General features: G+C 36.0%; 1 protein-coding gene across 2 annotated transcripts; it reads right to left on the bottom strand.

Annotated features, from left to right (window-relative positions):
- Positions 1–15,140: 15,140 nt before the first annotated feature.
- SLC6A15 (solute carrier family 6 member 15) lies at positions 15,141–62,104 on the bottom strand. Of its 2 annotated transcripts, XM_061204589.1 has the most exons (11): positions 42,387–42,695; positions 38,250–38,407; positions 37,756–37,882; positions 36,549–36,730; positions 29,586–29,696; positions 26,208–26,449; positions 25,917–26,109; positions 24,837–25,029; positions 21,818–21,977; positions 17,324–17,486; positions 15,141–16,210 (listed from the first exon to the last, which is right to left on the bottom strand). In XM_061204589.1, the coding sequence occupies exons 1-11, from the start codon at positions 42,673–42,675 to the stop codon at positions 15,839–15,841; spliced, it is 2,190 nt and encodes a 729-aa protein (XP_061060572.1). In that variant the 5' UTR covers positions 42,676–42,695; the 3' UTR covers positions 15,141–15,838. The 2 variants fall into 2 exon arrangements, with proteins under 2 accessions (XP_061060572.1, XP_061060571.1); XM_061204588.1 differs by lacking the exons at positions 15,141–16,210; positions 17,324–17,486; positions 21,818–21,977; ... (2 more) ...; positions 26,208–26,449; positions 29,586–29,696 and adding an exon at positions 61,860–62,104 and having other exon boundaries at positions 36,380–36,730; positions 42,387–42,853.
- Positions 62,105–72,089: the final 9,985 nt, after the last annotated feature.

The raw sequence follows: 72,089 nt of genomic DNA, 5'->3' as shown, positions 1-72,089 counted from the left end.
TACAGCCACTATGGAGAACAGTATGGAGGTCCCTTAAAAAACTGAAAACAAGATTTTTAATGATTGTTTATTTGTTTTGAAGAATCAATTATGTTGGTCTTTTTATATTCTTATAAAGGTTTTATTTCTATAAATTTTTTTTTAATTTACATGGTAATAGAGGTATAAAAAAGAAAGCTTTAAGCCATAAAAACAAGATTTTAACATAAACATATGCCTTCCAAAGCACCAATTATTACTGTCAATTTACTGGAAATAATGTGAATGAAAATAGTTGAAAACCTTCTATTGATATAGAAATGTACTACTGCCCCCTTATGGAAAATACTTTAATGACACTCAGTGGTTTTACACATCTCTTTTGAAGTGGAGAGAAATAGTAACAAGATTTTAAAAATGATTCAATTCACAAAACAACACAAATTTTTTTATTTGTATAATTTTTGCCTTAAGCTAACCAATATAGAATTTCTACAAATTCCCTTCTCACATAGTGTTCTTTGAATTTGTATCAGAATGACTGTAGTAGTATATTTAATGGAAAACTGAAATATAATAATTCACCATTTAATTTTGAAGGTGGATAAAAATACTCATTTTAATATTTAAACTATTATAGGTTAACATGTCTGGTTAATCCAGATGTAAAAACTGAATAAGAAAATGTTGAAAATAATAGTTAACACTATGTAACATGTACTATTTAATATGCATTAGTCTAGGTACAGAGCATTCTACATATATTAACTCACTATATCCTCACATCAACTTTGTGAGTTAGGTACTGTTACCATCCCTCATTTACAGATGAGAAAAAGGAGGCATGGAGAAGTATGTGAATTACTCAGTCACTTGGATACTAAGTAGCAGAGCTGGTATTTGAACCAGGCAAACTGGTTCCTTGTTTTTAACTCCAAAACTCTATTGGTCTCTATGATCAAGATAATTTATTAAAAGATTTTATACATTTATCCATGATCCCTGAAAAAAACCTAGAAATTGCCAGCTCATTATTTGTTGGATCTTTTTAGCAAATGGAATGGGTAGACTAGTTTGATCCTATTTAATAAAAGTGTGGATGTTTAGATATGGCCTTGTTTATTCTCCTCTAATGCTTCTTCCTCCTTCACTATCTCCTTCTCACCTATTTCTCCTTCCTTAAAAAAAGAGGTGGGGGGAAGGAAGAGGAGAGAGAGAAGAAGGAGAGAAAGAAGAAGAAATTGCATGTCCATTCTGTGCCAAGCACTATGTTAAGTCCTGGAAATACAGTTCTAAATAAACAAAACATCAAACATTTGGGAGTGTATAAGCTAAGGTGGAAAACAGAGAATCTGAATATAGTGTGATGATGTTATTCCAAAGATGACAGAGCACATAAGCAGGGCAAACAACTCCACAAAGGAAAATACCTTCTAAACTGAGAACTGAAAGATATGTTGATTCTAGCCAAAGATAAAGAGGAAAATGGGGAGGGATGGAGAGCAATCCGGATACATAGAACGGTGTGTGGAAAGAAATGGATTAGGAGGGATTCAGAACATTTGAAGTATAAATACATCAGTTACTTGTGGCTGGGGTGTAGAACGTGCCAGGAAAGAGATGAGCCAGAGGCGAGGCAGAGACGTATTGCAGAAAACCAGGTCTGTCTGCCATCGTTAAGCAGTCTGAACTTTATCCTGAGGGAAATGCAGAGCCTTAGACAGATTTTTAAGAGAATAATCAGAGCAGAATTATGCTTTTAAGTGCTCTACTTATCTGCCTTTTTCTCTAGAAATGAAGGAAAATAGTGAAGTCTATACTTTGTTATTACTCTCAGCAGCATTAGATTTATATTCACCAGGGAAGCCGAACATAAATGAACACAGCTTCAGCCTCCTTCATTGTGGGCTGAATGAAGTGTGTTCTCCAAAAGGCTATGTTGAAGTCCTGACGCCTGGCACCTGTGAATGTGACATCTTCTAGAAATAGGGCTTCTGCAGATCAAATTAAGTTAAGATGAGATCATATTGGACCAAGGTGGGCCCTAATCCAATAAGACTGCTGTCCTTATTTAAAAAAAAAAGAAAAAAAGAAGATACACAGACAGGTGAAGAGAGAACACCATGTGACGATGAAGGCAGAGATTGGAGTGAGGCATCTTTGCCCAGCACCACTGGAACTAAGAAAAAGGCATGGAAAAGACACTCCTCTAGAACCTTCAGAGAGAGCGTGGCTTGATTTCAGACTTGTAGCTTTCAGAACTGTGAGAGAATAGATTTCTGATGTTTTAAGCCACCCAGTCTGCGGTACTTTGTTATGGCAGTCCTAGAAAAGTAATACACCATTCCTCCTAAGTCTGCCCTTAGGCCTTCATACGGGGGTCACTACAGAGCACTACAGAATTCACCAAGTGATAGGCAGTTGGCTCGTGAGAAAAGGCCATCATTATATTTGGCAAGACATTTTTACATATTTTCCTCTCTCTAAATTTTCTATATGGGTATGTCTTTAGGTAAATGCAATTGTCTAAGCACCCAAGAAGTTTCTAAGATAAGTGTAGTGCCTTCTCATTCACCCACCAAGATAATAGTGCATGTAGAAATACTCCCTGGGCAGGTGATACCCAAGATTTTATATGGATGCCATGATGGTAGTAAGAACAAATGAGTTATTGCATGTGCATGTGGTAGCAGACTGGCAGCCTGTTAGCAGAATCTGGCTCTTAGAATGTGTTATTTCATTAGAACATATGTTTCTTAATTTTTTTAACAATCGTTTTGAATGAATTTAGATGAGGAGCCCAGTTTGCAACATTCCCTCCTGCTCTCTAGATTCTCAAATGTGTTTAACTTGAAGGATCTGAGTTTGTCACTATACACTGTCCACCTTGCTTTGCATATATTTACCTGCCATCTGGCTATATTATGCTTATAGGAGGCAAGAAGGGTCTGCATTGATCTGGTTCTTCTAAGGCAGTACAACCAACCATTGCTATCCCCATGTGAAGAAGATTTGGGTATCCCTGTTCACAGTCAAAGTTCTGGTCCCTCAGGCTTCATGCTTTCCTTTGCTTCTTAGTTCCCATTTCTTCCCTCGGTCCCTGACTCTTGACTTTTGGACTACATTGTCTATATTCAGCCCTGCATTCATTGATTGTATCTTGTATTTGGCTCCTCTAATTTGGCTGTAATTTACAAGAGGCATGAGCTTGGTAAATATATGTGGAATAGAACAGAGGAGAAGTATATAATGTCTTGGCCATTTCTAAATCAAGAAGCTTAATTTGTCTTGGCATCTCAGGGCCAGTCTTACACACAGGAAAAATAGGAAGTACTTATATGTGGTTTGATTTTTGTGGGTTCTGGAAAGCCTCAAGCTGGTAAAGAATCATCTTCAGCTTTTGGAAAATGCCTGAATATAATGTCCACTTAATATGGGCCAGCAACTGTGCTGAGCATTTTATCTCATTATCTTCTTTAATTCTCATAATACCTCTATATGATAGATATTGTTATTAATCCCACTTTACAGATAAGGAAACAGAGCTCAGATTAGCTTGATAAATTATCTAGAGTCACATAGTATTAAGTGGTAGAGCTCATATGAAGAAAAAATTAAATCCAATTCCAGGACCAAAGTCTTCTTTTTATATATAGGTTCTTATAAACTTAGAATTCATTTTTTAATAAAATGTTACCCAACCTAAAAACAGAAAAAAGTGATGCTGCTTTAGTTGAATAGAAAGGAGGGTGGAGTAAGTAATAACCTAATCCACTGCCTCGCCAAGTACTAGGGCTCTGTGGATTAAGGGTGGAATGGATTTAAGGCTGCACTCTCTATTAAACGGTAGCTGCCACAGAGAGTGGAGCTAAAGCCTAAAACTCCTACTAGTCATTCATTCCTTGACGAATGGCTATGAATTAAGGAGAAAAGCACAGAAAAGAGCAGAACACTGCAGCCGGAAATGGACAAGGAGGGAGGAAAGAGCCGAGAGAACCTGGTTGACATGAAGCTTAAGGCTACCCAGGTAAAATTTATAAACACCTAGCTTAAAGGGTGTTAATAAAGAGCAGGGATGCAATAGATAAATTCTCTGTACCTAGCTGCCCAGACCTCAATATTGGAGCTCTTAACAGAAATGATTACATTTCACTGTTTCAAAAGTTTGGACTCGGGCTTCCCTGGTGGCGCAGTGGTTGGGAGTCTGCCTGCCGATGCAGGGGACACGGGTTCGAGCCCTGGCCTGGGAGGATCCCACATGCCACGGGGCAACTCGGCCCGTGAGCCACAACTGCTGAGCCTGCGCGTCTGGAGCCTGTGCTCCGCAACAAGAGAGGCCGCGATGGTGAAAGGCCTGCGCACCGCGATGAAGAGTGGCCCCCGCTTGCCGCAGCTGGAGAAAGCCCTCGCACAGAAAAACGAAGACCCAACACAGCCAAAAAATAAATAAATAAATAATTAAAAAAAAAAAAAAAAAAAAGTTTGGACTCTAACTTTCAGTAGCCGAGTCTCCAGATTTTCAAATCCTAAAACATACTGTGCTTCTTAAAACATGAGTAATGTGCGGAAACTACTTTTCTTTTTTTTTAAATTAATTAATTAATTAATTAATTTTTGGGGCCACACCGTGAGGCATGTGGCATCTTAGTTCCCCAACCAGGGATCAAACCCTCACCCCCTGTACTGCAAGCACAGAGTCTTGGACCACCAGGGGAGTCCCTGGAAGCTACTTTTCTAAAATTTCCATAGTTTATGCTAAGCAATAACCCTCTCCCAATTAGTTCCTTTGTGCTTTTTAAGATGGGGCTGCTGTTAGGGCTACATTCTAAGGTGAGAGTTCCTAGTATTTCCTTTGTGTGAAATCAACGAGACAAATCTGAAACCTGGACAGCACAAGGTTCCAAGTCAGCCTTGAGAGGTAATCAGTAAGAGCAGGTGAGGCTGCCATGCCTGGCTGATCAGTGAAGGATATCACAACCTGGGAAAGGAACACAAGGTCCCACAGTCCACTCCTCTACCTAGTGCACACAAGTAAGCTCTTTGGCCAGAAACATCTCCCTATTTTTTTCTGAACAGACCAGAATTGTTTTGCTTTCTTTAATGATATTACACAGGCAATGCTTTTTTTTTTCTGTTAAAAGACAAAAACTCATTCACATATAAATTACTTTCCTCTCTGATGACTAGGATGATGATGTAAAGACAGAGATTTAGAATTTTATTCAGACTTGTTAAATAATTATCTTCATCATTTTCATTCAGAAATAGGATCATGTAATGACAAAAATATTTTCTCTCTATCCCAAAAGCATTCTTAATGGCCTTGACATTACCTGAAATTATTTGGTCATAGTAAAGAAATACGTATGCCTTAATCATACACAATTATTGAATTCCTATGAAACAAACTACTTGTGAAATTTCAGGTACTTTTTCATTTAATCATGACAAAATCAAGGCAAAATCTCTGAACTAGTGCTTGTCATCACTATATGCATTATAAAGTTTAGTTTTGTAATAAGAACACCAAAAAATGATGCTTCTATCTATCACCCCCATTCTAGAGGTGTTATGCTCACTCATCTGCCTGAAAATAGAGAACCAGTTTTAAAAAGCCTTATTTTAAAAAGTTGGAAATGTGAAAAATTAAAAACTTTGAAAAATTCAAGTGGAGGATGTGGACTACTGTATTTTTAAAAGAACACAGAAAGGTGTTCTGAAAGAACACCACAAAGTGATGACAAAAAGGGTGTGTTGTTTTTGCTATTGAAATTCAGCTGTAAAATTCAACAGGAAGGTAGCTTAATGTACTTGTTGGGGTTGGGATTTGTTTGAATATAAATATTTTATGAAGAGTGGCAAAAAAATAAAAATGAAAAAGTTTTGAATGAGAAAATGCTCTCTGTTTAGTGGATATGAGCTATAAGGATGAGTTGAAAAGTAAAAATAAAATAGTAAATTTCATATCATGATACTACAGTGTATACTCTGTAAATAAGTAGATTTATTCTACTGAATCTAAGTCCTAGAACCAGTTTATCAGTGACCTCACTTGGCTAAAGAAATGGGGAATAGCCGTTTCTATTTAGAATGGCTGGTTGGTTGTTCGTTTAGTTGTCTACATCAACATTGCAGTACTTCATACAGTAACTCAGAAAAAAGGATTGAGATGACTAAATCTCATAGGATTGTTTATAAAAGGGCTGAATAAACATAATTCTACTTAAAAGTGTATTAATAAAGTATATAGTGGGATTAGGAACCAAGATGGCGGAGTAGAAGGACATGCTCTCACTCCCTCTTGCGAGAACACCAGAATCACAACTATCTGCTGGACAATCATTGACAGGAATCAATAGCAGCATAACTGAGGCAGAAGAGTGGATCAGTGACCTGGAAGACAGAATGGTGGAATTCACTGCTGCGGAACAGAATAAAAAAAAAAGAATGAAAAGAGATGAAGACAGCCTAAGAGACCTCTGGGACAACATTAAACGCAACAACATTCGCATTATAGGGGTCCCAGAAGGAGAAGAGAGACAGAAAGGACCAGAGAAAATATTTGAAGAGATTATAGTCGAAAAATTCCCTAACATGGGAAAAGAAATAGGCACCCAAGTCCAGGAAGCACAGCGAATCCCACACAGGATAAACCCAAGGAGAAACACACCGAGACACATAGTAATCAAACTGGCAAAAATTAAAGACAAAGAAAAATTATGGAAAGCAGCAAGGGAAAAATGACAAATAACATACAAGGGAACTCCCATAAGGTTAACAGCTGATTTCTCAGCAGAAACTCTACAAACCAGAAGGGAGTAGGGAGTGGCATGATATACTTAAAGTGATGAAAGGGAAGAACCTACAACCAAGATTACTCTACCCGGCAAGGATCTCATTCAGATTCAATGGAGAAATCAAAAGCTTTACAGACAAGCAAAAGCTTAGAGAATTCAGCACCACCAAACCAGCTCTACAACAAATGCTAAAGGAACTTCTCTAAGTGGGAAACGCAAGAGAAGAAAAGACCTACAAAAACAAACCCAAAACAATTAAGAAAATGGTAATAGGAACATACATATCGATAATTACCTTAATGTGAACGGATTAAATGCTCCTACCAAAAGACACAGTCTCGCTGAATGGATACAAAAACAAGACCCATCTATATGCTGTCTACAGGAGACCCACTTCAGATCTAGGGACACATACAGACTGAAAGTGAGGCGATGGAAAAAGATATTCCATGCAAATGGAAAGCGAAAGAAAGCTGGAGTAGCAATACGCATATCAGATAAAATAGACTTTAAAATAAAGAATGTTACAAGAGACAAAGAAGGACACTACATAATGATCAAGGGATCAATCCAAGAAGAAGATATAGCAATTATAAATATATATGCACCCAACATAGGGGCACCTCAATACATAAGGCAACTGCTAACAGCTATAAAAGAGGAAATCGACAGTAACACAATAATACTGGGGGACTTTAACACCTCACTTACACCAATGGACAGATCATCCAAAATGAAAATAAATAAGGAAACACAAGCTTTAAATGACACAATAGACCAGATAGATTTAATTGATATTTATAGGACATTCCATCCAAAAACAGCAGATTACACTTTCTTCTCAAGTGCACATGGAACATTCTCCAGGATAGATCACATCTTGGGTCAAAAATCAAGCCACAGTAAATTTAAGAAAATTGAAATCATATCAAGCATCTTTTCTGACCACAGCGCTATGAGATTAGAAATGAATTACAGGGAAAAAAAGGTAAAAAACACAAACACACGGAGGCTAAACAATATGTTACTAAATAACCAAGAGATCACTGAAGAAACCAAAGAGGAAATCAAAAAATACCTGGAGACAAATGACAATGAAAACACAATGATCCAAAACCTATGGGATGCAGCAAAAGCAGTTCTAAGAGGGAAGTTTATAGCTATACAAGCCTACCTTAAGAAACAAGACAAATCTCAAATAAACAATCTAACCTTACACCTAAAGGAACTAGTGAAAGAAGAAAAAACAAAACCCAAAGTTAGCAGAAGGAAAGAAATCATAAAGATCAGAGCAGAAATAAATGAAATAGAAACAAAGAAATCAATAGCAAAGATCAATAAAACTAAAAGCTTGTTCTCTGAGAAGATAAACAATAATTGATAAACCATTAGCCAGACTCATCAAGAAAAAGAGGGAGAGGACTCAAATCAATAAAATTAGAAATGAAAAAGGAGAAGTTAAAACAGACACCACAGAAATATAAAGCATCCTAAAAGACTACAACAAGCAACTCTATGCCAATAAAATGGACAACCTGGAAGAAATGGACAAATTCTTAGAAAGGTATAACCATCCAAGACTGAACCAGGAAGAAATGGAAAATATGAACAGACCAATCACAAGTAATGAAATTGAAACTGTGATTAAAAATCTTCCAACAAACAAAAGTCCAGGACCACATGGCTTCACAGGTGAATTCTATCAAGCATTTAGAGAAGAGCTAACAGCCATTCTTCTCAAACTCTTCCAAAAAATTGCAGAGGAAGGAACACTCCCAAACTCATTCTATGAGGCCACCATCACCCTGATACCAAAACCAGACAAAGAATACTACAAAAAAAGAAAATTACAGACCAATATCATTGATGAATATAGATGCAAAAATCCTCAACAAAATACTAGCAAACAGAATCTAACAACACATTAAAAGGATCATACACTATGATCAAGTGGGATTTATCCCAGGGATGCAAGGATTCTTCAATATACGCAAATCATTCAATGTGATAAAACATATTAAGAAATTGAAGAATAAAAACCATATGATCATCTCAATAGATGCAGGAAAAGCTTTTGACAAAATTCAACACCCATTTATGATAAAAACTCTCCAGAAAGTGGGCATAGAGGGAACCTACCTCAACATAATAAAGGCCATATATGACAAACCCACAGCAAACATCATTCTCAATGGTGAAAAACTGAAACCATTTCCTCTAAGATCAGGAACAAGACAAGGATGTCCACTCTCACCACTATTATTCAACATACTTTTGGAAGTCCTAGCCACGGCAGTCAGAGAAGAAAAAGAAATAAAATGAATACAAATTGGAAAAGAAGAAGTAAAACTGTCACTGTTTGCAGATGACATGATACTATACAAAGAGAATCCTAAAGATGCCACCAAAAAACTCCTAGAGCTAATCAATGAATGTGGTAAAGTTGCAGGATACAAAATTAATGCACAGAAATCTCTTGCATTCCTATACACTAATGATGAAAAATCTGAAAGAGAAATTAAGGAAACACTCCCATTTACCATTGCAACAAAAAGAATAAAATACCTAGGAATATACCTACCTAGGAGGATAAAAGACCTGTATGCAGAAAACTGTAAGACACTGATGAAAAAAGTTAAAGATGATACCAACAGATGGAGAGATATACCATGTACTTGGATTGGAAGAATCAATATTGTGAAAATGACTATACGACCCAAAGCAATCTACAGAATCAATGCAATCCCTATCAAATTACCAATGGCATTTTTTACAGAACTAGAACAAAAAATCTTAAAATTTGTATGGAGACACAAAAGACCCCAAATAGCCAAAGCAGTCTTGAGGGAAAAAAACGGAGCTGGAGGAATCAGACTCCCTGACTTCGGACTATACTACAAAGCTACAGTAATCAAGACAATATGTTACTGGCACAAAAACAGAAATGTAGATCAATGGAATAGCATAGAAAGCCCAGATACAAACCCACGCACCTGTGGTCAACTAATCTATGACAAAGGAGGCAAGGATATACAATGGAGAAAAGACAGTCAGTCTCTTCAATAAATGGTGCTGGGAAAAATGGACAGCTACATGTAAAAGAATGGAATTAGAACACTCCCTAACACCATACACAAAATTAAACTCAAAATGGATCAGAGACTTAAATGTAAGACCAGACGCTATTAAACTCTTAGAGGAAAACATAGGAAGAACACTCTTTGACATAAATCACAGCAAGATCTTTTTTGATCCCCCTCCTAGATTAATGGAAATAAAAACAAAAATAAACAAATGGGACCTAATGGAACTTAAAAGCTTTTGCACAGCAAAGGAAACCATAAACAAGACGAAAAGACAACCCTCAGAATGGGAGAAAATATTTGCAAACGAACCAAAGGACAAAGGATTAATCTCCAAAATATATAAACAGCTCATGCAGCTCAATATTAAAAAAACAAACAACCCAATCCAAAAATGGGCAGAAGACCTAAATAGACATTTCTCCAAAGAAGATATGCAGATGGCCAAGAAGCACATGAAAAGCTGCTCAGCATCACTAATTATTAGAGAAATGCAAATCAAAACTACAATGAGGTATCACCTCACACCAGTTAGAATGAGCATCATCAGAAAATCCAAACAACAATGCTGGAGAGTGTGTGGAGAAAAGGGAACCCTCTTGCACTGTTGGTGGGAATGTAAATTGATACAGCCACTATGGAGAACAGTATGGAGGTTCCTTAAAAAACTAAAAATAGAATTATCATGTGATCCAGCAATCCCACTACTGGGCATATACCCAGAGAAAACCATAATTCAAAAAGACACATGCACCCCAGTGTTCATTGCAGCACTATTTACAATAGCCAGGTCATGGAAGCAACCTAAATGCCCATCGACAGGCGAATGGATAAAGAAGTTGTGGTACATGTATACAATGGAATATTACTCAGCCATAAAAAGGAACGAAATTGGGTCATTTGTAGAGACATGGATGGACGTAGAGACTGTCATACAGAGTGAAGTAAGTCAGAAAGAGAAAAACAAATATCGTATATTAATGCATATATGTGGAACCTAGAAAAATGGGACAGATGAACTGGTTTGCAGGGCAGAAATTGAGACACAGATGTAGAGAACAAACATGTGGACACCAGGGGGGAAAAGCGGCAGGTGGGTGGGGGTGGTGGTGTGATGAATTGGGCGATTGGGATTGACATGTATACACTGATGTGTATGAAATTGATGACTAATAAGGACCTGCTGTATAAAAAAATAAATTAAATAAAATTCAAGAATTAAAAAAAAAAAAGAAAAGAAAAAAGAAAGTATATAGTGAAAATGAAACATACAATAAAACTACCCATGCTGAAATTTGGGGGAAGTTTAGGTCCTTTAAAAAAAAAAAGTATTAATAATCACTGACTATATCTATGATAAAAGTGCTTATTTTGGTTTACTTAGATAATGCTGCAGCTGGTGGAAATGATAAACGTTTAAACTGTTAACACTCTGAATGTATTGGATTTAAGAGAATAAACATTTTACAAAAATAAAAAAAAAGTATATAGTGAATAAACTTTTAATTGATTTGTTTAGCAGAGAGATTGGGCTATCCAGATCTCCTCTTGCTCAGAGAAAATATTGTGTTTGTTCAATCCTACCAGATATTAATATAACTGATCTCAGATGATCCCCTACTGGTCCTTTTAATATTTACTCAAATTCAAGCAAAGCTTTAAAATGAAGGGGAAAACAGGCATATTCCTGACAAAGGAGACAGAGAGTATTCTGGGGGAATGAATATAAGCCAGGCATCTGCATCTTTGAATTCTGCTGACCTCATCAATAATGTGGGTAAATGCCAGTGATGACCAGATCAAATGAATGCCACATTGCTACCATGCTTGAAAATTTCAAGGTTTATTCAATCTTTTCTGATTGGAGTACAGTGCTGTATAGTGTTCTGCTTTTTTTTTGCTTTTTATAAGCATTCCTTTAAAGAACAGTGAAATGACATATTGTTGCAACTCTTTTAATGGCTTTTTCCTGAGCAAATTATATTCTCAGAAATGTAAATATCAATCTCTTCTAAAGAACCTTTATCTTCCTTACTATGCAGTTGACTATCCCCTGAAAAGTTAATAAATAGAAAAGGAATAGCAGATGAGATATCATCATTAATCTACAAGGCATGGTTTCTTTTATTTACATGGCACCAAATATAGTATTGCATAGGCACCACAGGGCATGTTTCTTTTGCTATTCATATAGATCAAGTGTTTTTGTTTTTGTTGTTGTTGTTGTGGTGGTGGTGGTGTGTGTGTGTGTGTGTGTTGATGGTGGTGCTGGGAATGACTGTGATGTTTTAAAGTAATAGTAGAATCCAAAGGGCTTTGAATTTAGGACAAAATACTGTCCCAGTTCCTTTTCTCTTTTTAACACCACATGATAGACATTCTTAAGGCAATGTTTTAGACGAGAATTATATTAGGACAACTAGAAGATCAGCCATTTTACAGTCAGTCATTTGAGGCAAAATAACATATGAAACATTTTACATCAGTCCTAAGTTATGAAGGTAAAAATATTCTATACTCAGCAATGGATAGCTTAGAGGAAATGTTATTTTTAATAGTTCCAATATTTACCTAGAGTTTTTTCCCTTTTTGTCAAAACTTTTTGTCTCAAAAAACCTACAACTAAAATTTATGGAAAAATCTATGTAATGGCTATAATTGATATTGATTTTATTCATATTCAGTTGACATAGATATGTATCTCTTTTGGAGGTGTTCAGAAAACACAGTGACCAGAAAAAATATCAAAGGGATAAAGATATTTTACTTTTTAAGGAATTTTTTTAAAATTATGAATTCCAAAGTCTATCTACCCAAATTATTTTCCTCCCTAGATATCACAGATACTGAACTTTAGTTATTATTCTGTTTGATTAAAGACAATTAGAATTCATATTTTACTTGATTTCCTCTTAATCTTATTCATACTCATGGTTCCTAACCAAGAATGCACATTAGAATAAGTTTTAAAAGAAATACTTATGTCCTGCTTCTAATCCTAAAAGGATTCAGATTCATTAAGTTAGAAATAAGGTCACAAGTGACTCAAATTCATATTTATAGTTAAGAAGCACTATGTCTTGATTTTAAACATTCTGGAATCACATACCCATTTGAAGAGCCAATGAAAAAAAATAACTTCTTCCTAAAATAATGCACTTAAATACAAACATATGGAAATGAAAATATACTTTCATAAAATATACCCTAAGACGTCATTTCACCAAGATATTAGACTTCCTCATTATGACTCTAACACCTAAAAGTGAGTACATTTTCTCCCTCTTCCTTTTATTCCACTCTGAACACTTTACTAGCCCTCCTGTCACACTCCCCAGACTGCTTTCCACTTGAAGATAGACAGTCTTTGGCTATGTTACATCTAGGGGCAAGTTTAGGCCAGAGTTTACAGAAATACTGGAAAGTAATACAAAAGCAAATAGCCTCAAATTTTGGAGTACAGAGAAGGATACTTCATACTACTGTTTATTGATTAAATACTACACTGCCTGGGAAAAAGCAGGTAAGGACACTCCCAGACAAATGTGAGAAAGTTGGGAAAAGATGAATAGTTTACACCTCAATTACAGTGGTGTCTGGGATAAGTGCTAAGAATGAGGCAGATTCTTGGTGAATAGATGCTGAAAGAATGGGTGAATAAATGAATGAACAGCTAAAGAACTGACTGAAAAAAGCAGAAAGGAAAGCTTGTTCATTCCCTTTCACTTCTGTGGCCTTAGTTTCCTCATCTGCTACATGGGCGCATTAGAAGCTGTTCAGATTCTCTTCCATCTCAGACAATTCCTGTATTCTCCGTATTACTCTGTGAATGGAAGGGCGAAGACCTATTCCCTAGTGCAAGGCAGGTATCCAGACTGTAAATTAACAGCCCTCATGGCAAGAGAGGGAGTGTAGAGGGATGGTGCTATTTGGCAATGTATTACCATGTTAAGCTAAAAGCTGGCAGGTAAAGTAAGTAAGTATTTGCTACAAACTTTCTAACATTGAGTAGCTTATGGAAGAAAATACTGCTTCAATGTGAAAATAAATAAAATTTATATTACCTCAACTTCTGGAATAAAGAGGCTGATTTACGTGCCTTCATGTGAAACACGGTCCAAAATCAATTATTTCTCGAAATAAGTAAGATTGAGGAGAGAATACCGAATGCTGTCATTATGTAATGTGTATACATGGAGCATCTCTATAAAGACACATAAACTTGTAATCGTGGTTGCCTTCGAGGATGGGAAATGGGTGGCTAGGAGAAATTTTGAAAGGAAAATTTAATTTACACTGAATTGGGATAATTTTTGAGTTTGTATAATGTGCATATATTGCCTATCTATAAAATATTCTTAAACTTTAAAGTACTACAAAATATAATATTAGTGAAGATGCAAAAAAAAAAAACAGCCTGAAAGTTTGTCACCAGTGGAATTATATTTTAAATGCTGTGATGCAGTCTGTTAATAAATGTCCATAGCAGATGAAGAATATTTGGCCAAAAAAAATCAATGGATACAGAGTGTATACTACCTCCCCTATTTTGCTGCTTTATCCACCATTATTTTTAAAATGTGACCAATATAGTGGTAGGACAGTTAAATAAAAGCTTTTTAACTAGATGGCACTCAGTGGAGTTCTGGTTCATCCAACGTCATATATAGAACAGTTTCATAGAAATCATCATAATTTTTTACACTTCAGAGACAGTACTGACCCAGCAAGCAGTCATCTGTACACATGGTTTCCTGGGAGACGATAAGTATTTTTCCAAGAATTCTGGGCCTACATTAGAACACCATTTAACCATAATACTGTCTTTTTCCTTTGTCTCTAAAGTGGTGGTAACTCTATTAATCAGTTTATTAATCCCTCTTGGAATGTGAAGATTAATTATTATGAAATGCCTAAGTGCTGACAGAAGTGCAAGATAATCTAGTTCAGGTGGCACAAGAAAAGTCAGTGAGAAAAACAAACATCATTTTTTAACTTTGTTTATTTGTAGCTTAAAATGTAATGCCATACAATTTTAACAATCACTTAAAAAAGGATTTATATTTGCAGAAAACAGAAGCAAAACAGAAAGATATGAAATAAAATGCCATCTTGCTTCAAGTTTTCAAATCAGTACTTAGAGTACTAATATACATCTATATACATTGCAAGTATATTTTACAAATATACTGTGAGTAATCTTGAAACCGCAATAAATATCAAGTAGATTTTTAGGCACACGCATAAAAAAATGCGGAATCTGCATAATTCTTGAGAGTGCTGAGTGACTCATTCGTAGATCATTTTCACACATATATTTTACACAAAATATACAGCCATCACACACATGATCCCCAGCCACCTCAGACCCTCACCTTTCATCCCAGCATTAGTGCCTTCTTATTCTTTGATACTATTGCTCTATACAGCTATTACATAAGAAAATATTTTGCAGTTTTCTTCAACTAATTGCCTAAGAAGGTATCAATGCTACCAAAATAAGTACAGCCTATCTACACAATATATTCATGGAAGTGTGCTGAGCAGCACCAACTTACAGAACTGGTCATTGTAACCCTGGGGTTTACCCTGAAGGCAAACTTGTAAATTTTGAAGTATACCATTTTTGAGTTGCCCATACCATGACATCCAGAAATTATTAGAAACTGAGGTAACACCTGTGGTTTTTAGAGATAGGAATCCTTGAAAAAAACACCAAAGGTATTTTTGAAAATTCTGACCAACATGGACCTCAGTTATTGTACACTTTGTCTGTGGCTCTTTCTGTGCAAATGTAAACCAGAGAATCCAAAGGAATGCTCATGGTGAATTTACGTACACTGCTAGGATTAAAGGTCACAGCCATGGAACACCTGAGATCGCCCTCTGATAAGCGAAGTCTAACGCTTCTCTTAGTAGAGCCAATGTTCATTGATAAAAAATGAACCAGATAAGATCCCACTGATTTTTGCCCCCCAGCTACAAGTCAGATTCTGGCATATCTGGCATATCTGCCATCAAGTACCCTATTCCATATCGTCCATTGGGAGCAGTATCCAGAGTGGGTGATCCACTCTGTTTTCGATAAATATTTTTACCAAAATTTGGAGAGGACATCTCGCTTGATGTCTTTCCATGAATGAGGCTTGCATCATCTCCCTCTAAGTTTATAGGCTCCTTCAGAACCCTTCCTCTCTTATAGGTCACAGATGCTAAATTACCAGAACTATCGTCTATAAGGTTGCAGCGACGAATGATGAAGACAATTGGGACGGGCAGTATTGCCAGGACCATCAGAGAGATACAGACAACCATTCCCCACGTTGGGTAGCTCTGAAATTCCTCTGATGCCTGTTAAAGCCAAAAAATAATTATTAATAATCTCTTTCTCTGCAGGGACATGAAAAAATATATATTTGTCTCAGGTTTTTAAGAAAAGAATCTGGGCTAGTCTTATGATTTTGACTAATGAATTGCTGTGGAAGTGACAGTAAGCAACTTCCAGGGCAAAGCCTTAAAGGCCTTGCTATTTCTGCCTTTGTGTCCTAGAATGCTACCCTGAGTCCATAATGCCTGGAAGAAACCAAGAATGAAAGCTCACATAGAGCCCAGCTCTCCAAGTTTAATCAACTGTATGAGTTAGCTCACACAAGACCCAAAGAAGAATCATCCAGCTCATCCACAGAACCCTAAGAAATAATAACTCATCATTGCTTTCAGTCATTAAGTTTGGGGGTCATATGTTACTAAGCAATAGTTACCTGTTACATGTGCCACATTATCTTTCTAAAATCTGAAATTAAATTTTGAACTACATCTAGCCCCAAGGGTTTTGGTAAGGGATAACAGACTTATTTGTTTAGAATAGTCTTGAATTTAGTTGCTATTATATAGAATTACTAACCATAGAATAAAGGTCAGAGGTATCTGAAAAATAAGCATTCTGATTTTCTAACTGCTAATATGTATTTTAAGATTGCATTACTATGTAGCTAAAGCAGCATGAGAACAGAAATTGAAATAGTCATGGCTAATATAAAACAGTTATAGAAAAACTTTACTTCAATATTTACTTAAATTATGTATACATGGCTAATGCATAGTTTCATTGTTAGAGTATCTCGGATATAAGTTAGTAAATTTATACAGGAAAAAATATTTCTGGTGGTTTGATCAATATGTTTTCTAAAGTCAAAGGCCCAATTGGTTCATCTATGGTGACATGAATAAAATTACTTTAATGAGGACCAAGTCAGTACTTCTCATGTACTAAAAAAGTCTACAACGTATAAAAAAATCATACATATTTGGGGCCAAGAAAACATAAAAATCTCAAGATCCTCGCATAAAAGCAACACCATTCATTTAACAGCAAACTATGCTGTGAAAAAAGCAAAAAAACAAAAACCTCTAAAATGACATTTTATGTATATTTTTATCTACCTTCCTTATTTTGCATTTTACCTTATCTTCAATCCATGCATTATAGCCAGGAGGACTTAATCCCATATTCACAATGCTAGCAATTAGCAGTGATAATAGCATTAGAGGAGAAATATATTTCCACATATAGTAGTAATATCTGTTGGGAGCAAAGCCCAGCATATCCTTTAGGTCTTCCATAAACCTAAAAAGAACGAAGGAATTTAATTATTCCTCGAGTTAATATAGCTATATTAAAATATGGTAAATTAAATGTCCTTTAAAATACGCATTGTAACAATGGTTTGACGGGGGTTAACCAGGATACCCTATGACATTTTACACTGAGTCTAAAAGTCATATTGGAAGATGACTTATAAATTAAGAACATTTATAAAGTAAAATGGAACCAGTTTACTGTAATTTTCATTTGCAGAAAGTCCCCGTAAGTCAATTACTGGAAAGTCTCCTCCAACTGATGATTTCCACTCTATGAACACAATATTTGCAATACATTAAAATTTCCGTGTTTCTTTTTTTCTTAATTAGCCATATGTAATATCATCCAATCCAATTGGTGTTTATATTATCTGACCTCTCATGTCTTTCTGTAGTCTGTTTTTTTTAACTGAAAGAAGGTCCGTACATTGCAGTTGATGTATGTGTTTCTCAGACCATTTTTCATCTCTAAGTTCCTCATACATCTCATCATCGTTTCCTCTGATTTTTTGTTGAATCAGCTGGTCACTCTGTCCCACAGTCTGTATTTGGCTGATTGCATTCCCACAGTTTTGCTTCACAAGAGCATTTGATCCTCCTATTTCCCATGAATTAACACTTAGACCTAGTAATGATTAGACTTACGTGGTTTTTTTTTTTGAGTCAGGTTATTGAGGTGCTTTTTACCTGAAGTAAAATTCACCCTTTTTAATTGTATGATGTTAACACTGTCAGGAGCATGTAGACATTACATACTAGTCTACATCCCTCAATGTTTATCTCGAGATAAATATTTACTACCCACCCACCAGCCCTTGTATTAATGTTTCTGCAGACTTCGTGGTTGTCTAAACCTAGTTCCCTCGTAGATTCTTCAAAAAGGGATCGTAGTAACTATATTTCCTAATTTCTTGCATGTTTCTAATTGTTTGTCTGTGGTCACTATACCTGAATGTCAGTTCAGCTGAATTTAAAATCTGTGGCTTACGTTTTTTCCTTGAGAATCATACATATGTCTAACTACATAATATTGTTACAAAAATTTTGTTGACTATTAGATTTTTCTCTCATAAATAATCTTCTTTGCTTTGTTTTGTTTTGTATTATTTTTGCCTGGATGCCCTTTTTTTTTTTGTCTTGTAGTAACATCCTAGGCTATGTCCTCGTGTTGGCCTTTATGTCTATTTCTCCAAGTATATTGTTTGCCCTTTCAAAATTCAAATTATTTATTTCAGGCAAGTTTCTTCAATTATAGTTTTTAGCATTTGTTCTGGCTACTGTTTTTAGAGGTCTTCATTGTACATATGCTGAATCATCTTTGCTTAACTACTGTGTTTATTTATTTCTCTTAAATCCTTTGTTATTTCTCCTTGATTTTCAAAAGCATCCCTCCTTTCTAGCTTCTAATTCTTCTGAAATTAGGCACTGTGCTTATCATTTTTGTTTTCTTTTTAATTTGATCTTCATTTTTTAAGTGTTTTTCTTTTATTTACAATTATTTCCTGAGTTCTATCACCTCTGTTTTCAAATCTTCCTTTTCTCTAATTATTATAATTCTCAATTTTAAAATAACTGATTTCTGCTCTTCTTTTGTGGCTTCTATCATTTTTAAACATTTATTTCAACTCATTTTGAAGTATTGTTAGTTTTCCATCTATTTTGCATGTGTGCTTTTGTTGTCTGCAGAGATTTTACTCTGCTCCTTTCCTCTTTAAAAAAAAAAAAAAAGAAAGAAACTTTTCTTAAGATTTGGCCACAGTTAAGTGAAATGAATTTTCCTGTGTGTTTTAGGAGAGAGGGATGGGCCTTTCCTCTCTATTTTTGCAAAGTAATCAAAAAAGGTGGCTTCAGAATTTCTCAGTTCTGTTTACCTCTGCTCTCCTCCTCATACTGACCTGGACTTTCTTTTCCATGGCCCCTACTACCTCTCTCCTACTCAACTCAGGTTTTGCTCCCACCACTTTTTCTTCAGTGAAGAGCTTTATCTTGGAAGAGAACTTTGGGTTATTCATTTCAACAGTTTTTAGAGACCAGATTGCTCCAGCACTGATGATCTTATTGTATTTTGGTCCCTCTGCACTCCGCAAAATGTGGGCAAAGATCCTATAAAATTTCTCCCAGTTTAGCTCACTGTCTTCCGATCAGCCTGCCACACATTGCAGGGAGGACCTGGGGGTGACTGGAAAGCTGTCAGAAGCCCAGCTGCATATCCTCTACCATCTCCCACACGGAAGTGATATCACACAGGTCCTGTGGCTGCCAGTGGTTTGCCCCAACCTTTCATATTTGAGGGTTCACAGGAATATCTTCTTGCCAGTGTTTATGGGTATTTAGTTCTGCTTTCTAGTCATCCTTTTTCTCTTTAATTTTTAAAAGGAGACTCAGGAAAATACAATCTACGCAGCCATCACTTTCAGCTTTACAGGATCCTCCTTCTCATTTTCTCTCATTCATATTTCTTCCTAATCCCTAACTTGCTATGCTCCAATATTTCTTTTTCTGCATTTGAATTTACTGTCTCAAAAGTTTAGGTTTTGAAAGTCTTCTTTCTCTCAACTCTGTGTCTGGAAATGTAGGTAAATGTGGCAGAAGACAGAGAAGAGCTGAGCTCATGACACTGTTGAAGGTGAACAGGAAGAATATAAGGTTGCTACAACATTTAAAGGAGGGGAAAGTAAATAAATGAGAGCATTTTAGATAGGAGAATTCTAATTCTGCTCGTAGGACAAGATATGAGCTTTAGAAACCAACAGACCTGGTTGCAAATCATAGCTCCATCATCTTTTAATGTATATCTTAGTCCTTCTGAGCTTAATTTTTGGCATTTTCAAAAAAGATAATACCTATCTTGGAGGGTTATTGTTAGACACATAGACAACATATGCACAGCACACTACCTCATATACAGCAGAAATTTATAGATGCAAGTATTATTAGTAGTATTATTCTTCCTGTTGTTATAATGATTATTATTTAGGAACTACTAAAAAGAAATATTTACTACTATGCCTATTGTAAATGATGAACTGTCTAAATGGAAATCTAAATTATGATCTTATTGATCCATAGATCAGTCCAATAACAATGTCAAATTCCAACACAGTGCAGGTTAGGAGTTGGGGGTAGCTTGGTAGAGTGTAGAAATATCTGGTTTTGAAATTAAAGTCCTGGCTCTGCAACTAACATACTGTGTTCTCCTGTACAAGTAGAGCCAATTTTCCATCTAGGATATGGATAATATTAGTTACCACAGATTGTTATAATGACTAACATTAAATGCGTGTCATACAGCTATTACTACTATTGCTATATAGTACATGATCATTAAATGTAAGTTCCCCTATCTTTTCTTGCCTGGAGCTTTTGCCAGTAATAAAAACATTCTTTAAGTTTTGTCGCAAAGCTCACTCAATACCAATAAAGTTCTTTATGTTGTTTAAGAGGACTCTGGTCCACAATGAACTTATTCCTACTTCACAGAGACCTCTAATAAGCTTGATGGTCTTATTACCTTTAGTTAATCCATATATGTTAACTAAAGACAGCAACTTTTAAAAATATTGGACAAGGCCTCTGGAAACTTCTTTTATTCTGAGACTACTCTAATGCTTCATTTCACGCCAAGTATATATACTTTTCAAACTGAGCAGGTATATAATTCAGAGGTTTAAGCATCTCATGAATTCAAGTCATGACTCCACATAAATATGAAGTTTATGTATAGCAAATGCCATATATATCTTGGAGCGTCATATATATATACCACTTCCCAAAATTGGCCTGCTACATAAAACATTGTGTAAAATGATAAAATAAGGCATTTTGTAGCATAACAAAATAAAATTCCTCTTGTAAAACAGGTTAGCAACGTAATTAGAAGTATCGTCTTTAGAATTAAGCAAAAATGGCTATGAATCCCAGGTCTACCTCTGTTCAGGTGTGTGATGAGCAAGTCACTTGGTGTCTCACTAAGCCTGCATTTTCTTATCTGTAACAATAGCTCAAAACAACTTAACAAGGTTCTTGGAACTTAACCAGTATGCTCTAAACCTTGGAAGTTCCTATTTGATAGCCAGAATTAAATCAAAGCTCCAAAATCCTAAACTACATTACCATCTACACCATTCTATCTAACCACCTAATAAGGGGATATACTTCGTTAAAATTATTGAATGGAGTCTTCAAAAGATTTGATTTTTGTGACAAGGAATTTTTCCCTCTAGTCACTTCCCTCCTCTTCTAAATGAGTTATATATTAACAATTGGTCTTTCCAAAATAGAGATGAAAAATGAATGCATAAGAGAGAATATACTTACTTATCTATGCCATAAACAAAGGATACAGCAATATTCTCCAAAATGACTACAATTAGCAGAGGCAGGGTAGCAGAATAATCATCAAACATTGTAACAAAGTAATTTCCAGAGCGCTGCACAAACATCAGGCCAATACAAAATGCCAGAAGACAACAGATAACTGGACAAAAGGAATAAATAACAAAATTAGGCCCTACTCAGAGTCAAGTCTTTTAAACTTCATTATAAGTTATTATATGCAAACAATAATTTTGTTTCCACTTTTATAAGTTGTCAATGATACAAATAGGATACCGTTCCTGATACCATGGAATATAACATATTGGGAGTTAGTTACCTGGATTTAGCCTCAGATTTAATATGAATTCATTGTAAGACAGTAACTCAACTCATCTCCTCGAGTCTGTGGAAACGTGTTTACTAAACACAAATAACAAATGAGGCAAAACTGAGGATATATTAAAAGTATAAATCTCCATACCCCTCTTCTCATTATTAATAGCAAAGTGACCTTTCCAGGCAGCAAATGTTCGTGGGTCATTTCTACTTTTAAGAATGTTTTATAGTTTTGGAAGCAATACTGAATTTTGAAATTAATAATGAGATTAATGTAGCTTAAAATAAGACTATGATAACATGTATTTTTCTATCTGATTGAAATATGGTTATTGTTAAAGCATAACTGAAAAAAATCTGACGAGACCTTGCCTTAGCAGCAATCTGTATCTCTGTCCTGATATTGCCCAAACAGATTAGTTGGGAATACAGCTATGACAGGGTTGGGCAACCTGATTCTCCAGGTAACTAAGAAGAACCATCTAAAAGGAGTTTCTGCAGCAGTACTGAAGAAAGATGCAGAAACTTCTAACCAGCTACGCTTAATATAAAAACTTAGAATTCTGGAATCCATATAATATTCCCATATTTGTGTTAGACTCTTTATTCTCTCTTGCACGTAGAGGGTAGAGAAGCCCTCAAAAATAAAAGATGGCTGTGTTCTCTTTCTCAAGCAGCTTTTAGCAGAGGTGAGTAAAAGTGAAAGAAGTGGAGCAGGTAAGGGCAGTTCAGAAGGGGAGAAAAGACATCCCAGGGGTTCCATCTGATGGGGGTTCCCTAAAAATCTCAATAAGTATGGGTTAAATTAAGCCATTTCCTCCATCTCGTAAGCGCTATGCTAGTGGTATGAGTTACATCGTACATAAGTGAATATTCTATATAAACATATCATGTAGAAAAGGAAAAGTAGCGTTCACTTGGAGTCTAACGCATATTGAAATATTTGAATGCTTGTCACAGCAAATTGTACTCAAAGTCTCAGGATCCAAGTAGCAGAGCTTGGATTTGAACCACAGCCTGTGTCACTCTCACTCTCTCCTAATTACATTATAGTGTAAGGTAGATAGGAAGAAAGTGTATTCCAGGTGGTAAAGACACTGAGAGTTTTGCTGACGATGTGAGAGGAACAGATAATGAGTAAGTCACTTATCTAAGTCCTACTGTCCTATCAGAGGAGATGAAAACATCTGACAAAGGTGAAGGGGGAACATTTCATCTAAGTATATAAAACATGACTCAAAGTAGAAGTATGATCCCAGAATACAGGTAACAGGGGTAGAGAGTATATTCCTCTTTACTCTGACCTAAAGGTCTTCCACTGGGAGTTACCAAATACTCACATGTGTGTTTCTCCCTCTACACTGTTGTTTTCCCCTTAATTTTGCAAACCCCCTTACCACAGGAGGGTTGGGATATGGAGCAAAGACGAGGAAAGCAGCAAAGATGACTGTTATTTAGTCTGCATGTCAGGCAGGGTATTGATAGCCTTAAAATAAATAGAAACTGCAGAAGTAGAGACTGACTTTCAGGAAAAGATAGAGACATTTCTCATTTATGTTCAGCTGAATTAAAGATATTTAGATGTAAATATCTCACAAACTGCTGAAATTGTTTTACACACACACACTTAGCAGAACGGTGAGTGATAAAGATATATATGTATTTGAGAGTTATTTACACATAAATTATTACTAAATCTTTCAGAGCTAAAAACAGAGCCTTGGGGAGCTTGTGTACCACTGCCCAGCATTTAAGATCATCTATATATTTTTTCCAATTAATTATTGCATCACTTACCAACACTGTTGCTGCACTCTGGTCTGGCTGGCTTCCTCGCTGCTTCCTTTGTCTCTACTTGGCTATGTAAATGAACACTATCCTCTGACCCCTGAGAAGACCCCTCCCCTCTGTAATTCAATTTCCATGGGTTTCGCTGACACTTCCCTCAAATATTTAGATGACCTCTGTTGCGTCTTAATTCGTAGAACAGGTAAAGTCCCTATCATGCTATCTATCAGTATATTACATGGTACAAGTCTTATCTACCCACCTTGATTTTAACTATCAGTCCTATTCTTTTTAGAGGAGAGGCTCTCCTATATCTCTGTATCTCTGTTGTAGTTTCTCTTATATCCTTGATATCCCTCAAATGCGAGGACGATGCAACACACAACCAGTATTTTAATAACTACTTGTAGATTGGACTTCTAACAACCATCAGTATTGATAAATTGTGTTATTGTCTTTCCTACCTAGATATATTAACTTCTATCAGGCTACAATTGCTCTTTTATATGAGAACTCAATTTAGGTTTATCAATTTCAGCTATGCACTTTTGGAAAATCCAATGACCTGAACTACTATTTTTATAATTATCTGAGTTGAATACAAAATTATACATGAATATTCTGTGACTTTGTTCTAGTGCCGGTAATTCATGATAATGACATTATTCCTAATAAAGAGTAATAGAATAAATGATCACTAATAATTAATAGAATCTGTATTAAATATGTCATTTGCATATTATATAAATAAATCCCTAAATAACAAATACTAGTATTATTAATAAGTAGACATTAATAATAAACACTTTTCCTATTTCCATCTCCGATCTCTCACCAAGGGTAAAACAGCCCGCCCACATCAGTTCAATGAAAAGTCAAATACATAAAAACTAACCAGTGAGAATTTCTTTCCTCACTTTGAATGTGTCCACAATGGGTGTGATGATCCCTTCAATGGTTCCAAACATGCTGCCAAGCCCTAGATTTACCAGCATGAGGAAGAACATCACTGACCAGAAGGGAGATGCAGGGAAATGTGTCATTGCTTCTGTAAAGGCAATAAAAGCTAAACCAGTCCCCTGAACAGCCTGTAAGATATACAAAACGGCCACGTTAATACAGAGCAATATGAAGTGCTGGCTATATACATCAGTTGCAAAGGGCAGGAGAACTCTGAATAATGCAGGGGAGTTACTGGAGATAAACATGCTGATACCATGTTGTCTCCTAAGAAACTGTGCCTCTAAACAAACTTCAAGGTGATCGTGTTATCTCATAAAAACAGCAGATAGACCAAAATTTTAAAAGAACTTTAAGAGTAAGTTAGTAATTAAATCTTTCCTTACAGAATTCATGATTTTTATGTTAATGATGGCTTCATCCATAATTTCCTGCACGTGATTCTTTACGTTTAGTCTCAAGTACAGTTAGCTATCTTAATGCAAGTGATTAACAGCCAATTTCTCCATTATATTTTCCTTTTTGCCAATGTAAAGAGAGGGTGACAATTAATGCAAGGCTATTTATTCATGTTCACCTATGTCGTGTTTATTAAAATGTATGACAGTGGCTAGAAAAAGGACTTAATCATGACTTATTGAACACAATTATCAGCAAATATCATTCATGTGTCCAAACAACCATACAATATGTAAATGATAATTGTAATTCAAGTTTTGTATTAAATATTATACAAGGAAAGGTACCAGACTAATTTCATTTTCTGGGATGAAAATCACCTAATTTATATCCATATTTTAAATTATTGTGGCTTAATCAGTGAAACTACTTTTCAAAGTAAAACAAACTTTTTTGATTTAAGAAAATGTGTTCTCTGAAATAAAGAATGTGAATTTTGAAACAGCATGATCTTCCACAGGCATTTTAAAGATCATTTTCCTAAAAGAAGTCTTCTGGGTAATGCATATTTTAAGTTAATAAGAATTATTTTATCGCATAAACATAGCCTACTAACTTTATTTAGCTCATCTTCAATTTGACAGGAATTGAGATGAAGAGCAGGAAACTCTTCTTCTTTCACTTTTTGAATGATGTCATAAACTAAATGATAATCTTCCACAGTAACAGCTGAAAAGTTGATGTGATGGGGAATAATATCTTGACTAATGTTGCCCATTTTCACAAGTTTGATGATCATTTCCAAATTTCTGAAAAGTAAAACAACATTAATGAACACATGGGTTTGGGAAGGAGATTTTTTAATATAATTATGCCATCAAAAGCTAAAGAAAATTAACAACCATACTCTGCAATGCATTTCTCATTTATGACATTTGCTTTGAAGCCCAGAACTGCAAACACCACCAATGTTGCCAGGATAGAAGTAAAAAAATTGATGAAGGACACCAGCACGGCATCAAAGTGGCAGTTGTTGTCTCTCTTGTTGTAGCTTGAAAAGGCAATGACGCCACCAAATCCCAGACCTAAGGCAAAGAACACCTGAGCTGCAGCTTCTCTCCAGACCTTGGGCTCCAGCATCATTTCAAGCTGTTTAAAATTAAACAGAATATAAGTCAGCTGCAAAAAATTATTTCAGAATAATCTACAAGGAATCGGTTCTATTGTTTAAATACATCATAATGACACTTATGCACCCAAAGATTATTTAAAACAGGGGGATAGTCTGTTCTTAAGTAGAAAGAACAAATTTTTCATTTAGGAATAATACAAGGAATATGAATAAGAAAGGCTATAGACTATCGAAACTTTAGATGGAGATGTTACTTAAATACACGGAGAAAATACTTATATGGGAATTTTAAAATATCTTTAAGACAAATCGTCAAAGGAGTATTTGAGAGAGAAATGAACTATCTTCAGTTATTCTTATTTATGTCTTTGTTTTCTTTCCAAAGCAAAATAAATCAGTTAGCCATAAAAGTTAAATAATTGTTTAACAAATACCCTAAGTTTTGTGTTTTCTGGTGAAGTCTAACAGCCAAAGCAGATAATAATTATAAGCTGGGTAGAGCTGAACTATTTGTACTTTGCATATTCAGATAGGTATTATTCATTCATTGAGTAGTTTCCTGAAAGCCTGTTCTTTGAAAACAGAAGAAATTCAACCATATCATCGCTAAGACCTTTTCAGATCCAAAGTTCTAAAGTTTGGAATCTGTGCTGAACATATATTTCAAGTAACTGTGCTTCACTTCTTAAGCAATTATCACTGTATATAACCAAACCTTTTAAATGGAACTATTAATATTAGCCATACCTGGCACAGACCTCAATAAACAGTTAAGTCTGATTTCAGTAGCAGTAGTGTTTAAATTGGTATTTTATCTCTTTTCACCATTGCAATGAAATTGCCTTTATTGGGAACAATGCCAAATGTGGTTAAGAACATGAGTTACATAGACACTTTCAGATCCTGATTCTGCCATTTAATAATCTAAAAATAGTGCAACCTAGGGCAGGTGGCCTGTCCACTCTGAGTTCAAGCTTTCTCAACTGAAAGATGAGAGTAACAAGACATGTACTACTTATCACATTGCCTTCCGCCCTCAAAGTCCTCAATAATTGCTAACATATGGACTATAGTGGCAGGCACACTGATAAGCACCTTATATGGATGATCTCATTTAATATTCACAACAATCCATGAAATTGTGGCTAATATTATCTGCATCTTAGAAAAGTTAAGTAACCTGCCTCAGGTTACACAGCACTTCTGGGGTAGAGCTGACATATGAACACAGGTAGATTTCAAAATGCGTAAGCTCTCAAACATTAGGATATGTTATTCAATTAATTTTAGTGATTATTACTGAAATTTGTGCAATGTTATCATGAAACATAATCATGATTATATTTATAATTTATTTGCAATTAACTAAAATATGCATACTGTTTATTGACTATCGCTGCTACATTACCATTCTACGGTTGATACCCATCTAGTAAAATACACTCATTCAACTGTCTATCTCTACTTTGCCCACTAGATGGCAGACAACACCTATGTAATAAAGACATTCTGATTATTTCCAATTCAGGAACTAAATCTCCATTCACTGGGAATATTTCGTGTGCTTAGGTACTTTCTCCCTTACATAAATAATGTAAATTAAAAAGTTATTGACAACTTCTTATCGTTATTATTTTAACTATCATCCTACAGTGGCCTAATACAGAATCTTATCAACAGTCCATGAAAAGCGAGCTGAAGAAATAATTAACTATATTTTAATAGTTATCTCCAGTTCTGGTTTAAAATGTTAACAGTGCTGCAGTTTTAAATACGGGGACCATGTAAAAGCATCATATCAAAGTATTTAGAGTCTAAAGTATCTAGTTAAATTAAATATTTAGAATTATGTCACAAACAATTGCCAACACAGAGAAAGGTGATATTCCAGGAATTCACAACAAAGCTAGTTGTTTTTAACTCAGAGAACTTTTTTTTTTTGATATTGCAAATATAAATATTTTGGTCACTAAGTATGACCCATCTGAGGCTGATTTAAATTATAATGTAGCTGAAATTCATAAATCTGAACTAATTATTCACTGAGGAGTTCCAACAACTCTAAATGATAAACAGAACTTTTGAACTATTCGAGAAAACCAGATCACAGTGTCAACATTTTTGCTACTCGAGAATGAACACCACGTTGGAACCAGATATACAAAGAACACAGCCTCTGTGACACAGTATCAAGGCAGCTGCCAGGAGTGACAGTTCCAAGAAGGCTAAAATCTTCTGCCCACATCTCTCAGCACCATGCTTGGCTGCACAGTCATCGTTCACACAACTTCCAATTTCTGAGCTAATTTTGAAATTGTGTCTTTATAACTCGTTGTCTGCCTATGATAGAGTTAGCAAACTAATGTGAAGTGTAATGTCAGTGTATAACCAAAATATATGTACACCTCAAACTTGATTTTTCCTGTCAAATCAGTATAACAAGTCCACAAGGATTGATTAATCAAGTCAGCTCTAAGTTAAACAACGGAGTCTAATTTCCGAGCCTTTTAGAAAACCTAATGAGAATTTTCCTAAAATGCATACGCATTTATAAAAGTTACAGAACTTCCCAAATGCACTAATGTTAAGTACTATTCTAGAAAATACAAAACGGCAAAACGAAACAAAGTAAGAAACCTTGAATTTCTCTGAGACAGGATTTAGAGGGCAATAGGGTTCGTTATTAACCTGGGTCCATGGATTTTAGGTGATCTGTCAACCTCCTGAGACACTAAGCAAATTAATATGTTCATTATTTGTTCTGGTAAGAAGATTCCATTATCAGTTTTTTTTCAAAGGGGTCCATGTCAAAAGGTTAAGAACCACTGAAATAGAGGAGGAAGAGTAAAGACTGAAAAGTTCTAAAATGTACCAGTGTAAAAATGGGAAGTTAATTTATTATAAAATAGGAATTTTTGAAGTTTAAATAGTGAAACTCACTAATGGGGCCTTTAAAATCGGAGAGAGATGGATATAATTATAGATGTCCAAAAGCTCCGGTTTTACTAGGCTGGTTAACATAACAGCTATAATTTAATAGTCTAGTGCACATAGGTTAGAACAATTATCCCTTAAATCTAACTGTGGGAACATTTTAACAATAAACATAAGGCTTTTGTGATCATAAGCCTTAACTAGAAATACAGTACATACCTCAGGGGTAAACATGTGACGGATGCCATCAATTGAACCATTTAAAAGGAGTGCTCTGATTAGGAAGCATATAAGTACCACATACGGGAACAGAGAACTAAAATACATGATCTGCAAAGTAAGAAAGATAAAAAAAAGGTGAGACATACTAACAACTATTTTCTTTTTCATAGTTAAGATTATGTGTTCTGTTCTATACCGTGAAAGTGACACTTTTTATAATATGGTAAATAATACTTTTAATACCTTGCATAGCCATCGTATCAGAGTGGCTTAATAGCCTTGATTCAATGTGACTAGTTAAGATTCTATTTGAGATATAACAAAAAATAAGAACATTTTCCTTATTTAAACCCCTTTTAAATAGTCCATAGGTATGGTGTAATTTGAATAGTGTTGATTCCTTGCAGTTCACAAAGCAAGGAATATTTAAGAGAAATGAATGGACGCTAACTCGTTAACAAATTTCTACTTTATTGTTTTAGGTAGCAAAAAAAAAAAAAAAGTCCTTTTTTTGTTTGTTTGTTTTTAATTAAGCAAAGTTCCATTATAATTCTATAAAGCTTCTGGAGTAGAGAGTGGTCCTGTTAAGGCTCCTACAGAACTTGAATAATAGTGTAGAGATTTTTACTTTCTACTTCAGAAGTCTCATCATTAAAGTTAAGCAAATGTTTATCATAGAAAAGCAGTTATCCTAACCAGACATGTACTGCCTCCTTGACATCTCCATGTGGTATCCAAAACTTTCCCGATTTTCCCCCAAAGCTGTCCCCACCCATCTCCATCTCCCACCACCCATCCATTTGCTAAAGTCAAACATCCAGAAGTAGTTCTGCACTATTTGTAATATTCTAGTTTCCAAGCTACCACTCAGGTTATCTCATTCCCTGCTTAACCCACTCCAGGGATCTCTAATGCAGTTGGAGTAAAATGCGAATTTCTCCCTCTGTCCTGCAAAGCCTTAGACTAGGCTGCCTACCTGCCTGCCCCACCACTCTAACCCCAGCTGAGCTTCAGCCCCGAGGGAAACCAAGCTCTTGAGCTTCAGGGCCAGTGCAGGCTGTGCCCTCAGTCTGAGGTATTCATCTCCCTCATCTGTCCAAGACTCGCTCCTCTTTGTTATTTTACGTCTCATCTTCATTTTCTCAAGACTACCTAGAACACCCAGAATAAGGCGATGCCTTTTTCCCATCCAATATACCCCCATCTGCCCTCCTCTATGCCCCATGAACCTTCAATAATATTATTTTGTTTTATCTTGACAGCATTTAACACTGTTGAAGTTATCTTGTTTACTTGTTAATTTTCAATTTCCCCTACTGGAATATAAGCTCTGTGAGGAAAAGGACTTTTTCTCTCCTGTTCACTACCAAATCCCAAATACCTAACAGAGTTCCTAACACATAGTACGTATATAATACTTATCTGTGGAGGAAGGAATGGAGGAAGGGTAGGAAGAATGGAGAAAAAACCTGCCATAGCAGAGGATGGCTCAGGCAGGTTAGAGATATTGAATCCTATAGTAACTGTAGACAAACAATAGGCAAGTCAACACAATAATTTGCCCCTCTTCTACTGTTCTGTACACCTTATAATTATATTAAGCATTCTAAGAAAAAATTAATATTACAAATAAAATCTCAGCATAATTAGAAACCCACATTTTTCTAAAAATAATTATATTTTAATTTAATTAGTTGTAAAGAAATATAATTTTTTGATCATTTCAAAATGGTATAATTTTTAAATTGCATCCATTCATCCACATTTCTTGATTTCTTTTTATCAGAATGCTTTTAGATGGAGTACTTTTTTTTCATTCTTTCTGCCTACTTTTAGCATTCTTTAAATTTGTGGGTCTACTATAAATCTATTCAAGTAGCCTTGATCTCACTTGACTACAGCTATTCATTTTATGATTCTTCACAAATCTTGGGGCTAACCAGAAGCATGGATTCACCTTTGCACAATAGCTTTTTTTGTTTTTGTTTTTTTAACAGAACTCAAATTTGCTGCCTTATAAATGACTTAAAGGACTTCCATTAATGCATTTATTTTAAAAGTGAAAATGAAGGCTGCACACTGAAATAATCTGGATAGTTTGATTATGATTCTTTCCAATAAATATGGTATACCCTCAGTATATTTTAAATATAATTTCAAATTAGAAGCTAAAGGAAGAAATGATTCTTCCTGTATGTGTATTTGCCCAGGCTAAACAACTCTAACACACCTGAATATGGTCCTCTTCCCCACATCCCATAACAACTGACCAACAAGTCCAACTGACTCCAAATTTCATCTGTCCCTTCGTTTTCATCCTCAGTGATGTGTCACTTTTCACTATTAGCTTCCTCCTCATTTTGCTTCTCGATTTTCCCTGCCAGCTCTCCTCTTCATCCCTGAAATTCATCACCCACACTGCTACCAGAAAGATCTTTCTAAGGATCTGATGGTATAATGAACTGCTAAAAATCTTCAAATATTTCACACCGTTTGGTAAGTAACAGCCAGTCATTTTACCGGTGTCCATAGATACTTTAATACCTGCAATCAACTTACATTTCCAGCCTCATTTCCCACAAGCTGCACAAATTGTACGTAAAAGTCACACGGGGTTACTCAGCAAACTTTGGGCTTTGCACATGCTGTTTTACATGCCTCCAATGTCCTCTCTCTGAAGTTTCTGGTGAACTCTTCTTCAACTGTCAAACTCTAGCCCAAAAGTTACCTGCTTTGTGAAGCCCTCCCCCAATTCCAGGTTAATTTCAGTGGCTGCCTCTGTGCTCTATACTCTCATGCACTTTTTATTTGTACATCTTACTGCATTTATTCTGCTGTCGTTATTTGTCTCATCCATTAAATTATGGGTTCCATGAGGATAAAGATGGTGGCCTATTAACCTTTGCACATTCTTAGATACTCAAAAATATTGTACATTAAGAGAGAATTCATAGGAAGTTTTCCTTTCTGTACACATTCCCTAAAAAAAAAAAAAAGAAACAAACAAAAAACCTTCATCTTTATTTTACAGTATTTTAAAAATTAGGTACTAATTATATGATGAGACATTTCAAATTTCATTTATTAATTCAACACATATTTGAGTTCTTAATACTCATCTGGCTTCAGTGATAAGACTCTGATAAGGATAGCTTCCTCCAAAAAGGAACAGGAAAATTTCATGTTGGATGTAACATGGAGGAAAGTAACAGTCAAGATTTTAAACACTTAAAAACTTAAGTAGTAATAGGTAGGGTTCACACCTGAATTTTTTTCTTCTGTGAGCAGGTAAAGGACAAATATTTAATTATTAAATTCTGAGATTTAAAGATGTGTCTTAGGTCAGCCTTTTACAGAGGTATCCATATTGTGCTTTTAAACACAAATTCATTTTATTTAATCATATGGGTCTCATAATAATAAAATTGTCAGTTGAATAATATTATTGAAAATAGTTTAAATTCTACCTGACTATATGTAAAATGCTACCCTAAACACTTTCTTCTTATTTTATTTTTTGCATTGCTACCTGATACTATTTTATGATTTGTTTATTGTCTGCCTCTGCCACTAGAATGGACATTCCATGAAGACAGGTATTTTGTCTGCCCGGTTCACCACTGTACCTCCTGCGCTAGATCAGTGCCTGGCACATAGTAGGTGCTCAATAAATATGTGTTCAGTGAGTAGGTGAATGACCCTTAAGTATTATTCTTAAGAACTTGGAAGTGAAACAATGAAATATGTTTCTTTGGCTGATTTTAAGACTCCCTGGGCCTTAAAAACTGACATGCCTTTCACAGCAAGTACATTCAGTAAGAGACATAAGTTTATCAATCAAAATGTTGCATGAAGATATTTTCATTCTACTCAACTATTGAAAAACAGAAAATATATGAAATCATTTAGTTGTTTTTCTCTCTTACATGTTAAAATGTTTATTTTAAACATACCTTCAGAAAGAGTCATTCTCTCTGAGGATTTCATAGCCTAGTTCTAACTCTGCCACTTATCAGTTGTTTAATTCTGGCCAATTATTTATTTTTCCTAAGCTTAACTTTGCAGTAAAATGGGGATAAGAACATGCAAATCATCTTGCTGCTAGAAAGATTAAACAAGCTAATGTATGCAGAGTACTTACTTAGCACAGTAGTAGTACTAATGGCAAAGTAGTACTAGTAGAAAATATTAGAGTTAGAAGAAAGCCTAGAGCTTCTCATTTCTATCCTTCCCCTGGGGGCAGGCATCCCCTGCATAGAGGCTCTAACAAAGGGACATGCAACCATACCACCTCTGTTGGACCGCCTCCAGTAGTGCTGAGCTCTCTACCACTGTGCAACTGATTTCATTGTTGCCAGGCTTGATTCCTGAAAGGTCTTCCTTTCCTTGAAGATTTACCACCATCCCGCCACTCTGCATAATTCCAAATATTTGATCATGGTCCTGTTCTCTGTGACCACACAGAATAAGGCTTATTCCTCTTTTTTTTCAACTGTTGGAAGACTGTGATCACAAAGCTGAGATGGCTCTTTTCCATAACAAAGTAGAAAATAAAGATTTCAGTAAAATCCAGTATTACAGGTATGGTTCAACTGGCATGTGCCTACCTGACCTAAAGGAGAATGACACTGTCATACTCCTGTCTTAACTCATGCAGTTTCAAATTAGCATTGTTTGTGTGTGTGCGTGTGTGTGTGTGTGTGTGTGTGTGTTTTGGCTAGGCATATCACACGTTGACTTTTCTTTCAGCTGCTAAATTCTCTAAGTTTTTTTTTTCACATACTACCCTTAAACTTCATTACCCTTAAACCATATATCTCTATACTGCATTTGTGTGATTGTTTATTTGGAAGCTTTTTTGTTTGGCAGGCAAACAGAGCTTTACATTTATTCCTAATAAATTTCTTATTATATTTAGCTCATTGTCTCAGAATGAGGAATTGTCACAATTTAGACTTTCATGACTTTGTTCATAGTACTTACAGCTTTCTCCCCATCTGTGCCTACTAAATTTTTTCTTCAAAGTCTGCTGAAAAGCTACCCTCTCCCTGAAGCCTTCTCGTTGAAATAATAAACTACATGTAGTCTATAAATTGTATTAAATTTTTCCAGATAAAGTTATATTACACGACATAAGAAAAACATCCCCAATGTTGTGATAAGAAAAGGATGACTATTTCTTTAAATGATAAGACACATACTCAGACAAAGAAGAAATAAAATGTGGTGGGAAGACTGGAGCAGAGGGATATTTGGACTTCTCTGGCTGGCCGTAGTTGGTTCTCGTTCTGTCAAATGACATTACCTCAGGAAGCATATAAATGTGGTTAGATTTGGCTTAGGAATCTAGTCCTTTATTTATAACTTGACTGTAATGGGGCTCTGACATAGTAGAAGACACACCAAATGGAACCAATTAATTGAACTTACTTAATCACAGAATACACTGACATTCACAGAATATGGTGTTATCTACCACATTCATTTCTACAAAGGAAAAACGGTATAGAAGTTCCATCAGGAAGGTAAATGTAAAATCAGCTGTGATTAACAAGTTTAAAAAAATTGTCAAACATTTCTAATTAAATATGAAGTAACAGGAGGCAAAGATGAATTAGACAGACTTCGCCTAAAAGAGTTCACTTTTTGGTGGGAAAAAAATATACCACAGTGAGAGACGTTATAGTGTTGCAATGAAATAACATGGGCTTTAGATTTAGACAGAGCTGGGTTTGATCCAGGTACTAGCATTTATTAACTATGGTTCTTTGGGCAAGTTACCTGTTCTCTCAAACTTGTTTTTTTATCTGTAAAGCAGGTCTGAGAGTAGCAATTACTTCTTAGAGTTGGGGTTTTGTTTTTCTTTTTTTTTTTTTAAGATTTAATGGGGATAAAGTATATAAAGCACTTATCACAGTGCCTAGAACAAAGTAAACATGTAAAAAATTTTGTCTTCTGTTATTGTTCTTGTTCTCATCATTATCAGAATCAGCTCCATCATCATCATTTATTACCACTAGTACTGCTGCTGCTACTACTACTACTATTCCCACTCTTACTAGTATATGATGGTAAGTGGCAATATATTAGCCTGGAAAGATATACGATCAGATCTATTATTTGGAAAGAAAAAACAGTAGAGGTGGGTTATTAAAGGGCAGAGAGAAGACAAACCAAAATTAATTCTTGCTATGGTCCAAACAAAAGAAGTAGAGAGCTTTAAAACAATGGCAATAATAATGGGAAAAAATGTAATATGAAAGCAAAATAGTGAATAACAATTACTTTCCTAATGCATCCTTTAAAAAAATTATCTGATTGACTTCCTGGGGTATGTAGAATTCACTTACTGTCTTTCTCAAGCACAGCCTTATAAAATTTTCCATTTGCCTTGGCAGGCATGCCCTTTAGTCTTTTATATTACTCTGAGTTCCTTGTTGAGATATACCATAACTACCTAATGTTCATATCTTTAAGAAACACTCCACACTAGACTATTTTAAAATCTTTTATGCAACTTTTCCCTAGAGCACCTATAGTAGAGAAAAATGAATGATATAACACAAATAAAATAAACAAATTCTTTATTCTACCACTTTTCCCAATTTCCATGATTGGAACTAATCAGAGAACTAAAAACATTAAGGTCAGCTGAATACCAGCAACAAGAAAGGACTTTTAAGTATTGACAAAAAAGCTCAAAACAGATCTTGATAAAATAGGGAAAGATTATAAACGACTTTAGATTTCATTATAAAACACTTATATCTTTATTTATGTCCTTTCCTTGATTTAAATACATTTTTTAAAGCACCACTTTTTACCAATCTTTAATTAACTGCCAAGAGTAAAGTGCTACTTGCAGTTTGCCCACACAGATTTATAGTGGGTGGGGGAGATAGTTCCCAGGAATGGTGATGAGGTGATTAGCAGAAGCAGGAGGGGCTCTAACATACTAACTTTTCCAGAAGACTGAATGCCTTTGATCATAGCCAAGCACACCACAACCCAGGCAGCCAGCAAGCAGACGGTCATCTTCCAGTTTAAGCCCCCACTTTCCGAAATGGAACTGGAAATATTCAGTGCTTCTCTGTACCAATAATAGGTAGTGGCAGAACTTTTTTCGCATTCTGGCTCTACGACTGTAGAAAGAAAGGTAACACAATCATTTCAGACTATAAAGAATAATGAGGCCATTTTCCCCCCAGTAAGCCTGTAAATCAATTCTTAACTTTTCCTAGAAAAGTACTACTATTCTACAGAAGCATTTAAATCCACAATGAAACCTCAACTGTGCAAAAATGTGAAAAAGTCAACAGACATGAATCCTCTTTGACATTTCTTATTACACATTTCTAAAATAGGAATATGTGAGATTTTTATCAAGGTGATTAAAATGTATCAGGTTTATAGCCCCTTCTGCCCCCAGAATTATCTGATTGACTTCCTGGGGGCAGAGCTATCAAAAACGCTAGCTTCTAGCCATGTGTGACTTTTGAAACGGAGCTGGTTTGGAGTGACTGGTGCTGTAAATATAAAGTACAAAGGGGCTTTTAGAGACTTAGTGTGAGAAAAATAATGTAAATTATTTGTAACTAATTTTTATATTATATGTTGGAATGTTAATATTTTGGATATATTGGATTAAAATATTTCACCTGTCCCTTTTTACTTTTTGTAAATATGGCTACTAGGACATCTTAGACTCCATATGTAAGTTTCATTCTATATTTACTGGACAGCGCTAGGGAATTGTTCTTTATGTTCTAGGATATAAAAATAAATGATAAGAAAACCATGGAAAAACAACCCAAGACATAAAAACAATTCCTTCAATCTAAATTCTTTTTGTCCTCTTTTTTATTTTAATGAAAATGTAAGGGCATCAATAAAGATGTACAGAATAAAATATTGTCAAAATTTACAATTGAAGGCTTATAATTGTTTACCCTAACGTCATGGGGCACAATAAAATTACTTGGAAAGAGCTAGATAAATTAAATGATGCCAAACATCTATCTTTCTGAGTATGTCAAGGAAAGTTTGTTATAATAACAATTTTGAAAGATTTTTCCACATTATTTAAAAAAAAAAAATCTTGAAAGCTCCTGCCTTTACCAACTGTATGATCTTTAGATACAAAAACACTACATGGTACATATCTTACAAGTGTGTGAAGCATTTTTCACCAAAGGACACTGATCCCAAGGTAGAGGTTGCTGAAAAGACTGAGAAAAATAAAACAAACTCCAGCCAATGATGACATTGTAGTAGAGAGCCACAAAAAAGCATACCTGCAAAATAAAATAGTGTGATTACATTAAACCTCTCATGCCCCTTCCTTTGAAACAATGAGATGAAATGCATAAAACCCATTTAATACTTTAAAAAAAAACCTCCTCATTTTATTTTTATTTCAAACACATTATCTTTTCTAAAATGATGACTCTCATAGACATTAAGAACATGCATTAACAAGATTGAACTACATTTAAATTTACAGCTTGTTTTGTGTATTACTGCAAGCTCCAGTAGTGTTTTCTTAAAACATGATTAAAGAGTTGAGTAGAAGTACACACTCAAAGGTTTCATTTAAATTCAAACTATATAATTACAAACCCTGTAAAAATTATAAGGCATATACCATACCAGGAAACTTACTACACAACTTGCAAATCCAATCCCTCCCAGTTTAGGGCTTATGTAATTCCACACGCCAATGCTTCCTCGCCGAATTCTTTGACCCACAGAAAGTTCCAGGAAAAAAAGGGGAATACCTATTACCAGAAGCAGTATTAAATATGGCAAAAGATAGGCACCTACAGAGACAAGAACAAATAAAATAGATTATATTTTCAACAGTCACAGGAGAGAATACACTAATTCTGATTATCTCATGAAAGATGATATTTAAACTTCCATATAGTATAACTACAAAGGACTTTAAAGAAAATGCAGTTTCATTACTTTAAGCTTTCTGGTATTTGAAACTTGAATTTGACTGCTACAAAGAGTTTCTGATAAAAAATAATTATTAAAAAGGTAAGGATATCAATGAATAGTTTTAGTTTCATTTTATTGAAACGGTAAACCAGCTTTATTTTTCGTAAAAATAATTGCTTCCTTAAAATTAATTATTTTCTCAAATAGGTTTCACAAACTCCTGGAAATCTTATTCATACGATGTTAATGAAGTCATTTATTAAATTTTATTCAAACTCATCTAAATCATGCATTTCAAATCTGATAAATCAAAATGAATGGGATGTTATGGTATTAAAACTGACTCTTCCTAACTAACAACAGGGAAGAAGAAATGGCTGCTTAGACTGAAAGAGAAAAAAAAAAAAAAGAAAAAGAACTTCTACCACAGACAAATGTCATTTTTTCCCATATATATATATATATATATATATATATTTCATATAAAAAGTTCACTTCAGGAAACAAGTAATTTTTTGCTTTCCAAAATTCTGTTAAGGGGTAGGGAGGACTGACTAAACTGAGATATTTAATAGCTATTGTAAAATATATGTGCTATTTCCCTTGTAGTAAAGTTAATAAATATATTATTTTACAGCTAAATTTCAATTTAAGATATATGATTAGTGACTTTAAAATGTGCTGAACAGTTTGACAATGTTAATATTAGACTCTGTTAATTGATAAAGTCAAATGTGAAACCTGTACTCATTTCTACATGAGCATACATATGCAAATTATTCATTAAATGACTTCTAAAATGGACTTGCTACATTCAGATTTCCTGTCTGGAGTTTTGTCCAACCAGATACTGCCAAGTAGGTCATGTAATCGATGGTACTAATTCTCTTTTTAAAGTGGAGGCCATTTATTATATTTTCTCCTTTTAAAAAAGTGTTTAATGGTATTGAATAGATTTTGGAAACTATTCAAATTGTTATGGTACCTATTCTGCTGAAGAAGTAAATATTAATGATTTTTTTTTCAAATAATTTATCTCAGTATCTATATATCTCTGAAATAATTACTATATACAAGAATTTCCCAGGACTTCCCTGGTGGTCCAGTGGCTAAGACTCCGTGCTCCCAGTGCAGGGGGCCCGGGTTCGATCCCTGGCCAGGGAACTAGATCCCACATGCCGCAACTAAGAGATCGAATGCCACAACTAAAGATCCCGCGTGCCGCAACTAAGACCCGGCGCAGACAAATAAATAAATAAATAAATGTTTTTAAAAAAAAGAAATTGAATTAAAAAAAAAATTTCCCTTAACATGGTGGTTGGTAGAAAATCTCTACTCTCTTACAGCTGATTTTCAGTCTTTGAGACATGAGTTGATCTACAAAGGGGTATGCAATGTAAAGCATCGATGCATGAGATTATAAAACAGAATTATCAAAATTCAAATTCTAAAATGATTAATAACATTCAGGCACATGTTTCCTGAAGGACCGAAAGTGCATTTTAACACGTCTCAAATCCTGAGGTGTGAATTGGTTTATGTGTGTGTGAATGACTAGGAGAAAAAGAGAGAATGAATTAAGACTGGACTCATTGGGAGCGTTTCCTCAGTTATGTGTACATGACATACTATTAGATACCTGGCCTTTTCTTCCAACTCAAATTTCTCTAACACGAGCCTCCATAACAAAAATAGTCATAGCTAAACTACAACTGAGAATTTACTATTTGCCAGGCACATTTCTATCCACGTTACATGTAGTTACTCATTTATTCCTCACAAGAATCCAATGGGGCAAGTACCATTATTTTCCTCATTGTACAGGTGTGGGAATTCAGCCAGAAGAAATAAGTTAACCTGTGAATGGTCACCTGGATAATGTGGGAAAGAGCCAGGCTTTATAGTCAAACTGACTTCAAAATTTGAGCTGGTAGCTTCTACATTATAACACTTATTAAGCTTAACCATTGTGCTTTCAGTAATATCTTCAGACAAATCAACTTATATTGGTCTATTACTTTTTATTCTGTTATTCATAAAGTGCCTCAAATGATGAATAAGATTTAGGTAACCTGAGACTGTTTGACTAAACAGTCAAATACCTAGACAGCTCAATGCCATACTGCATGCTGAGTACTGCCTTTTGAACTCCAACAGCCATCTTGAAACGATAAAGCCCATTGGTGTTTTATAATGTCACTCTCTAGCATTTGTAATTAGAAGAGAGGAAACAATACTAGGAAGGGCATCTTGACTCTCTTTACATATGAAAGAAAGTAAAGAGGAGGAACCATTTTTGCTAACAACTGATTACTAACTCTGAAATCCTTTAGAGCTCTCCACCAAGACAAATACTGTATTAAATGGAAAGCAACCTGAGTTTTCAGCCAAGATAGCGGTCTTCCTTAATAGTATCGCCAGTTAGGCTCATAAGGTGAAAGGTCTGAAAATCAGAATTCATCTTCTGCCAGTCTTGCAAATGGGATGATTTGTGAGAAACAGAAAGCAGGGCAGTACATGGCTGCTTGTAGCTGATTTAATAAATAATTCATCTGTGATGTTAAAGACTAGCTAGAGGAGCTTGCCGTTTCAGTGGAGTGATGGGTAGTGCATCACCAACTTCATGTACTGATTCTTACCTCTCTGGCAGATTTGTCAGACAGGCTACTTTTCCCCAAACCTGTTGTTTTGTCCCTGGTTGAATTAACTAAGCAAGACCTTAAACATATTTTGTCACCATGACACCTTAGCTTTTTATCTATTAGTGACTGAAAAGAAACCATTTCACATATGAATGGTTTTATTATTTCATTTGATATATAGGTTGTAACTACATCAAAAATAAAATAAAACCATGTTTTTGTCCAGTCAGCAAAACTATCACAAACTGGAATCAAAGACCGAAATATTCAGTCTTTCCTTTACGTGCCGAAATGCTGCTTACAGAATATTTAGTGTTTAATCACACTTGTTTGAACAGCTTCCATATATGTATATGGTAAAGATAGTAATGGTAAATAAAGTAAAGCTTAATATTAAAGTTATTTTAATTTAATAACCCAAATGTTAGTTAACTTAATGTTCAGTTTGACTTTGGTGTACTATTGAGCTTGTATCCTACATGAACAATGTATTCTTTTGTATATGGTTTTATTTTCTTGATTTTAAGACAATTTCCACTAAATAACACTTGGTAATTATATGCACAAATACAAAAAGCTAAATATCATGTTGATCTAGATAATATGTTTAAAATTAGGAATGCTAATTATCATCTTAAGGATGCTAATATCTAAGGATGAAGACTATCTGGCATTATATTAAGTATCTGGTTAAATTCCTTCTACTAGGATATACAAAGTTCTGGTCAGCATTTGAAGACTATAATCATTCTAAATTTTATGTACTTTTTGCTTTTTTGAAGAGGGAAACAACTTAAAATTCAGAGTTAATAAATTGTGGACAGAAAATTCTCTCTTGTTCACCAATATCGTCTCATATCAAAAACTTGAGGACTTTTCTCCAAAGTGAATAACTGATAGGCACAAGGGATGGAACACGGGTTAGAAAAGTCAGTAATTTAGAGATGTTAATAGCATCCACAGAAAGAATTTGAGAATTTATGACCTTAAGCAATCCTTGAGTGTTCATAGCAAGCCATCTGCTCCTATGGAAACCTAATCTGAAAACAGAGCTGAAATTACTTCCAGCAAAAGTGTCTCCCTAGTTTTACAGTGGAATTCATAGTTTCTAAAATAGTGAGACTACAGCAACAACAGGGGCTATTTGACATAATCAACTGCAATTTGCTCAGCAATGTATCACTCAAAAAAAAAAAAGAAAACAGAAACTTACCACCCCCATTCTTCTGACAGAGGTATGGGAATCTCCACACGTTCCCTAATCCTACAGAAAATCCAACCTGGGCCAGGATGTATTGTAGTTTACTGTTCCAAGCTGGTCTTTCATCTTCGACTTCAGATCCTTCTTCAACATCTGTGTCTTTCTCTTCTTGGACGTCAACAATTAGTTCACTTTTCTTAAAGGCATCATCAGCTGAGTCTTCATTGGAAAGAAGGTCTTTGACAGACTCAATAACCTCATCGTCTAATTCTCTTTTTACCACCTTGCTATTCTTAGGCATTGGAAAGTGCGGGCAGTGGTATTTTTTTAAATTCCCTTTTGGTAAGTTTGTTAATTCTTTTTAAAAATATGTTAGTTGATAGGAATAAAAGATGGAGGAGGATATCAAAGAAATCTTTGATTCAAGGTGATAAAGTCTTATGGATCCTGGATCTCTATGTCCAATATTCTGTGGGTACCTGTAAAATTTTAAGTTGAAAAACAATAATATTTAATAAGGAAAAATATTTAAAATACCAAAGGCCCTTTCTTATTAATTTTTATGATGCAAACTCTTTCTACAGAGTGTAAAACATATGACTCTTCTTGACCTTTCAGAGCTTAATATTTCCAGAAGTATAAGAATTGTAAAGTACACAAGGGCTTCACACACATTTTCTTTTAGCTAACTTCTTCCTTCTTGCAAAAATCTACTTTGATCTCAGATATACCCCACTGCATAATGTTTACTCGGTTAATTTGTAAATAAGTAGAATTTTGAGACCCTTTTTCTTAATTCTTCCTTTTTCCCTCTCTGACTGAAGTGCATCCCTTATTTTATTGCTTATAGAATTATATACACAATTTCATGCCATCCCTGTAAACTTGTCTTATACAGAATTTCTTCTGTTGGCATATTCATCTACTTATTCATTTGATATTAAGGGAAAAGACATTAAGGGATATATTGGGGGAGGGGAAATTTCTCCTCTTTCCCCTCTTAGTTCTTTTGGTTGGTAATTAAAATGAAATAAGACAGATTAACAGGAGAAAAACAGTTTATTATTTTCATACAGGAAATCCACATAAATATGAAGAATTCCAAAGACAGCAAGGCAAGGTGAGATATATATATATTATTCTGGACTAAGAAGGAGGTAGGGATCTGAGGCTTTAAGGGGAAGTAAAATAATTCAAACGAAGATAAAAAGAGTTAATGTTTGGTAAACAAATGTTTGCTGGGTCATCCAAAGACAATATAGGATGCAGAGAGAACTTTTATCAAATGGGCTTGGCTAGGTTCCTTCCTGTCTACCACACCTAATACTTGACTATAGTTATCAGTGGTAATAGCTCCTTCCTGGGACAGGCCTCCAATCTTAAATTCTTTTAGGCAGTAAGGGGGGAATTCAAACGTTCTTCCTGAGTCTTTTGGGCTTTGATTTTCTCAGCTCAAAGTAATCTGCATGCTGGAGTGGCACATCTTGTGGCAACCTACCCTGAATCCCATCAGACACAAACATTAATGAAACATACAATATCTGCTTTTAACGAGCTTATATCTACTATAGAGAAAGGCGCATCCCAAATAACTGCACTACACTGCACAATGTAAATGACCCAACATCCTTACAATAGGAGAGACCAGGAACATTGGATAAAAGTGAACTTAGAGTTGAGCAGAAATGGAGTGGGCCACACCAAACATAAGGAAAAACATAAACAGATTCAGGAAGTGGTAAACATTTGTGATATTTGTGTGTACATTCTCTCAAACAACTCAAGAACAACACTGCCATCACCTTGGCATTTTCCCCTTTCTCCATTTCTGTTTGCATTATATCTCATCTCCATTCTCTATTCAGATACAGACCAAGTAAGTGTACAAGGCATATCTACGAACCAATGAGACTATTCTTTTTTTTAATTGAAGTAGAGCTGATTTACAATATTGTTTTAGTTTTAGGTGTACAGCACAGTGTTTTGTTTTGTTTTGTTTTTGCAGATTATATTCCATTATAGGTTATTATAAGATATTGGGTATAATTCCCTGTGCTATACAGTAAATCCTGATTGCTTATCTATTTTATGTATAGTAGTTTGTATCTGTTAATCCCATATGCCTAATTTGTCCCTCCCCCACTCCCCTTTGGTAACCATAAGTTTGTTTTCTATGTTTGTGAGTTTGTTTCTCTTCTGTATTCATTTGTATTATTTTTCAGATTCCACATATAAGTAATAGCATTTGTTATTTGTCTTTGTCTTACTTACTTCACTAAGCATAATATTCTCTAGGTCCATCCATGTTGCTGCAAATGGCAATATTTCATTCCTTTTTATAGCTGAGTAATATAGTGTGTGTGTGTGTGTGTATACCACGTCTTCTTAAGCCAATTGTCTGTTGATGGGCACTCGGGTTTCTTCCATGTCTTGGCTATTGTAAATAGTACTGCTTTGAACATTGGGTTGATGTATCTTGTCAAAGTAGAGTTTTCCATTTTTCTAGATATATATCCAGGAGTAGAATTACTGGATCATATGTTAGCTCTATTTTTAGTTTTTTTAAGGAACGTCAATACTGTTTTCTACAGTGGCTGCACCAATTTACATTCCCACCAACAGAGTACAAGGGTTCCCTTTTTTCCACACCCTCTCCAGCATTTATTATTTGTAGACTTTTTGATAATAGCCATTCTGTCCAGTATGAAGTTGTCTATTTTAAAAAGTGACTAAACATATGAGAGCTTCTCCTCAAAATTGGATCAGGAAGCTTTAAAAATGATATCCCAAGAATTCTGCCATTCATTGCTAGAAAAAAAATGGAATTCTTTGATGGAACTGCTGTTAGATTTACATTAAAAGTCGGAGAAACAGTCTGTCATACTTTATCTTATAATCTTAATGCAAAAGACAGGGTGCTGGGTAATGCAATGAAAAGAAAAATTCTTTAACTTAACCATATAACTATTTGTCATTTTTAGGTTTGTATGTGTTTCATTGTTTCCAAAATTAAAATATATACTCTAAGAAAATACACTCGTTAAGATTTGGGGAAGATTAACAGGAAGACTGTGAAGGAAATTCTGAAAGAGAAGCATTCCCAAAATATTCTGAATAATAGACACATCTCTAGAATAACTGAAAAACTTCTCATGGTGACTATTTTAAAGAGGCCAATAAGGGTTGGATACAGAAATAGTTTCATGAGGTTAGGGATTATGTATGTTTAATTTGTACTATTTCCCCCTAGAGCTCAGTAATTATTAGTAGAATAGATGAATAAATATAATCACTGAAAAACTGAAATAAGCTAATTTTCCAAATAGTTTTTGCTGGAAGAAAACAACCTGACATATAAGAAATTGTGATTTGTGAGACATGAATTATCTAAAGGTCTACATTTTTTGGATCATCTAATGATAAACTGTTTGCATAATAACTTTACTGATACATGGATAAGAGCATTTGTTTTAATCTGACAAGCTTGGAGTTATGCCATAGCTCTTTTACTTAGTTGTGTAACTTCTCGTAGTTACATGACTCTTAACTTAGTTTCCTCAATAAACATTGGTCTGTTACTCCTTTTGCTTTTTTCCATGCAAATAGAAAGGTAAGGAATGTATTGAAGTTTAAAGGTATTATTACAGTAAAATCACCCACCATTTCATGAAGAAAAAATTTAAAAGACAGTGTTATTCATGAGCCTCCCTCAAATTAATTATCTCAAAATTGTTGTATTTCTTCTATAGACTTCTAGTCTTTGCAGGAAAAAAATTAGAAATAACATCTTTGGCCACTGTTGCATGTTTTTTACATATCCAATGAATAATCATACATAGGATATCTTTTGGCATAGTTTAGTTTAAAAATTCCTGTCAGACTAACCAAAGCTCACATTCTTATGAAAAAAAAAATCAATGTCTAATGGAAACAAAATTTGAATGCAACTTTCTATTGTAAATGTCTAAAATATACTTAACTACATATACAGATTTATAATGCAATAATCTTAGGCAACCTTTATAAAATTTAAAACTTAAAAAGTGATGCTAAATATGTATTTGCATGCATTTAGAGTTCCTTTTCTATTATAAGCAAAAAAAAGAAGTGATAGTACATTAATAATATCACAAGTAAAATAATTTACACTCTCTTATCTCACTTTGTTTCTCCCACCTCCTCCTCCTGTCTGGGATGGTTATAGGAAAATATCAGGTGGGGTTGCAGTTAACATTGAAGTTTCCACAATAACACGTAAGTCTTGGGGAAAAATGTATATCTCTTCTTCAATAGGCCATAAGCTCTACTTGGAGAATGACATTATCTTACCAATCTCACATTCTCAATGTTTAAATTTGTCTGTCAAATAAATGAACTGAAGTATGACAGAATAATATTGTATAATAACTACAAGTATTTTGCATTATTACACGTTTGGTTGTTTTTTTGTTTTTTGCCTTTTACCCCAGGTCCCTATATTTACTGAGTCAGAGGCGTATCTTTCTTATATAGCTGCTGCATATAGCCAAAAGATATAAATTGAATTTCTGAGTGGATCTGTAAAAACCTACTATATGAGATAATTTGGAAGCCAAATTAATTTCAAATTTTCAAGACCTGACTTTTTTGAAAGAGAAATTTTTTAGGAATGCCAAAAGCTTTCCTGAAGAACTTAGCCCGTAAAAGTATGCCATAAACAAAGATTTAAACATGTAATTGACTATTGCCAAAAGTATATTACTGTTACTACGAAGCAGGAATGTCCAGGGAGGATGTGAAGTAGTGGGTGATAAATTTTTCGTATTCTACAGGTCACATGGGCAGTAGGATAATCATCAATTAACTGCACAGTCTCTGCCAAGTTACCACCATCCACTCCTGGGAGAGTCAACTTGGCGACAAGCTATCATACTGCTCTTCACCTGTACCTAGGAGTTGCATTAACTGTCCTCATCACTAACTGATGAGAGCCTCCTGTCTACAACGGAGTAACAGATAGGCGAGAGCAGGGGTCAAGAAAATACTGCCCATGAGCCTAATACAACCCACGGTCTGATTTTGTAAATAAAATTGTATTGGAACATAGTCATGCCCACACATTTACATATCTCCTATGGTTAATTTTGTGCTGCAACAACTGAATCACTTTGTATGGATTGCAAAGCCTGAAATATTTACTGTTGAAAAAATTTGACAACCACTGTTCCAGAGATCAAATCCGAATTGAAGATGCAGAGTGCCCCAGATCACTCCATCTATGCTTCATTTGCACGGCACTAATTTTTTTATCACATGGTGTGACAAGATAGAAATCTCCCCATTCAAAAAGGAGATTATTTACTATGAGATTATGAGTAATTATGAGATTAATTGCTAAGAATGAAAAAGTTTTACATAGAAACAGGGAGATGGAGGGGTAGTAGTTGAGAGGGAAACAAAAGCAAAAGATAAATGTAGAATATATATCAGGAAACAGAATAGAATAAAACACAAAATACTAAAAGATAAAATAGCAGACTTTTGCTAAGACTTGTATTATCTAATAATAATAATAATAATAATGTAGAAGGGTCAACACTGAGAAATGACTGGTATAGAGATTCCTAGGGATTTCAAGCAGAAGTAGAAAGGAGAAATAAGCCCAGGATATTCAATCACCTCTATAAAAACTAAGAGAAAAAAATACTTGATCTTCAATTTTTATACTCAAGTACTTTGTATTCCAATTATAATGTCACAGGCAAATATTCTCATCCATAAGAGATCTGATGAGCCCTAATGGGGAGAAAGAGGGACAGGCTACATGATCATGAAATTTAGCCAATCGAGACAGAGACCCATGTTAAACGACAGAAGTGAACATTAATTTAAACAAGGAAATAAGGTTCAAAATCTATAAGAATTATGTTGAGGAGAAAAATATAAATTAAAATCCAAAAATAACCTAACTAACAAAATCAGGAATTTAAACGGGAGAAAGAAGGAAAGAAAGGTATGAGAATGTCCTCATCTTTCATAGCAGAAAGCAATTTAGGATGCTGTCTAAATATGAAACTCATAGTCCAAAAAAGGATAATGACCCCACCTCTTCATGTTTTTGTATAATCCTTCTTATTTACTTTTAATGAGATCTTGTAGGAATTAATATTTATTGCTGTGAAAAGACATGTGTTGGTGCCAAACATTTATTTATTTATTTATTTATTTTATTTATTTTTTAGTTTTTTGGCTGCATTGGGTCTTCATTGCTGCGCTCGGGCTTTCTCTAGTTGTGGCGAGCAGGGGCTACTCTTTGTTGCAGTGCACTGGCTTCTCAGTGCGGTGGCTTCTCTTGTTGCAGAGCATGGGCTCTAGGTGCGTGGGCTTCAGTAGTTGTGGCATGTGGGCTCAGTAGTTATGGTTCGCAGGCTCTAGAGCACAGGCTCAGTAGTTGTGGCCCACGGGCTTAGTTGCTCCGCGGCATGTGGGATCTTCCCGGACTAGATCTCGAACCCGTGTCCCCTGCATTGGCAGGTGGATTCTTAACCACTGTGCCACCAGGGAAGGCCATGGTGCCAAACATTTATATCTAGGTTCTAGAGACAGACTGAGTTCAAATCCAAACTCTATCACTTACGGTTTTATGACCTTGGCTAAATTACTTAGTTATCTAATAATAAAGTGCTTGGATAAACGCAAACACATTGAGAGTACTCAATGTATGTTTTCTTTTATTAGTATGATTATCGCCCTCTTATGTTTGTATTATATTACAACTTCATTCAATGAAGGATAATGTGAGTCCAGAGCCAATGCTACATGTTTCAGGTGTCTTAACACCACTTTTTTATAAAACCAGTTTTCATCTCTGCATAATAAATTACCTCAAAATATAGTAGCTTAACAAGCAAAAACTGTATTTGCTCATGATTTTGTGGATTAGCAATTTGAGCTAGGCTTAGATGGTCAGTTGTTTTGCTTCTCTTGACTTGGGTCACTTCTGCTCTGCAGTCACCTGTCAACTCGAGTGGAGGAGGATGGTCTAAGAGGGTCTTAAATCACATTCTGGCAGGGACAGCCTATCAGCCAGAGCACTTTGGTCCTCCTACACGTAGTCTCTCCAAAATGCTAGCTCCAGCTTGTTCACATTATAAGCTTAGAGTTCCAACTCTAGCCAAAAGGGGTAAGCCCAACACACAAGTGCTAGTAAAGCCTGTTTGTGTCACATTTGCTGATGTCTCACTGACCAAAGCAAGTCACACAGCTAAGTCCAGATGACTCAAGAGTAAATAAACTCCATGTTTTGACGGAAGGAACAACAAGGTCAATTTGCTAAAGGTATGAGTAGAGGGAAGAGAGAAATACTGCCACCATTTTTGAGAATAATCTGCATTTGTTCAGTTAGATTTCTTCTCCCTGGATTTTGAACCTTGAGGAGAAGAACAAAGAGATCAAAAAGTTGGCATCTCATTTAATTCCAAAGGCATTATGCCCAGGCTGTAACTACTACCATAGTCATGGATCCTGGTTCCTAGTTTTCAGAACTGTTTTCATTCTTGCCCTTTTCCATCTTATTGCCAAGCACCCCATTGTTTCTTTGAGTCCTTGCGACCCTGCCAATATTTCTTTTTTTTTTTTTTCCTCATAGCCAGCATCAGTTTCTGCAGCTTGCAAAGAACCTTATTATACACCTATTATAAATGTAAACAATACACCTATTATAAATATAAAACAATTGGTGTCTTCCCATTTATCTATTCTATACAGGGACTTACATACATTAAAAAGGTTGAAAATGTTACATTATTTAAATTTGGACTTATCTTTATATTTTTCTCATTCTCCCATTTTTGTATTGCTTTAATATCTTCATGTGTAACTTTTCAGAAAAAAAAATCTATTTTAAACACTTAAAACTAGATTCAAAACCTTTTAAAATCAACATAATAAAATTTTAACTTGTGGTTCTCAACCCTAACCATTTTTCATGTGTTTTTCCTTTCTTAAGATTGTTTCATTGCCTCTCCACATAAATTTTGAAATCAGCTTGTCAATTTCTACCCAAAAAAAACAGCCTGCTGGAAATTTGAATGGGATTACATTGATTCTATAGACCCATTTGTGGAGCACTCACATCTTAAAAATTGAGTTTTCCAATCTATGAACTTGGTATATCTTTCCATTTATTTGTATCTGCTTTAATTTCTCTCCAGATAAAAAAGTGATTTTTTTTAATACAAGCTTTATATCCTGCAACAATGCTAAATCAAGTTGTTATTTTTTAAAGATCCCTTAGGATTTTTATATAGACAATATGTCATTGGTAAATAAAGACAGTTTAGCTTTCTCTAATTGTTTGCCTTTAATTTCTTTTTCTTGAGTTATTTTCTGGCTAGAACATCCACCAAAATTTTGAACGGAAGTGTTAAGAGCAGACTTCTTCATCTATGCCGCAATGTTAGTGGGGAAGTACTCAATATTTTACTGTTAGGTACAATGTTAGTTATGGATTTTTTCATCAGGTCCTTTTATCTGTTTAGAAGTTTCTTTTATTCCTAGTTCAGTGATTTTTTTTTTTTTTTGAATCATGAATACCTGTTGAATTTTGTCACATAATTTCCTGCTTTTCTTAAGATAATCACATAACTTCTTAATCTGTTAATATTGAGTATTATATTGATTGGTTTTGTATCTTTCATTATGGAATAAACCCCACTTACTCTAGATGTATTACCCTTTTATTATATCACTGAATTTATTTGCTAATATTTTGGTAAGGATTTTTTTCAACTATATTCATGGGAACATGGATCTGTAAAAATTTTTTTCTTATATTTTACTTCTCTGGTTTTGGTGGACTCCTTAATAGAGTTCTGAAATGGCCTCTCTTTTATCTTCTGAGAGACTATATGTAGGATTGGTTTTATTTCTTCCTAAAATGTTTGGCAGCATTCACCAATAAAGCCATCTGGGCCTGGAGTTTTCTTTTATGGAATATTTTCAATTAAAAATTCAATTTATTTTATTGATATACAGCTACTTAGGTTTTCTTTTTCTTGCTGTGTTAGTTTTGGTAAGTTGTGCTTTTCAAGGAATTTATATCATCTAAATTGTCAAATTTATTGGCACAAAGTGATTCATAATAGTCCCTAGTGTTTTTTTAACACCTGAAGGATTTTTAGTCTTATCTCATTTTTTATCCCTGCTATTGGTAATAGGTGTTTTCTCTGCTTTTGTCTTAATTATTCTTGCTAAAAATTTCACTATAGAGTTAACTCAAAATAGAAATAATTCACTATAGAATTAACAGAGTTCTTACTCCATCTTTCCAGACTTTTAAACTACTATTGTTACAATATCTTTTGAAATTATGTTATATTAGACATTAATAAATGTTTCCAGTGAAAATATGCAAAACCCTAAAATAGCAGGCAGGCACTTGCATCTTAGATATGAGAGATGACTCAAACAGACATGCCTGTGCTGGCTAATTACTGGCATTTTCCACAATCTTAATATTCTCTAATAAAGAACTAGAACAACAGTAAATTATCTCCCTGACTTGGACAAATTCAAATTTTACTGAATAAAGTTTTCTTTAAATATGAACCAATTCTGAACATTGAATCTGAAATTCATTGTGAATTCCAATGAAATATATTTTTTCATATTCTAATGTATAGAGTAAAAAGTAAAGACTATTTGAACAAAAATAAAATGTTGAACCATATTGAAATACCCAAGAAAAAAAAGGCACATGTTAAGAAGTTTGTAGTTATGAAATAATCGCCATAGAGAAAGACAAAATTTGGTAACATAATGAAATAATGATTTTAACAAATAATACAAAAATTTTTCAACCATATAGAATTCCACTTAAGCATTTATTTTGCAAATTATATCTCTTTATATAAAATGTCTGCATTAAGCAAAAAGATAACAAAAAAAAAATCACAGAATCAATCAAAAGGAGGAGAACATTTTTACAAGTGAAATACAAAGTCACAACTTACACTTGGTGACATACGTTTTGCCCAAAAATGTGGACTATAACACATCTATCAGAATGGCTAAAATAAATAAATAGATAAATAAATAATGACACCAAAAGTTGGTGAGGATGTGAAGAAACTAGATCAATCATATACTGCTGATAGAAATGTAGAATAGTATAGCCACTCTAAAAAATAGTTGGCAGTTACTTTTAACACTAATAATAGAGTTACCATTGTGACCATCATTTTGCACTCTTAGGCATATATCCCAGAGAAATAAAAACTTATTTTCAAGCAGAAACTTGTACATAAATGTTCATAAAAGCTTTATTCATAATAGCCCCAAACTGAAAACTACCCAAACGTCCTTCAATGGGTGAATGGTTAAACAAACCGGAGTACGTCCATATCATGCAATATCAGCCATAAAAAGGAAAGAACTATTGATACATGCAACAACCTGGATAAACTTTAAGGGAATGATGCTAAATCGGGGAGAGAAAGCCAGTTTGAAAAGGATACATGTTTCATGATTCCATTTATATTACATTTGTGAAATTAGATAATGACATAGATGAACCACAGAACAGTGGTTGCTAGGAGTTATGGTACAGAAGGACAGGTGGGTGTGCTATAAAAAGGTAGCACAGGGGAATCTTGTGAGATGGTACCACTTAGTATCTTCATTGTGATAAGGGTTGCATGAGGCTATACATGTGATAAAATTGCAAAGAACAATACATACATAAACACACATACAGAAAAAATGACTGCATAATCTGGAAAAGCTCTATGAATTGTACCAATATCAATATGCTGGTTTTGATATTGTACTGTATTTTTATATAAGATTATAAAGTGGGGGAGGCTAAGTGAAGGTTACACAGGACCTCCCTTTGCACCTTCTTGTGAGCTTGCAATTATTTCAAAGTTAATTATAATTATACAGCAATTCCCAGAAATTGAAATGTATTTTTGTTGACTTCTATAAACCAAGGACAGATCTTAAATTTTATTTAACTAAGTCCTTCAAAAGGCCTTTTAAACATTTTTAAAATACACAAAAAGTCTTCTAAACATTTAAAATTTTATTGAGAACACCTCAGATTTAGGCACTGTATTCATTTCCTGAGGGTGCTGTAACAAGTTCAAATTTAGTGGCTTGAAACAACAGAAATCTGGTCTTTCAAAGCTCTGGAAGCCAGAGATTCGAAATCTGTTTCAGTGAACCAAAATCAAGGTGTTGTCAGGTCTGCAGTCCCTCAGGAGGCCCTAGGGGAAAGTCTGTTCTTCGCCTCTTCTAGCTTCTGGGGCTGCCGGTGTTCCTTCACTCATAGCGACATCACTCCAGTCCATACCTCCATACCCACATTGCTTCCTCCTCTTCTATGTGTGTCTAATCTCCTCTGCCTCTTTCATATAAGGACATCTGAGATGGCATGGCATATAGGGCTCATCTGGACATTCTAGGATAACCTCTTCATCTGAAGATAATTTCTGCAACAAGTCTTTTTCCAACTAAGGTAACAGTCACAAGTGCCAGGAATTAAGAGGTAGACAAATCCTCAGGAGCTATTATTAGCCTCCTGCAGGCACATTCTATTGTATTACACTTATTTATATATTTGTATTATCATGCCTTATGGAAAAAATGAATTTGAAAGCATTCAACATGTTTCATTGTCATCATCATAGAATGTCAAGTATGATCTCTCTTAGATATTTCCTATAATAGATAGCAAACACAAATGTTAACAATTCTTCCCAATGCTGTATTATCCCTGTTACTCATCTCATTAATAAGATGGAGTCTATTTCCCCTTCTTTTAATTCTGGGCTGGCCTTGAACTTCCTTTGACCATTAGAATGCAGAAGTGACACTATGCAAATGTCACTAGGCCTCAGGAAGCCTGGCAGTTTCTGTTTTGACGCTTTTGGAAGCCAGACACAATATAAAAAATGTCCACCTGCCCTGTTAGAAAGCCCACATGAAAAGTGAGAGAGAGACTCTATCAGCCACCAATTGTACCAGCCATCTGAGCTAAACCCACAGGCACAAGTTGAATAGCCCCAGTTGAATAGCCAGCTAACATCAACTAGAAATATCAACTAGAACAGATGAAGCACCTAGCTGAGCCCAACCAACACAGAGGATAATGAAAAATAATAAACCATTATTGTTTAAAGTCACTACAATCCAGGAAGGTAACAGAGGGTGAATGCTTCAATATAACATTGTTTCAAACCTACTAAAAAAAAAACAACAACAACGGATAGTTTGTTATGTAGCATATGTACTAACTGCCTAATGGGGGAGATGAATTGAATAGTCACTGAATTTAACTGAAAGTAAAAATACTTAATTAAATTTGAAATATTGTCCAAGGAACCATTCACAGTGGGGCTAGACCTGTGTAAAAAAAGGTGTGGTTTAGGTTTTTAAATCCATGCAGTGATTTTCTTTTAACCACAAGATAAATATTAGCCTTGAAAGACACGTTTAGTTACCCTAATGTAAAGCTCCATAAGGTCGATCTTATGCTTTTGTATATTATTTTATATATCAGAAACGAAACAAGGATTATAAGAAAACCTGCAGACATCAAAATGACCATAAGGAAGTAATAGCAAAACTCTACACACGTAAATCTTGACAACTTAGTTGAAATAGGCTAATTCCTTGAAAAACACAAACTACCACAACTTACCCAACATAAAACAGGTCATTTAATATCCATATAACTATTTAGAAACATGAATGCATTATTTTAAAACTCTCACAAAAGAAATCTCCAGGCCCAGATGGTTTCACTGGGAAATCCCACCTAACATTTAAGAAACAATTAACACCAACTCTGCACAATCTCTTCCAGACAATAGAAGATGATAGAACACTTCGCAATTCATTTTATTAAGTCGGTATTACTCTGAATCCAAAACCATACAAAGATGGTACCAGAATAAAACAAACAAAAAACTATATATCTATATCCTTCATGAATAAAGACAAAACCTTCCTTAACACAATATTAGAAAACAGAATTCAGTGCTATATAATAAGAATTGTACCCCATGACCAAGTGGGTCTTATTCTAGGTACACAGGCTTGTTCAATATTCAAAAACTAATAATGTAATGTTTTCTCTGAAGCTCAGGAACAAGACAAGAATGTCCATTCACATACTTTTATTCAGTGTAGCACTGGAAGTTCTAGCCAGTGCAGTAAGGCAAGAAAAGGAAATATAAGGCATATAGATTGGAAAGAAAGAAAGAAAATTTTCCATTTGTGCAGACATCCTGATTGTCTATATTGAAAATACCAAGGAATCTACAAAATATGAACAGTACTTTTATATTGAATACTTCAACTGATGAAAGAAATCTAAGAAGATCTAAATATATGGACAGACATACCATGTTCACGGACTGAAAGACTCAACACAGTAAATAAGTCAGTTCTCCCTAAATTGGTATACAGGTTTAAGGCAATTCCTATAAAATCCCAGCAAAAATTTCTGTAGATATAGATTAGATTATTCTAAATTTATATAAAACGTCAAAAAATTAAAATAGCTACAACAATTTCAAAATGGAAGAATGAAGTAGGAGGAATCTTTCTACCTTATTTGAAGACTTATATAGCTACAGTGATAAAGACTGTGTGAGGTTGACAGAAGGACAGACAAATAGATCAATGAAACAGAAGAGAGTACCCATAAGTAGGCCCACTCAAATACATGCAACTGATTTTTGACAAAGGTGCAAAAGCAATTTCAGTAGAGAAAGGATAGCCCTTTCAACAAATAGCTCTGGAACAATTGGGCATTCCCAAGCAAATGTAGCCTGGACCTAAATTTCATACCTTACACAAAAACAAATCAAAATAAATCACAGACTTAAATGTAAAACGTTAAACTATAAACCTTTTAAAAAGAAATCATCAGAAAGAATGTTGAGATCTAGAGCTAAGCAAAGAATTCTTAGACATGAAACCAAAAGCAGAATCCATCAAAGCAAAAATTGGTAAAATGGACTTCAAAATTTAAAAATTTGCTCTCTGAAAGAACCTATTAAGTGGATGAAAAAAATAAGCTAAAGACTGGGAGAAAACATTTGCAGACCACAACCCCAAGAAAAAAAACAGTATTTAGGATCTATAAGAACTCATAAAAGTCATCAATTAAAAATAATTTAGAAAATGGACAAAGGACATAAAGGGACATTTCACTGAATATGATGTCTGGATGGCAAATGAGCACATGAAATGAGGTTTGACATTATCAGCCATTAGCAATGGTAACTAAAACTACAATGCGATGTCATTACATACTTATTGGGATGGCTAAAATAGAAAGACAACCAAATTCTGGCAAGGATATGGAGAAAACTGGATCATTCATACATTGCTAGTGAGAATGTAAAATGGTACAGCTCTCCAGAAAACAAAACATGCAACTACCATATAATCCAGCAATTGCCCTCCTGGGCATTTATGCTGTAGAAATGAAAATTTAGGTTCCATAAAACCTGTAAACAAGTTTCTATAGCAGCTTTGTTCATAACAACCCTAAACTGGAAAGAACTCAGATGTCATTCAATGGGTGAATGCTTAAACAGACTCTGGTAAATCCATACCATGGAGTACTACTCAGAAATAAAAACAAACCACTAATACACACAACAGCGTAGATGAATCTACAGACAATTATGCTGAGTTGAAAAAGCCAATTCCAAAAGGTTGCACATTATATGATTCTACTTACATAACATTCTTGAAAAGACAAAACAACAAACATGAATAATAGGTTAGTGGTCACCACGATTTAAGGACAGGTTAGGGACAGGACTGAAGTGGTTGTGCTTATGAAAGGGCCACACAGGGATCCTTATAGTGATGGAACTCTGTAACTTTGCTTTATCAATGTCAGTATTCTGATTATGATGTCATAGTATAGATTTGCAAAAGGTTACGCTTGCAGAAAACTGCATAGAGGGCACGCAAGAACTCTCTGTGTTATTTCTTATAATTATATATTATCTTATATAATTATTTCTTAACAACTACATATGAATCTATAACCATCTCAAATTTTTTTTAAAAAAACCTTAGTCAACTCACTAAAAAATGTGCATTTTTATGCTGATATAACCAGTTAATGTTAGTGAATCCACTAAATCTCATCTGCTGCTCTAATACAATTTTATTACTAAGAATATTGAATGTAGGAAACTTTCCTATAAATTCAGAAACTGCAAAAGTCATGGACCCAAAATATCCATTGACTTTTATACCTTACTCATTTGATGGTATCTGATACCTGGCTACTTTTCTCCCAAGAGTACTTTTTATATGCTACTGTTTTCACTTTAGAATATGTTCAAATTTATATTTAGAATAAATAATACAGTAATACGGTGGGTATAGAGTGAAAAATATCTTCCAACTCTTTTTCCCCAGCACATCTAATCCCACCCCTATCTCTCTATAAGTCACCAAAGTCCTCCACAGATATTTGGTATATATTCAAGCTAATATGTATATTCAGGCTAATATGTGTTTTCTTTCCACCTTCCCAACCTTTTTCTTTTTACACCACTGTTACTATATACTATATGATGCACAATTCTGCATCTTGGTTTTTCACTTTAAAAGTCTTTAAAACCTTTTGCTCTCAATACAATAGTTTATTGTGTTTTTTTAAATGATCATATGGGTATGTCATACATTACTGTGTTTTTTAAAATGATGGTATGCGTATGTCATATATCGGTCATTTCTGACAGTTTGCTTCAGTGTTCAAGCAACTCACTTTGTATATCTGACATTTACATATCTGTAGAATAAATTCCTAGAAGCGGAACTGCTTAATCAAAAGTTATATGCTTTTATAATTTTGGTAAATATTGACAAATGACCCTTTATAAAAGCTGTCTCAATTTGTACTACCACAAGCAAAGTATGAAAGTGCCTGGTTCCCTCTGCCTTCTTCAATACAGTGAGTAATATTTTTTTTTAACATCTTTATTGGAGTATAATTGCTTTACAATGTCGTGTTAGTTTCTGCTTTATAACAAAGTGAATCAGCTATATGTATACATATATCCCCATATCTCTTCCCTCTTGCGTCTCCCTCCCACCCTCCCTATTCCACGCCTCTAGGTGGACACAAAGCACCGAGCTGATCTCCCTGTGCTATTCGGCTTCTTCTCACTAGCTATCTATTTTACGTTTGGTAGTATATATAAGTCCATGCCACTCTCTCACTTCGTCCCAGCTTACCCTTCCCCCTCCCCGTGTCCTCAAGTCCATTCTCTACGTCGTCTGCGTCTTTATCAGTGAGTAATATTTTTGATCTTTGCCAATCTGATAGGTGAAAAAGCTCCCAGGTTAAGCATTCTGTTCAAAGATAACAATCAATTAATCTTATGTGAAAGGATACCTTAGCGCATCAATCACAAGGAAATAAACTGACCTTCAAGACTGAAAACAGCTCTATCCTATATCAAGTGGTACTGTGCATTTAATACCACCCTGTAGCCCAGTCTCTAGGGCTTGCTGTTCACCGAGAAATATGAGACAGTCATTACTGGTCAAAGTTAATGTATAAGCAGATAAATCTGTTTATTAAAAAAATTATTTACTCAATATATCCAAAAGAGTAGTTAGGACTTGCTTTAAGTTATAGGGCAAATTGGAAATAAATCTAAAGATGCCTGCTATGTAACCTTGAATGTTTTCACGCATCAGACTACACCCATGGATTTTTGTTAATAATGCCATCTGCTCAGAAACTATTTTAAAATCGACTCTGCATAGGAATATATTATTACAGCCAATCATGCATATGTATGCAGTAATAAAGGGGTTAACACACTCTCCAAAAGAAGTTGAGAAGTAAATTGAGAAGTACAAGCTTTCCGCCCTTTTGATCACCAACAGTCTCTTTCAGGTCTATCATTCTAAAAGTCAATGATTTTTTAATTACCTGGATGATAACCCCAGAGTTCAAAAGAATGCAAACTTCTTACCAATTAAGACAAAAGTTTTATGTCATGACAGGACAAGCATATTTTCTAACATGTACAAAATAAAATTTGAACTGTGATCACTGGGTAAACTAATGCTTATCAAGTTTAGGTTTTAGTAATTATTCTAACTTATTTTAAAATTTCAACAACTGACAACTAAGCATCTCCACCTGATTATTGGTATCTCAAACAGCTATTATCCAATTTAAAAATTCTTTACTATTTGCTATGGTTTGAATGTTTGCGTCCTCCCCCCATCCCATATATGTTGAAATTCTAACCCCAATGTGATGGTATTAGAAGTTGAGGCTTTGGGGGGTTAATATGAGACTCTAGAGAACTAACTAGCCCCTTCGACCACGTGAGAACACAGTGAGAAAGCACCCTCTATGAACCAGGAAGCAGGCTCCCACCAGACACGGAATCTGCTGGCACCTTGATCTTGGGCCAGCCTCCAGAAGTGTGAGAAATACATTTCTGTTCATTATAAGCCACCCAGTTTATGGTAATTTGTTATAGCAACCTGAACTAGACTAAGATAGTATTTCTTATTTACTTTATTAATTGGATAACAGAGCACTTATTTCCTAAAAACATATGTAAATATCTTTCTTAACACCATTAAAATACAGTATCTTGAGTTACATATATTGGAATATAAAGTAATTATTGAATCAAATATATAACGTGCAATCAGAAAAAGAAAACTTGTGAACAAATGATGATATTCTCTTCCTTTCACAACAACATTAATTCCTATCTTTCTACAAAAAAAAGAATACACTGAATGTTCATTTGGAGGAAAATGGTCAATGAATTCAGTAATATATTGATAATATATTTTAAGCTAACAAATATACATGGATCGTTGGTCATGTAAGACACAAAACCCACTCATTTTCTCAAAATAGACAATTTTGATGGTTGAATACTCCGAATTTAATGAGAGAAATACACACACTCTTCGGTCCATCATCAAGTAATTTATTAAATACCTCCTACAAGTCAAATCCAATACTAGGCGTTGAAGACAGAAGCAGGAGTGTATCTCAGCACCATTCTTGCAGAACTGAGGCTGGGTGGGGTAAGGAGCTCTTCACGGGGTTGTTCGTCAGAGAATGATATTTCTTAAAGCAAACACATTGTTCCCCGTGTTTCGGGAAAGCAACCAGGCAATGACAGGTATAAAACAGCTTTAAAAACGGGGAGACGAGAAGCCCAAATGTAGCACAGAACGCAAACGCTTCGGTCCTCTTGTGTTTCTGGTTAGGGGACCAAACAAACGGTGCAGACTGAGACTGGGTCTACCTTTAAGACCTGGAGGGGAAACGGCAGGCCTAGGAGAAACGGTCGCAGTCTCATTTGCATAAGCACCCAAACACTGCTGACGTCACCGCGCCCGAGTGCGGACCCCGCCCCTTCTTACTCCACTGTTTCCCCGCTAGGGAAGAGAATGGAAAGCGGAAAGGAGAGCTCAGCACCGGAGAGCGCGAACCTGGGGGCTTCCCTCTCCGCGAACGAGCGGCAAACGCCGCTTTTCCGCTTAACGGAAAAGCATTTCAGCCACTGCGGCCTCTGAAACCGGGTAGGTCATAACTGTCCTCAGGACAGCTCGAACGTTTTTGATCCATTCGTATTTATAAGGCGCGTTACTGACTGAAAGTCTACCCCTATACTCAAAACGGTCCTCTGCCCAGGCCACGCACAAACGAGCCGAGTTCATGAAACGTAGAAACGGTCTCCCATCGTCTCCTTAAAATCCCGGCGCCAACACCCTCACCGCCACATTCTCAAATCCCTGGATGCGCAGAAACACACAGGCTGTGCTTTCTCCGGGCGCCTCGTGCCTTGTGCGGGAGAAAGGCCCACTTCAGGACCATTTAACGCAGGATACCTCAGGCAAAAGGGAACTGGGGTCACGTGAAAACACACCGCCTTGGGCAGTCGCCTTCGGCAGTTGCAAAAGCAACCAGAAGCGAACGAGGAATGAGGTTGGCTCCTCTCCCCGCCCCACTCTCACCTGCACGAGGATCAGCTTCCAACTCACCGAGAGCCCTGGAAGCGTCTCGCTCCGTCCCGACCCTGGCAACTTTCCGACTTGCCTCAGGCGGACCCCGCCCTTCGGCCAACCCTGACTGGACTTGGAAACGACTAATCTTTTGGGGATGCTGTGGTCACGACAGGAAGGAAGGATGGCGGCACGTTTCGACCCATGTGCTTCCCGTTACACACCGCTTCTAGGCCCCCAGATTGTGCACAGGTGCAGGACGCAGAGCCCGAAGGGTCGCCCGCAGAGCCCAGCTTCGCCCTCCTGGGGCTCTGGAGCCGCCCTACCTCCCCTCACCCCCCGGACACAGCCTGAGTCCTTCCCGGGATCCCTCCATCAATTCCGCTCCCTTCCCCGGCCCCGAGCTCCAGGGTGCCTCGCGGTGAGCCCCACCCTACCTACACCGTGTCCTTAGCGGTAGGAGCGTGTCCTCACCGTCAGGGTGTCTTGGCCGGCGCCTCTTGCTGTGTCCACGTCCCGACAGTAGCAGCACTGGCCAAGGGGTCGGGTCCAGGTGGCTGACCGAGGCCGCGGGGAGCTGTCTGGAAAGAAGCAGCTGCTGAGGGCGGGCGGGTCCTGGGGCAGGGTGGAGGGGGTCTCTGCCCTGCGGGCTGCAGGGGACTCCTCCTGAGCGCCTGTGTGTCCGCCAGGCGAAGAGCACGAGATGCAGGCGCGCGGGTGCGTGCGCGCGCGGGTGTGTGTCAGTGTGTGAGTGAGGGTGTGACGGAGGCGCCCACGTGCCCGGCCCGCCGGATCTGCGGCCTCCGACAGGCTGCGGGGGAGGGGGGAGGCTGCGGGCGCCTGGGGGACGCGAGCCAGGTCTCCAGGCCCGGCGCCGCACCTCCCCGCCCCGCCGCCCCTTGACGCAGAGGCCGCTGCGGCTGCCTCGCGGCGTCCTCCCTGCGCTCCAGGCGGGGGACGGGAGGGACTCCGGGAAGCCGGCTCCAGAGCAAAACAAAACAAATGCCCCGTGCCATCCCGTACTCCCCCAACCTACGCAACCGAAAGGATGGGCACCACTTGCGCGCCCCCACCACTGCCACCCCGCCTTTGTCTCAGCCGGGATAACAATAGAAATGGTCCTACCTCACACCCTTTGAATATTCTGCGAACGTCGGGGACCGGACTAGAAGCAGTGAATGACTCAAAGAACCCTTTCCCCTAGCTCTCTCTCCCAGCCTGCCATTTGCATCTCTCGCAAAAGGAAAGCACTCTGGGCATTTGCTTCTCCATCAAACGGTGGCCTCATAGCGCTCAGTGATTCTGGCCAAATTATGAAAGGCTCTTTTAAGGAGCCAGTCCTCACCCTATGTTGGTCCCTTAGCATCCCACTCGTCTCCAAGGGGTCTTATTACAAAATGAAGCCTGACTCACCTCTTGTAGCAATGAAGACATACTCTTAAGCCACGTGGAGAATTCCTAAAATATACATCACGGAGCACAAAAGCTTAGCCGACTTTTGAAAATGGCTGAATCTTCCCCCAAACAGGGCATATGCTCTAGAGATTAAATTTTATGTCCTTGAAAGTTTAAAAGAAATGCAAAATGAACGTAAAATATATTATAGAGGAAAGTTTTAGTGACTTGGTGAAGGACATTTTCACTTCTAGATGATTGATATTACCATTAAAAAAATACCTTTGTGCACTTTTAGGCCTTCCAACAATCCCTCAGATTTTGACGGTTTGTATCCAATTAAGATTGAATTAAATAATAAGGCCATTGCAGACAGGTTTTTCATGCAGTGAAAAATCTCCTGGAAAGAAATCACAAGACCTAAATTTCAGGTCAGAACATTGCTACTAATCCTCAGCTTTTAATGCAGCCAAGAGAGCTTTTTCTCAATCTCTTCCAAACCCACCTTTAAAAAAAATTTTTTTAAGAAAAAATTAAATTAGATTTGATCCTCTGGATGCCCTTCTCCTGGCATGGGTAAATAAATACTCTGATAGATGCCCCACAGGAAAAGCTAAAAACAGTTACAATAAAAGTCTTACAGAACATCTTGTCTAATTTGCTTTTACTTCACATATTGGTGACAGACAAATATTTATGTTAATATATATCATTTTATATATATTGAAATTGAGACATAGTAAAAATAATACCAATAACAACTGAGAAGAATTTAAGAAAATAAGTAGAGCTCTGTCCTCCATAATCAGGATTAGGCTTATCTGTGGGAAACAAAGTTTTCTGTATGCTTGCAAGAATTGTTTATAGTAGTACCAGGAAGGCCTTCTGGCCTACCAGTATTCCCTCCTCACACTTTTTCACTGATGTTTGACACCTGTCTCAAATGCATGTACAAAGGTACAAGTGACAAATTATTTGTGGAGTAATGCCCTCAAAAATGATCGATACAATTTATGTCTTGATGCCAATGAGGAAAAATAAGAGAAACTAGCTACTGAGTTTCCCCCTAAGCACCTGGGGCTTTCAAATAGTTTATTTAATCTTCTCAATTAATTAGTGATGTGATTTTCCTAAGTTAGAGATTAGATAGAGGTGATACCCAGAAAAAAAAATGCGGGACTTTCCTGGTGGTGCAGTGGTTAAGAATCCACCTGCTGATGCAGGGGACATGGGTTCAAGCCCTGGTCCGGGAAGATCCCATGTGAGGCAGAGCAACTAAGTCCGTGCGCCACAACTACTGAGCCCACCTGCCACAACTACTGAAGCCCGCACGCCTAGTACCGGTGCTCCGCAACAAGAGAAGCCACTGCAATGAGAAGCCAGCGCACCGCAACGAAGAGTAGCCTCCGCTCCACGCAACTAGAGAAAGTCCGCGCGCGGCAACAAAGACGCAATGCAACCAAAAATAAATAAATTTTAAAAAATTAAATTAAATTAAGTTAAAATTTTTAAAAGAAGAAGAAAAAAGGAAAAAAATTGCAACAGTCACACAGGGACGTTCAATGGCAGAATGGAGATTTAACCCCAGATCTGTCTGGCTTTTTTTTTTTTTTTTCCATGCATTTTTGTAAGCCTTTAATGGATGTATAGATTTTAACAGAAGGAAAGTGTAGAATTACCACCAGGACTAGGCACCTTAGAAGATAAGAAGTGGAGTAGGGGTGCAAAGGTCCTAAAAGGAGATCCTGGGTACTTCCAGTCATGGAGGTGAACAGTACCGTTTAAAAATTTTAACAACAAAATCTTTCAAAGATTGACTGTTCAACTGCTAACATCTTTTAGCTAGCAATTACTGAGTGCTTTCTCTGTCACACGGTAGGAAAATGGCCACCATGTGGTGGTGTTGGTGCAGCGGGAGGAGGCAGCACACAGAAGGGAAGAGCAGAACTTGGAAGAAGATTTCTCCCTACAGGTAAAGGGAGACTCATCCTTATGCCCACGCTGTACTGACGTGTACTTACATATCAACAAGTATTGATGTGATGCTGAGTATGTGCCTTTGCAATGTGTGGAATAATCCATATGCTTGATTTTTCTTAATGCTTACACCAACCCTATGAGGTAGGTACACTGCAGAAGAAAAACCTGAGGCTTTGGTTGTCTAAATTCACACAGTCAGGAGGCATCTCTTAGATACAGTAAATAAATACCTGCCTGTATCTAAATCACCTTCTGAATTTGACACTTACTTTTAAGCAATCAATCTTATACTTCTCATTTAAAAAAAAAAAGTAATAGAAGGTCTGAAAGAGAAGGTAAGTGAGTATTCCCTTAAGTGTGTGTGGGGTGTATGTGGTGGGAGGAATCTTGACTTGCCAAGACTTTCTACCATAGTATTTTTTAAAACCAAATCCCTCAAAATGGCAATATTATGCAAAAACTCCCAGAGTTCAGAAAAACAATTCAAAGATTCTTTTATAAAGTTTTAAAAGCATGATACTAAAGGAAAATATTGAAATCATTTCACATCATGAGATAATATTAATTCATGTTCAAAATTCTGCCTTTTGGCACTTCTGCCAATTAACATAGGAATAATTGTTTAATTAATCGTTTAATTAAAATTTTAATAATTTAGAAATCTTTCCAGTTCAAAGGATCCCGTGCATTGTCTGGCCATTGATGAGTAGGATCTTAATAGCAGCTCAAACCAATAAACCTTTTTATGGTTTAACTAAGGATGTAAGAGGTGTCCCACAAGACAGTGCAAAGGATGCAGCTCTCACAAGATCCAGAAATTTCACTCCCAAGGATAGTCTGAGAAAGTAAAGGTCTTCATTGTACAAGGGGAAACAACAATTCAAAGGAAAATATTGAAATCAATTCACATGATGAGATTATATTAATTCATTTTCCTATTGTTGGGGAGGAAGAAATTTTTCTCTACCCTTCTAGGTTCTTCTGGCTGGTCTAATAATTAAATTGACATGAGATAGATTAACAAGAGAAAATCAAACAAATTTTAATAACGTGTATACATGAGAGAGACCCAGGAAAACTGAGTAACTTACCAAAATGGCCCAAGCCCTCACCTTAAATACCATCCTCAGTTAAAGACAAAAGAGGATGTTGAGGATGCTGAGAGTCATTATGGGAGGTGACCAGGGAAAGCATAGTAAACAAGGGTGATTGTGATGCATATTTAAGTCATTGCCTTCTCCACTGGTAAGAGTTTCTAGAGATTTGGTCATCTTCCTCTTCCATAGACAGAGTGGGAGACACACTTACAAATGGAGATGTCCCTTATAAATGTAAATGTTTCTTACAAAAGGGCAACTCCTAGTGGTTTTCAGAGCCCTTTCCATGTCTGCTGTTTCTCAGGGGAAAAAAAATTTTTTTTTAAATAGCTTAAATTCACTAATATGACAAAGAGACCTGTTTTAGGGTGGCAAATTCTGCTTCCCGACACCATAATATTCAGCATATTGTGAAGATTCTATTTTTCATTCCAATAAAAATTTTTATTATATCACCCTCCATACCAAATGTTATTTGATATATAGTCTCAAAATGTTTCTAAAATAAAGTCTGCGCAACCCCAAAATGCCTAGTGAATATTCTGTTGATCCTATATATTCATGACTGATGAAGGACTGAGAGGTAAAAGCAAGGCAATTAACCAGGTTGTCTGATCTCTGTATAAGCAGACGATGGTTTAACTGAAAAGATAAATGTCAAAGCAATCAAAGCAAATTTTTAAACAATTGACTAAGATAATGAATCATTCAAAACAGTAGACAAGGATCAAATTTGCTAGTGTTTCTGCATTTTGTAGATAAAGCCATAATGGCTCTGATACGTGAAAATACGAACAAAAGTGATAACTTTTAAAAATTTTTTGGCTGAGCCACGCAGCATGCAGTATCTTAGTTCCCACGCCCCCTGCAGTGGAAGTGCCCAGTCTTAACCACTGGACCACCAGGGAAGTCCCTTAAGTTACTTTTTAATTATAAATTTCTTTTATATAATAATAGATTATACTTCTAAAATACTTCATATATGTGGACAAAGAACATCACCTGCCATTTTAGTAAACAAAGATTATTGCCTGCTAATACAATAAACAACATATGTTACCCACCATCAAGCCATCAGCCACTGCAGCAGCTCCCCAAGTGGTGCACCCTGAGGGGAATTCAGGACGGAGAAAAATTGGAAACATTCTGTGCTGGATACTGGCTCTAGTAGTTAAGATGCATATCTAAGGAATAATTTCAATGATCCCAGACGCTTGCATCCTCCCATACTTAGAAAAGCACTAAAATCATTCACTTGAGATGTCTGTATTTTGTGATTAGCAGTAATCTTTTGATGTTTGACTACATGTTTTTTTTTCAGCAAAAACTCCTATATATCCTGGCTCCTCCCTTACCCCTTTGAAACAGTTCTTCAGTGCTATTTGAGAGGTGTCTCCCAGGCTATAGTGCTCTGTTTGGTCCCTGAATAAAACATAACTCACAATTTTTAGGTTGTGCATTTTTCTTCAGTTGACATATATGTCAGGTACTGTGCCCAAGCATTAATCTGGGTCTACAGCTATGTAGAGATGTAAAAACAAAATGTTTTATAGTATTTGTTTTGCATGTCATGCCTTTTCTGCTTTTTCTTTGATTCATTTCAAAATCTCATTACCAATGTATTCAAGTTCCATAGACTCCATAATCTAATCTAAATTCTAAATTATTATTTTAATACAACAATGATACCTACTCATTGAATAAATGTCAAAGTATGAACTTGTACATGGTAAGAAGTTAAAAAGTTAAAGTCCCTGTGTTTAAGTTTCTTTGCCTTTCTGTCAATTCTACAAGCTAATATTTAATAGTTAAATATTGTTAACTATTTGATATGTATTCTTACAAAATTTCCTTTCCTTCTCTCGCTCTCTCTTCCTCTCTCTCTATATATATGTCTATATATACATACAATATACAAATATATAGTTTTGTTTGTTTTCATTAGTGTTGTTGTTTTATAAAATGTTACAAATGACTGCTTTTCTCATTGAAGCATAACCAGAACGACTCAAGAAAACTAGGTTGATACTGGGGTTCTATTAAATTAAGATGATAGTTAAGTACTTAGGGCACCTATAGGCCTTCTAGGATGCAATCAGTGGTTCTCTTTTATAAAAGTAAATGCCTACAGTTTTCTTCTGAAATCTTAGCAACCCCTTATCTATCTTCCTTATAAATGTTGATGGTTTTAGGGTTCTGTCCTTGGTCCTTATATCTTTTTTCTTTCCATACTCTCCCTGGGTGATTTCATTCACCTACATTTTCTTTCATGTTTGATTCAAATAATGGTGATATTAAAATATTTAATTTTATGTAAGTAATAATCTATAATTGGCACTGACCAAAGGAAATTGATCATAGAGAGAGCCAGGTTTCCATGAAGGGAGCAAGGGTGACTGAAGTAGCAGAAAGGAGGCACTTGGGGGACTCAGGGCACAAGTATTTCTCCAGAAGTAAAAAATATTTCAATTTTCCTTCAACTGATACAGCTGAATAATGTGGGATAAGTGAAAATTATTCTGTACATTGAAGTGGTTTTTTGGACATATGCTATTTGTTATGTTAAAGCAATTCCTTTTCATTACTAATTTACTAAGTTTTTGAATCATGAATTATTTCATTCAACAAATATTTATTGAGCACGTACTAAGTAGCAGGCACAGTTCTAGGTGCTTGAAATACATCAGTAACCAAAACAGACAAAGATCTCTGCTGTCATAGAATTTATACTTTAGTGGGATGGGATGAAGGAAGGCAAACAATTCACAATAAACATAATAAGTAATTAAATCATATGGTATGTTAGAAAGTAAGTGCTATATAATAAAAAAGAGAACCTAAACCAGGCTAAGGGAGTTCGGAGGGTCAGGGGAAGGAGAGTGGATTTCAGTTTTAAGTAGAGTGGTCAGGATAGGCCTCACTGGAGTTTTCTGGAGCAAGCACTTGAAGGACTTGCAGGTGTTCGCATTGTGAATGTTGGGAGGTGGGTGTGTTCCAGGCAGAGGAGTCAGTCAGTGAAAAGACACTAAGAGAAGTTCACCTGGCATGTTTGAGGAGAAGAGAGGAGACCCAGATATATCAAACGTCCGTATTACTTTATAAAGTCAAGCTTATGTTTTTTAAACTTTAAATTGTTATATAAAATTTATACTCATAGATTTTCTGTTGTTTATCCATGCTTGCATTCCTGGAATAAATTTTTTCTTGACTATGATATAATATTATTCTCTGTATAAATTGATGGATCCAACTTTTTCATATTTTATTTAGAGGTTTTTTTTAATCTAAATACATTAAAAAATTAATCTGTGATTTGTTTATATTCCCCTCACAAAATTGTTTCTCAAGGTTATTCTAGCATCATAAAATGATCCATAGTTTACACTCCTATTCTAGTCTCTCAAATACTCTTTTATAAGATAGAAACAGTTTACTACTTGCCTGGGACATTGAGAAAAATAGGAAGGGGATGGTAGCTAGAGATACTTTATTATTAATTCATTTTTTCTGTTTGTCTATTTAAGTTAACTCTTTCTTTTGTTGACACTATATGCATTTTAAAATTTTTTCCAATTGTATTGAGAAATTATTGGCATCTATCTCTGTATAAGTTTAAGGCATACAGCATGATGGTTTCATTTACATATATTGTGAAATGATTACCACAATAGGTTCAGCTAACATCCATCTTCTCATATAGATAACAATAAAAAGAAAAGAAAGAAGAAAAGAGTAAAAGAAAGGAATTCTCCTTGTGATGAGCACCCTTAGGATTTACTCTCCTAACAACTTTTCTATACCTCATACAGCAGTGTTAGGTGTAGTCATCATGTTGAACATTACATTCCCTAGTGCTTATTTGTCTTCTAACTCCAAGTTTGTACCTTGCGACCACCTTCCTCCAACTCCCTGCAGCACACTTGCCTCTGATAAGCACAAGTCTGATCTCTTTTTCTATGTGTTGGGATTTGTTTTTTGTTTTTAGATCCCACATACAAGTGAGGTCATACAGTCTTTCTCTGTCTGATTTATTGCACTTAGCATAATGCCTTCAAGGTCTATCCGTGTTGTTGCAAATGGCAAAATTTCAGTTTTTTTATGGTTGAGTAATATAGCATCATATATTACTCAACCATAATTAATATGCTTTGACTTCTTTTATGTGCTTACTACAGGATTTTCCCATGGGGTTACCGTGAGGTTTACATAAAATATCTTAAACTTTTAATGCCCTGTTTTAAAATGATAACAACTTAACTTCAATAGAATTTGTACACTTTACACTTTTAGTTGGTTTCCTCTTCACATTTTAGGTTATTGCTGTTACAATTTACATTTTTTATTGTTTTTTAATTGTGTAACTAATAACAGGTTATTGTATTTATGGTTATTTTTGCCACACTCATTTTTTTTTTTAAATGACAGTTGTGAGTTATGCATCACAGGGTCTGTCCAGCTTACTGTTTCAGGACCTGAATCAGGCGTGAGGTTGCACTGAATTCCCTGGTCCAGTGAGGCCACCGGTTTTGCTCTGCAGATGGGGGAAGCCACAGGCTGTGTTCTCTTTCAAGCGCCACTGTATGTAGGGCTATCGAATGGGCTATATGGCTTCCCCGGTTGGACAGGCTGAAGGCTACATTCAGAGGTGAGTGGGGCTATGAATTAGACGCCCTGCTGAGGCACAGTTGGAGAAGCGTCTCTAAAACTGGCAATGCTCTTTGTTGTCTTAAGTCAAGCCAACCCACAACCCAAGTTCCCTGGCCAAATAGGGCCACTAGCGTTGTTCCGCAGACTGTCAGCTCTGTCTGCTCTTCTCTTGTCTTGAGCACTGCTGGGCTGCACAGCTTTCAGGTGTTTTCACCAGCCTTTCTCTCAGATGGGGCCAGAAGATACTCTCCACAGTGGGTGAGGCTGTTTCTTGGCCCCCTTGCCTGGGTAGGAGTGGGAGGGCCACTGCAGGCTACACAATTCCCTAAACAGTTTCTCCAGTTAAGAGGGGCCAGAGGCTACCCTCAGCTTTGGCTACGAATGAATCCCCCGCCTATGCGTACACTGAAAGCCTCCACGTCTAGCACTGCCTTTCCTTTTGGGGTGATTAGCTTTGTCCACCCACCTCTTGGCTTGAGTGCCGCTGGGCCACACAGCTTCCAGGAGTTGTCACCAGTCCTTCTGGTCAGATGGGACTGGGAGGCGCTCTCCACAGGGGATGGGATTGTGACTCAGCACCTTGCCAGGGGGTGGGCAAACCAGGTTCTGGGTCTGACAAAACTCCTTGTTTGAGGATCCAAATCAGGTAGATCTGCACCCCACTGAGTTCCTCCAGAGCATACCCCTGATTAGTTCTGCAGATGAGCAAAGCCACTGGTTAGAATTACTACTTGGGCACTGCAGGTATGAACTCAGTCTGGCAAGATCCACGTGATGGTTTTTGCAAGCCTTCTTTGTCACTGTCAGATTCCCAGCGACTGAGCCCTGCAAATTCTTAGTGTGAGGTCAGAGTAGGGGCTCCTGCAAAGTGACCCACAATGGGGAGGGGGAGCTGGTTGTACCTCCTGGATTCTCTTCTTCCATTGGATGAACCAGTGGCTCAGGGGAGACCTCTCTGTGTGATGCTGTGCTGTCCTGGGGGAGGGGAAATGCAGTCAACATGTAGCTGCTTCTGTTACCCTTCTAATGCAGTCTCTCTTGGTCTCTGGGGGTGGGGGGTTACTTCAGCCTCACTCTCTTACCCTAGGATTCTTTTTTTTTTTTTTTTTTTTAATTTTATTTATTTATTTATTTATTTTTGGCTGAGTCGGGTCTTTGTTGCTGGGCGCGGGCTTTCTCTAGTTGTGGCGAGCGGGGGCCACTCCTTGTTGCGGTGGGCAGGCTTCTCACTGCTGTGGCTTCTCTTGTTGTGGAGCACAGGCTCTAGGCACACAGGCTTCAATAGTTGTGGCACACGGGCTCAGTAGTTGTGGCTCACGGGCTCTAGAGTGCAGGCTCAGTAGTTGTGGCGCCCGGGCTTAGTTCCTCTGTGGCATGTGGGATCTTCCCGGACCAGGGCCCGAACCCGTGTCCCCTGCATTGGCAGGCGGATTCTTAACCACTGCGCCACCAGGGAAGCCCACCCTAGGATTCTTTCAGTGGTGTCTTGTTCTTGAATAGATGTTAGTTGTTCTTCTTGTGAGGGTAAGTGAAGTCAGGAATGACTTATGTTGCCATCTCAGTGTCATCATTCTCCTAAGTTAAC

This window comes from Eubalaena glacialis, chromosome 11, assembly GCF_028564815.1.
Source record: "Eubalaena glacialis isolate mEubGla1 chromosome 11, mEubGla1.1.hap2.+ XY, whole genome shotgun sequence".
NCBI classification, from domain to species: Eukaryota; Metazoa; Chordata; class Mammalia; order Artiodactyla; family Balaenidae; genus Eubalaena; species Eubalaena glacialis.
This window is presented reverse-complemented; position numbering and strand designations above follow the sequence as displayed.

Coding starts and splice junctions, on each gene's coding strand:
- SLC6A15 (XM_061204589.1), bottom strand. CDS start 42,675: ATGCCTAAGAATAGCAAGGTGGTAAAAAGAGAATTAGACGATGAGGTT. Junction 26,450..29,585: donor GTCACATGTTTACCCCTGAG/GTATGTACTGTA, acceptor AATTTTAAACAG/CTTGAAATGATGCTGGAGCC. Junction 17,487..21,817: donor TTTGTTTATGGCATAGATAA/GTAAGTATATTC, acceptor CGTTCTTTTTAG/GTTTATGGAAGACCTAAAGG.